This window comes from Mus caroli, unplaced genomic scaffold (genome assembly GCF_978045245.1).
Source record: "Mus caroli unplaced genomic scaffold, Mus_caroli_1 scaffold_20, whole genome shotgun sequence".
NCBI lineage: Eukaryota > Metazoa > Chordata > Mammalia > Rodentia > Muridae > Mus > Mus caroli.
Genome location: NW_028227275.1, coordinates 473,701 through 545,789, shown reverse-complemented (window position 1 = coordinate 545,789; position 72,089 = coordinate 473,701). Strand labels below are relative to the sequence as shown.

The 72,089-nt window shown below is 41.6% G+C and overlaps 2 protein-coding genes and 1 non-coding gene across 3 annotated transcripts; 1 reads left to right on the top strand and 2 right to left on the bottom strand.

Annotated features, from left to right (window-relative positions):
* The first annotated feature begins 31,805 nt into the window (after nt 1-31,805).
* Nucleotides 31,806-36,415, top strand: Nanos1 (nanos C2HC-type zinc finger 1). The gene has a single exon (XM_021152541.2). The coding sequence runs from the start codon at nt 32,088-32,090 to the stop codon at nt 32,895-32,897; it is 810 nt and encodes a 269-aa protein (XP_021008200.1). The 5' UTR covers nt 31,806-32,087; the 3' UTR covers nt 32,898-36,415.
* A 513-nt stretch (nt 36,416-36,928) lies between these two features.
* Eif3a (eukaryotic translation initiation factor 3 subunit A) lies at nt 36,929-66,067 on the bottom strand. Its single transcript, XM_085834087.1, has 22 exons — nt 65,868-66,067; nt 58,053-58,243; nt 57,776-57,912; nt 57,242-57,405; nt 55,243-55,446; nt 53,788-53,992; nt 52,372-52,543; nt 51,475-51,579; nt 51,023-51,121; nt 49,597-49,713; nt 49,205-49,390; nt 48,391-48,738; nt 47,811-47,915; nt 47,357-47,470; nt 46,724-46,846; nt 45,603-45,756; nt 44,444-44,628; nt 43,296-43,384; nt 42,015-42,706; nt 39,899-40,100; nt 38,896-39,095; nt 36,929-38,117 (listed from the first exon to the last, which is right to left on the bottom strand). Exons 1-22 carry the CDS (start codon nt 65,914-65,916, stop codon nt 37,894-37,896), a joined length of 4,065 nt encoding a protein of 1,354 aa, XP_085690213.1. The 5' UTR covers nt 65,917-66,067; the 3' UTR covers nt 36,929-37,893.
* Nucleotides 50,026-50,157, bottom strand: LOC115030052 (small nucleolar RNA SNORA19). Its single transcript, XR_003835643.1, has one exon. It is a non-coding gene; the product is annotated as a small nucleolar RNA SNORA19 (small nucleolar RNA).
* Nucleotides 66,068-72,089: the final 6,022 nt, after the last annotated feature.

Below are 72,089 nucleotides of genomic sequence, written 5' to 3'. Positions count from 1 at the left end.
CCAGTTCACAGCATCTCCCAAGAGACATTGTGCAGGAAAAAAGGTATATCCAATATTCCCTGTATGGGCCCAAGATCCTAAGCTTGAGTGGGAGGAATGAGCTCTGTGCCTTTTGCTCTACCACCAGCTTCTTTTTCCACTTTTACTGCTTTCCTCAATGTCCTTAAGGGTCTAAGATGTTTCTTAAAACTAATCCATAACCCAACATCTCAGACAGGGTGTCATGTACAATCATACATGTTGCATACTGTATAACTTTGATAGAGTGGGGACATCACACATAAGTTGTATATTATGTTCAAACTGAACTGAGGCCTAGTCCAGGTTCCTCGGGAGCCAATATCCCATGACCTTGCTTAGGGCTCCTTCAGATGGCCATGACCATCTTGGGCAGACTCTACCCCAGATCCTGGGTGCCTACTGTTGATGTCAGGTTGGTGGGAACCCCACCACTATGCTTGAAGATGCCCATCAATGAGTTCCACCTTCCCTCTGCAGGGCCATTATTCACATAGAACTCAATATTGGAACTTTTGCACTGAGTAAACCCAGCCCCATTCAAAAGAGGAAATTTTTAGAGCTTGGCATTCCTGGAAGCTAGTGAAATTCTAACACTGTACCAAAACCATCTCTTCTTTTCTCCTATTAATTTATTTAGTTACTTTACATCCCAATCACAGCCCCCTTCCCAGTCCCTCCCATTACCACCTCTCCTTCTCTTCAGAAAAGAAGAGCCCCACCTTGGGTACCACCCTGCCCTGGGACATCAAGTCACAGCATGATTGAGCGCATCCTTTCCCACTGAGGCCCAACCAGGCAGCCCAGCTAGGGGAAGGGGACCCAATGGCATTCAACAGAGTCAGAAACAGTCCCTGCTCCAATTCTTAGGGAACTCACATGAAAACTAAGCTGAACATCTGCCACAAATGTGTAAAGGGCCTAGGTCCAGCCCCTGCATGCTCTTTGGTTGGTGGTTCAGTCTCTATGAACCCACATGGGCCCAGGTTAGTTCACTATGTAGGTCTTCTTATGGTGTCCCTGACCTTTTCCAGCTCACTAAATCCTGTTTCCACTCTTCCACAAGACTCCCCAAGCTCCGCCTGATGTTTGGCTATGGTTCTCTGCATCTTTTTCCATCCGCTGCTGGATGAAGACTCTCAGAAGACAGTTATGCTAGGCTCCTGTCTGCAAGCACAACAGAGTATCATTAATAGTATCAGGGGTTGGCTCTCTCACGTATGATGGGTATCAAGTTGGGCCAATCCTTGTTTGGCCTTTCAGTCCCTACTCTATCTTTATCCCTGTACATCTTGTAGGTAGAACAAATTATGGGTCGAAGGTTTGTTTTGTGGGTAGGTTGATGTTCCCATCTTCTAATGTTGGATCTCCCAACCATTAATTATTCAGAATTGCTGAGCCATCAAGAAGTTTTTAGCCATGTGGCTCATTAACAAGATGAAGGAATGAATCTTCTCACTCAGGAATTAAAAAGCCCAGCCAGCACTGAGTAACAGAACTGCCTGCTAGTCAGTAGATCAAGAATGTCTGACTATCATTAATGAAGGATTACCTATGTGTTAGGAACCTTTAGAAATTCTTTGCACACATGGCCTCCCTTAAACCTCACAACATTCTGAAGTTTGGCAGTGTTACTGAACCCAATTTAAGGATAAGAAAATAGGGTCAAAAGGAGGAAGAAGGGGAGGAGATAGAGAAAAGAAGGGAGGAAAGAAAAAGAGGAATAAACTAGGGAGAAAGGGGAAAGAAGGCAGAGAGAGGATGATGGATGGTGGAAGAAGAGAGAAAGGAAAAAGAAGGGAAGAGAAAAAGAGTGAGGGAGAGCAGAAAAAAAAGTGTTCATCATAATGGCTGAGATTACAGGGCTAGGGAGCCAGGTTTGTCTGGACCCCTTTTGTGCTCCCAACACAGGTGTGCCTTTGTTCCTCAGAGGCTCCCCCATGCTACATGAGCATTTGCCAGGAGCCAGGAACAGTATTGACAGCCTATCAGAGTCTGTCCCCTAAATGCAGAGTTGGAGCCAGTCACAGACATTGGACTTGTACAGGACTCAGGGTTCAGAGGGAGGATGCAGCAAAGTGTGTGGTAGAAAGTTCTTCCATCTTGGCTTTGGGTAAGTTTCTCCCAGGAACTGCTAGGATGAAGGAATGTCTGCTGTTCTGGGTAAGAGTGGGGAGGACTGGCTCCAAGACATTGAAAAGGAACCCAATCCATGTTCAAAGTAGAGTACTGACTGGAAAATTCCATTCACATAAAATTCTAGAAAATGCAAGCATAATTATTGTATGCCCATAGTTGTCTAGGGTGAGAGAACAGTGAGGGCACATGGAAATGTTAGGACTTTAGGGTAGTCAGTTTATTATCTTGGTAAGGTCATGATGGCACAGGCACCAGCATATGTCAGAAACCATCAAATAGCATACTTCACATGCAGCTTTCCTACGAAGCTCTTGTGGTGGGTAATCTGGTCAGCTTGACAGGACCTAGAATCACCGTGGAAATAAACCTCTGGCCATGTATGTGAGGGAGTTTTTAGAGTAGCTTCATTGAGATGTGAAGACCCACCATTAATGTGGGTAGTGTTCCATGGAACTGAATAAAAAGAAAGCAGGCAGCCACCAGCATCCATCTCCCTCTGCTAGCCACCAGTATCCATCTCCCTCTGCTAGCTACCAGCACCCATCTCCCTCTGCTTCCTAGTATAGATACATGTGACCAGCTGCCTCATACTCCTGCTACTATGCCATTACCACCACAATGGGTAGTACTGTACTCAAACTGTACGTAAAAGTAAACTCTCTTAAGCTGCTTTTGTTGTGTATTTTATTACAGCACAAGAAAAGTGACTAATAAAGCTTTCATACTCCAGAAAGCTTTTAAAACTCAGTATGACAAAGTCTGGTGTAGTAGAATCCACAGAGGGGATGTGTGAGAAAACTGGAGGTACAGGAAGCCAAGGCTGGCACTACAGACCCTGGCACCTGTCCTCTGGCTTATGGCTAGAATCTGTTCCTAGAAATTCTGAAGTACCACAAGCTGAATGACGTCAGCAATAGAAATATATCCTCTCCCTTCATCAGGCAGAAATTCCCAGCCAAGGTGTCAGTGAGCTAGCTTCCTTCTGAGACTGTGAGAACCTACTGTAGACCTCATTTCGGGCTGCTGGTAGGTGCAGGCAATCTGTGTGGTTCTTTTTTTTTTTTTTTTTTTTTTTATTTATTTATTATATGTAAGTACACTGTAGCTATCTTCGGACACTCCAGAAGAGGGCACCAGATCTCGTTGCGGATGGTTGTGAGCCACCATGTGGTTGCTGGGATTTGAACTCTGGACCTTCGGAAGAGCAGTCGGGTGCTCTTACCCACTGAGCCATCTCACCAGCCCCCATCTGTGTGGTTCTTATCCTGTGGTATTGAGAAGCAACGCTCAATTTCTGCCTGTGTCTTCTCAATCCAGGATGGCCTCATCTCAACTGCTTCTACAATGACCCAATCGCCAGATAAAGTTACATTGAGGTGTGAGCACTGAGGTCTGAACCTCAGAATGTGATGTTCCTCAAGATGAGCAACACAATTCAACCTTTAGGGTTTGGATCTTGACTATTCCTCCAAAGTTCACATGTTGAAGGCTTGGTCTCAAGCTGATGGCACTGCTGTGTGGCAACGGAACCTTTTAGAAGTGGCCACAAAAATGACTACAGAACAGATTCTGCCCTGGAGCATCCAGAAGGAGCCTGCCCTGCTCAGACTTTGGCCTTAGCTCAGGAAGAACTATCTCAGACTCCTACCATATGGAACTGATAAATTATACTTTTGAGTTATACATAAGAGAACAAGGTGATCAAAGGTTAGGTACATACTTTGTTTCTCAGAGGGTGTGGGTTAAGATAGGATCTCAGGACATTGGACAAATATGAGGCTTCCTGACAGATGTGCTGGACTCACTCATTAGTAACTCCAGGTTCCTCCAACATGCTAACTTCCTCGAGAGACCATGATGCATAGAACACAGAGTTCTTCAAAAAGAACTTGGGGGCCGGAGCAAGTGGGGTCCAGAGCAAGTGGGGCCAGAGTGAGCAGAGATCCTAAGTTCAGTTCCCAGCAACCACATGATGGCTCACAACCATCTGTACAGCTACAGTGTAACTCACATACATTAGAGAAAGAAAGAAAGAAAGAAAGAAAGAAAGAAAGAAAGAAAGAAAGAAAAGGAGGAGGAGGAAGAGGAAGAAGAAGAAGAAGAAGAAGAGAAGAAGAAGGAGAAGAAGAAGAAGAAGAAGAAGAAGAAGAAGAAGAAGAAGAAGAAGAAGAAGAAGAAGAAGAAGAAGAAGAAGAAGAAGAAGAAGAAGAAGAAGAACTTGGTAATGATGCATGCCTTGAATCCCAGAACTCAGGAGGCAGAGGCAATGGATCTCTGAGTTCAAGGCCAATCTGGTCTACAGAGCAAGTTCCAGGATAGCCTGGGCTACACAGAGAAACACTGATTCAAAACAAGAGACGGAGAGGAGGAAAAGGAGGAAGAGCAGGAGAAGGAGGAGGAGGAGGAGGAGGAGGAGGAGGAGGAGGAACCTGGAAGCCTCTGGGCCCAGAGCTATGGTTGTAGGTCTAGCACTGGAACACACACTAGGGATTCCAGATTGGCTATGATGCTGTACTGTCAGAGTCAGCAGGCACCTCACTCCATGGCTGACTTCTGGTAATGCTAATGAAAACCTGAAGATAAAAGACTTTTCTAGGGTTCCAGGAAGCCAGAGGCTGGAGCCAGGATGGGAGCCAAGTGTCCAGGTACCCAGATCAGAAACTAGGGGCCAGGCTGGCAAACACTATAGACACTGAAGGTGGTCTTGGCTTTGCAGTTTCAAGCTTCTCTATCACTGAGAAAATACCAGGCAGAAGTGACTGAAGGGAAGAGATGTGTGTCTTGACTCATGTTCAAGGACCATTATGGCAGAGAAAGCAGGGTATCTGGAGTGATTCCATCCATGGTGGCAGAAGCCTATGGGTATGGGACAGCTTCTTGCTTCACAGTGAATCAGGAAGCAGAGAGAACTAGAATACTCAAGGCTTGCCCCAAGGGGACAAAGTCTACTATCTATGCCCCTTATTCCAAAGGTTCTACTACATCTCAGAAGAGTGCTTCCAAATGGGAGCCAAGTAATCAAACACATGAACCTCACAGAAATATTTCTCATTTAGCCAATGATCTCATATAACAGACCACAAAGGAACTGTCCCATCATGCACTCAGACTTTGTAGAGGCCTAGCTCAAAGATTCAATACTACTGGCACCAAACTACTGGACAGTTTGCCCCAAGAAAATTAACCTGGCCCCCAACAGTGAAGCAATGGCTAAAACTGCCAACTGAGCTCTCCCTTTGTTCCCAGGATAGACTTGAGAAGCTCATCCTACACAAGGATTTCTTCTCACCCTCCAGGCAGAAGGGAATACCAGGCCCAAATTGGGTCCTAGCTACCCAGCTAATTTTTTTTCTTTTTTGCATAAACAGAGCCCACAGAACAAGGGCTCTATGCTACAAATAATGGGGGGGAAAGGTAGTTTCACACAGAGTCTAAGACTCGGATTCCTGCTTAGAAGCTCTTTCAGGTCTCAAAAAGCTCGCCTTTCCAAATGGATCCATCAGTAGAATTAATTCTTCCTCTTTAGTAGATTGATATGACTTCATGCCCTGTGTTCAGTTGGAAAAAACACAAAGACAATCAACACAATGAATCAGCTGTTGGCCTCTACATTATTCAATGTGAGTTTACCAAGATGTTAAAGGACTTTTTTTTTTTTTTTTTTTTGGCTTTTCGAGACAGGGTTTCTCTGTGTAGTCGTGGCTGTCCTGGAACTCACTCTGTAGCCCAGGCTGGCCTCGAACTCAGAAATCCGCCTGCCTCTGCCTCCCGAGTGCTGGGATTAAAGGCGTGGGCCACCACGCCTGGCGTTAAAGGACTTTTAAATGCAGCCTCATTTCTAGCACCAGGGAGACCAAAGTGTAACAGGAATAAATCCAGGAGAATTAGTCCAGTCACTCTTTCATGCAAAGACCCTGGAGCACACAAAGCATTACTTAAGAAGGCTTCTGTTTCCTTCCTTCTAAACACCAAGGATGTTTTCCTCACTTTAAAGGCCCTAGGATTGTGCACCAAGAAATGTCATGTTTATATCCAACCAAAATCAAATGCCCCCATCTAGGTACTCCAGAAAAACAGTCTATAAAACATATTCCAACAGCGATTGTGACTAGACACTCACACAGCAACAAGTGTGTATTATATCCCCAAGCTTACCACTTAGCAGTATCTATGAAACTGTCACACTTCTGAGCTGAATGAAAACAAAGATAGTTTCTTTACAAGTTTGTTCTAGGTTGGGGGTATAGCTCAGTTGTTAGAGTGCTTGTCTAGAATTCATAGCTGTTTCCAGAACGCTCCCTGGAGAGGCATTTACAAACATCTATCTCCTTCTTATATGAGGGTTCAAAACCAAAGGATGATTTCACCAAAGCCCAACTCAGAGAATCAGAGTGGGTATGAGCTTGCTTACAAAATATAAGTGAAGGTTGCTTACAGAAGTATGAAAGATGGAGAATTAGAAGCTCAGGGAATCCTTAGCTATATAGTGAGTCTGAGATCAGTCTGGGCTACCTGCCTCAAAACAAAGCAGTTTGTCCCATGAGCATTCAAATGAAACTCTCTTCTCTTACCAGCCTACTTAAGTGGAATACTCCAAAAGGCTGCTTTGTTCATTGGAAAATCTGTGCCTCCTGAAGATAAATTACACCTGAGAACATGACTTTGAATTTGCTTATGAGCCTGTCTCTAAGTTTAAAGTAACCCATCACATGTCCACACAACGTGATAAAATAAGCTTTTCCTAAAACAATCATTAGAATACCCCTACCCCCAGAATCCTTTCTACTAAAACCATTATTTAAAAGTTTGGATGTGGTTTGAATTTGAAATGCCCCCTGGTGTTATGTGTTGAAGCCTGGGTAGACGGCATGACATTAGGAAGTTCTAGAAGCTTTAAGAGGTAGAACCTGGCTGGAAGAAATTGTTCATTGGGAGAAAATCCTTGGGGACTATCCTTGGCTAGTAGTTCTCTGGATCTCTGATTCTTGTCTACCTATCATCTTGCTCCCCTACCTATGATGATGATATAATACCCAAGTACATCAGGCTGAATGTGAGCCAAAACGAACCTTTCCTCCTTCAAGTTACTTTTGTTATTATTTTGTCACCACTACAAGGAAAATAACTAATACTCTGTGTGTACGTGTGTGTGTGTGTGTGTGTGTGTGTGTGTGTGTGTGCATGTACATGTGAGCACACATGTAGGTGAATGTATGTGTATTGTGCGTGTGCACGTGCATTATAAACTGAATCAAGGGCTTCATATGTGCTGAGCATGTTTTCTTAATACTGAGCTATAGCCTCAGGCCCACAATGGAATAAACATACCAGAACAAAAAGAAGGAGAAACAGCTGGAGCATTTTGAAAGCTGGCATGACAAGAACTCCTGGAAAGAAACTGTGTCTGCAGAGACTGATTGGCTAGTTAGAACTACAGAACTGTGGAGAGATTGGAACGTTGTAGGTACATTAGCTAATTACCTTACTTTGGGCTAATTCTAGCCCTCCAGAACAGCCACAGCCATTCCTTGTCCATCTCTGTATAAGAACTAACACCATGTGACTAATTAAAAAAAAAACTGTTGGAATATTGTCACTTAGCAGCTCATTAGCTTGCACCAACCATTAGCTAAAAATGTCCTCAGACAGCATCTTGGGCCTACAAAAAATGTCTCCCCATCTCACTATAACCACCAGTCAACGTACCCACCAATGTTCTTAAATCCTCCTCGATTCATGGCTTTCTTTGTTCTGCAACACTACACAATTTCATGAATCTGCTCCCATGTTGAGACATGGAATTTGGGGTAACCTAATTCTGTGTGTCTCAGGCCAAGGTCACTCAAACTGGCTCCAGAATAAACTACCTCTTATTTTCTTTAAGATGAGAGCTATGGATTTTACGTGGATAGTAGTGACTAATGAACCAAGGGGACTAAGGGAGGAAGCTGAGACCCAGCCATATTCACACCCAGGAATTCCTGAAGATGGAAGGGTCATCACACCAGAGTTTCATGATGGAGGAAAGAAAATGGAGCTAAACACAGAGGAGCTGCTACAAATCCACATAGAAGCACACAAAACCGAGTTACCCCTTATGCCTTTCAGTCGGCCAGGCACCGTTCCTCAAGAGAAACTCAAGCAGCCAGACTTTGCAAAGGGGCATGCCGATGACCTATGAGTAGAAAGGAATTGTATGGGAGGCAGGAAACTCATTAGATGAGGAATTGGCCAGACCTAAGTGCTGCCTCCCCAGCCCTGCTGCCACCAGGAAAAGCTCCAGGTCACTCTACTGTGTAGCAAAAGTTGGAAAACCTTGCTTTTGGGTGAAACCTATGATTGACAGTCCCACTTTAGCTCATGCCTCCCAACTAGCCTTTTAGGAGAGAAATCAAATAAGAATGGACAGGGCAAGAGTGTCAGATACCTAAGACACACTTTGAACATGGAAGACAGACCAAAACAATTAATATAAAGGAATGAAAAGTAGAAGAGGGAGAGAAATCTTTGGGTTAGAGTAAACATTATGAATTTCTCACTGTGAGCCAGCAGAGTGATCACTGCAAGGCTCCTTGAAGCAGGAGGTGAGGGAGCGCCCAAGAAACAGCATCCTCATTGATGCTACAGATTTTTGCACCATAACTCCAGCTGCAAAACTAAGCCACGGGCTAGTGTCCTTTCCCTCCTCTCTTCCTCTTCTATCTCTTGACATCGCTGCATTTCTCCCTCCACTTCATCTCTTCCTGACTTTTCCCTGGCTTTGCCCTCAAGCATTACCTGTCCTGCTGGACCAAAAGTGGCAACATCTCTAATTCCTAGGATTCCAGGGAAGGGGCCCATACCATTTAGAGAGATAGAACCCTAAATCTTGCAAGTCTGGCCTGGGTTCACACATCCCCTTCTGAACAACCATGCAATGACTTCCATTAGCATGAAAAAAGGCTCCCACATTCACTTTCCTCTGCAATAATGAAATTCTCAGTCTGTATCTGCAGCCTAGCACCCCTAGCACCTGAGGGTAACTCTGGCTGATCCATCTTCTTTCTCATCTTCCTCCTTCAGGGTTTCTTGGCTGTCAGCTCCTTTATGGGTACCCACCCTCTCCAGTACTTCCATTTCAGATGAATCCATCATGGAAGTCTTCTTTGTCCTCTCCTCCACTGGATATTTAGACACGGTCTTGTATCCTTCAGGTTGGCCTCAAACTTATTATGAAATGGAAAATTACCTTGACTATCTTCTTTGTCCTAGGATTACAGACATGTGCCACTAGACCCTGTTTATGTGATGCTGGGGATGGAACCCAGGGTCTCAGACATTTTATCAACTAAGCTACATCCTCAGGCCCTCAACATCTATCTTTAAACAATATTTTCCCCCTTTCTAAACATAAAACCTGAGAAGCAAAACAAATGTTTCCAGGAAGCGAGGCGGAAGTATATCTTTTTGACCTTGAGTTAAGCAAAGATTTCATGTTGGAGACACTGAAGAGCAGGGAGACTTTGTACTTTCGTCCTTTTCAGCTTGGAACAGCATTTAGAAAAAAGGCTCCCAAGCCAGAGAAAGGAGAGTCCCAGACCTTGTCAATACCACCGGAGGCCGAAGATCTGAGTGATGAACACCAGGGGGCACCCTTCAGTCAGTTAGCCCCAGCCTGCAGCACCATCTACCCTGCAGCAGCATCTTCTGACAGCAGGGCCAAAATACCTGGAAAGGCTAGCAAAGATTTGGAAAGGTCAAAGGCACTGCACTGTCTGTCTGGTTGTCCTGGTATTCACAGGCCTCTGCTAGCACTAGCATCTCCACCTTCCCATAGAGAGGCCCCACCTCTAACTACTGATGATCCAAGTGAGGTACAGGTAATGTGCCTCACTTGAGGCCTCCAAGTCACCCCAGCTCTTGAGCCTACAGTACTGCCCCTTTCAATGAGTACTTCTTTTTAATCTCAGCTCAAATGGCTGCAGGAGCATCAAAGACTGTTCCAAGTGTTAACAACAGTGTGCTCTTCCAGGGAGTAGCAAAGCACAGACTACCACGTGGAACCCTGGCTAACATGGTGTCTGAGTGTGGCGGTGGCAGAAGTGGGATGTAGATGTACAAGTGTAGAAGCTGATATCACTTCCCTATGTTACTTTGAAGGTATGTGGCTCTCTTAGGAACCTCAGAAACTTCATAGCTCCTACTAAAGCAGGGCACACTGTAAGCTTGTGCCATGGTTCCTGTTTGGTTTCTGGAAGGGGAAAGAGGAAACCCCAGGACTTAAAGAGGAAATACAGGCCAAAGAGTAAATCTAGAGGTGTTGTTTTTTTTCCCTGGATACCCAGTGTGGGTTCACCCACTGATGTATCTAGATGATTCAGAGTTCTTATGTCTTATTAGAAATGAGGGCTTTTCTCAGAATCTAAGTCTTGGCAAAGAACAAGCTAAACACAGGATGGTGATTCTGCTGTTCCTGCCCCCAAGAGTTTCTAAACCAGGATTGTAAGCTGTCATGGGAATGGCTACCTAGCCCAAGAATATGCCTGCAGAACTTCAGGCCCTGAATTCCATGACTGGGAACATCTGCAAAGGACATAAGCCCTGATCCAGCCAGCATTATCACAAAGCAGCCAAACTCTGGAGCATTTCCTTGCTCTGAGCTCCAGTTATGCCCCAGCTAAGAAGGGAATAGTGAGCTAGTGATACTGCTCAGTAAGAGCATTTGCTCTGCAAGCCTCATGATCTGAACTTGATCCCTGGAACTCACAGTGGGAGGAGATAACCCAATCTTGAAATATCCCCTAAGAAGCTCTCTGATCATTACACCACTGTTGCGTCCCTCTTGACCAGCAAGCAAGACGCAACCACAGGTTCTTCTTAAAGCAGTTTACTCAGGCAGCTACTCTTTACAAAATCCCCTTCCCATTCCCCCCCCCCGCCTCTCTGGGTATATCCACTTTGTTTTTCCCCACTCAAGCCACAACCACGCCCCCACCAATCACCACAGGTCACAGCACCTCACCAGGCATGTTTGCTCAGCCAATCAGGGATTAGGGGCGTGCCATCCACCAAATATGGGCTTGTTTACTACCTGGAATAGACTTGAATCTGTCCGCTGGCCAGGGAGTCCAGAATGGCTCCCCACACACCACACACACATACAATACACACACACACAGTATAGGATTAAATTTTCAAAAGAGAGAGATCAGAGCTGGGGTGATGGTTCATCAATCAAGAGCACTTTCTGTTCTTACAGAAGACCCAAGCTCAGTTCCCAGCACCAGTAAGGAATCTATGAACCATCTGTAACTCTGATCTGATGCCCTCTGCTGGACTGCATGTATGTGGTACACAGACACACATGCATGTGAAAACACCCAAACACATAAAAATGAATAATGTTTTTTAAAGAAGATGGCATTCCAGGTGTGGTGGCATGCCACACCTTCAATTCCAGCATTTGGGAGGCAGATATCTCTGAGTTCAAGGCCAGCCTGGTCTATGCTGAGAGTTCCAAGACAGCCAGGACTACAGAGAGAAATCCTACCTAAAAAAAAAAAAAAAAAAGGATAGTAATACAAATTATTCATGAGTCAAATAGGACAATGCTAAGAAGTTGGGTTAGGTTTATGGCAATAACAGAGCTGTTGCTCAGAATGTGTGAGCCACAAAGACACATGCTGCACTCACTGTTCACAATAACTAGGAAATGGAAGCAGCCAACTGTCTATCAACAGAGGAATTGATCATGAAAAATGTGGTACATGTACACAATGGAGAATTGGCAGCAAAGAAGGAAATCATGACATTTGGAGGAAAATAGATGAAACTGTTTGATTTCTGCTACAAGCAGCCTTTTCACTGGATGAAAGAAACTTCCTCAAGTGGCAAGTCCCATCCCCAATGCTCCATCAAATACAGTCTAAATTCCACATGGGAGTGCCCCAGCTGACTTAGCTGACATCTTCTGAGAGATCTTAATCTGCCTGGTCATGGCTCACACAAGTATCTCCCTCCTCAGACCCTCAAATCATCAGAGCTAATCTTTACTAGGCTAGGGTTCTTCACTCTTACTGATAATGACATGTGAATCCAGACTAAGAGGGGTGGGGAACAATATAATGTTCTATTCAGAGTTCAGCAGTCCACATTCCCTTATCTCTGCATGTTGACCACTTGTGCTCTGAGTTAATCACCTTCTACTATAGAAAGAAGCCACTCTGAAGAAGGTTGAGATGTTCTGATCTGACTGCTGAGGGAGCTGTGTGGACCAGGAAGTGTAGCGCTGTCTCTAATATATTTTTATCATATTCACCCCCCTACCTCCCTCTCTTATCAAGATAGAATTTTATGAAAGGGAAGGACAGAGTTGGAAAGGAGCAGAGCTTTCTTGTGTGAATCAGGAAGGCTGATATAAATTAAATGGAGAATATGATAACTTTAGGGTGTTAAATGTAACTCCCACAGTAAACACAAGGATCCTGGAATATACCTAAAGGGGATGAGACAGGAACTCAGACATTTTATTACCAAAAGAATCAAGTAAATACAATTACAATAAAATAGGAAATCATGAACAACAACAACAACAATAACAAAAATCAAGAGGCATACAGAAAATGAATGGCAAATTACATACATTTAAAAAAAAAAAAAGTCCCTAGGTGGCTTTAAAACATTGCTTCATTTTAAAAATTATTTTTATTTTTTTTAAATGGGCTTACAAAGCAACAGGTTTCCTTATTACATTTAAAAATACTTTTCACAGTTAATTCTCTCCTCTACTTCTTCCCCTAATTTCCATGCCACACATTTTCTTCTGTGCACTCTTTTGCCTCCAGTTTCTTCACTTTGATAGCAGACATGCCCTCATTGTCTTCTCTGTTCCTTCCCTTAAAGCCTCTTTGTTTCATCTCTCACTAGCCCCTTCTCAGTTCTGTGATCTTAGCCACATTTACTCCTTCCTAGATAGTCATATTTAACAAGTAGAAACTAGGATCCCACATATGAAAGAGAACATTCAGGTTTTTTTTTTCCAGTTCCAGCCATTTGCCTGCACATTTCATGAATTCACTTTTCTTTACTGCTAAATAAAGTTCCATGTGTATATGTATATTTTCACTATCCATTAATCTCTTGATGGACATATACACTGATTCCATTTACTACTTATTGTGGGGGGCGGGGGGAAGCAGCCATAAACATGGTGTGCAAGTGTCTCTAGGAGAATACACTGTCCTGTGGGTATAGGGTTCCTCTTCCCCTATACCCTCACCAATGTTTATGTTCATCTGTTTTCCTGATGTTTGACATTCTGAGATGAAATCTCAAAGTCGTTTTAATCTGCATGACTCTGATGGTCAGGTCATGCTTTTGTTGCCATTGGGATCTCTTTAAGAACTGTCTGTTTTGTGCATTGGTCCACTTCTTGGTCGGGGTGTTTGCTTTGTTTGTCTGTTTTGCTGTTTCATTTTTGCCATTCCCAATACATTCTAGATAGTAACTTCTTGTCTAAAGTACACCTGACAAAGATTTTTCTCCCTTCCTGGAACCTGACTGTTCATTCTTTTGACAGTTTTATTTGATATGAAGCTTTTTCATTTCATGTAATCCTATTTGCCAGTTCTTGAAGCTGTTTCTTGTGCTGTTAGGGCTCTATTTAGAAGTTTCTTGTCTATACCTACGTCCTAAAGTATTTACCCTGTGTTTTACTTTAACAGCTTTAGTATTTCCTACTTTTTATGTTAAGCTGTTTCATCGGTTTGAATTGATTTTTATGTGGAATGAGAGATGGGGACCTAACTTTATTCTTCTGCTGAGATATATTCAGTTTTTCCAGCATCATTTACTTAAAATGTCCTTTTTCCAGTGCATAATTTTTACATTTGTTAAAATTCAACTATTCATACCTATGTAGGGTTATCTCTGGGTTCTGGGTCTTCTATAATACTCTATTGGTCTGCATGTCTTGACCAAGCCAATTCAGTCAACAAGGTCTCATGGGATAGAGTGAGGATTGAAAAGAAAAAGACAATTAGACAACATTATAACATGACCTCAGCCAGTTCTGAAGCTGAAGCAGGTTTATTTCTCTCTGTCTGCCTTTATATCATTCTAAGTATATACAAAGAATATGGTCAGTTCTAAGGCATAAACAGAGTACTTAAGGAACAAACAAAGCATAAACAAAGGTCCCATGATGACTGTATTCAAGGTTCTGACAAGACCCATCAAGATACAAAGAACACAATCCTCAGTTGTATTCATCTTGAGCCTACCTCCTAGTCCTAGCTCAATGTCAAATTCCTGCCTGAGCTTGCTTCTGTGTCTTAGCCCAATGGCATACTCTTGCCAAATGTCTAGAATCAGCCCCAAGAGCTCTCCACAAGGTCTGCTTTTGTGCCAATAAGGTAGTATCTTTGTCATGATAGCCTTGAGGTATAGTTTGAAGTTGGATAATTTAATGCCTCTGTGATGTGAGTTTTGTTGTTGTTAGACTTGCTTTGGCTATTCATGGTCTTTTGTATCTTCACAAAAATTTTATGATTGTTTTCTCTATCTAGTTCTGTGAGAAATGTCATTGCAATTTTGATGGAAATTTCATTAAGTGTGTAGATTGCTTTTGGTTGTATAGCATCTTTACAATATTAATTCTCAAGGCCTAACAAATATACATTCCACTCAGCAAGAACAAACACTCATGTTCTTCTCAAGTGTGCTTGGGGTATTTGCCAGGATAAAACATATTAGGGTACAAATTAAATTTCAATAGAATTTTTAAAAAAATATATAGCTATTGTAAAACAGTGATATTTAAATTAATAATACAAATAAAGTAAGAAATTCTCCCTATTTGTAGAAATTAAACAACTTTTTTTTTTTAATCCTGAGGATAGACCTAGGCCCTCAAGAATACCAGACAAAAACTTGGAGAAAAAAATGGAGAAAAAATGGGGGCTGGAGAGATGGCTCAGCAGTTAAGAGCACTGACTGCTCTTCCAGAAGTCCTGAGTTCAATTCCCAGCAACCACATGGTGACTCACAACCATCTGTAATGGGATCCAATGCCCTCTTCTGGTGTGTCTGAGGACAGCTACAGTGTACTTATCACATATATAAAATAAATAAATAAAATCTTTTTTTAAAAAATGGAGAAAAATAAAGAGGAAATAAAGAGGGAGGGAGAGAGAGAGAGAGATCTAACCAATGACCTAACTTCATAAACTCAAGGAATAGAAAGGAAGAGCAAACCTAATACTAGCAGAAGGAAAAAAATAATGATTAAGGCAAAGAAAAATAGGTCAGAAATTTTTTAAATAGGAAAAAAATCAATGAAAATAAAGGTCATTCTTTGAAAAGATCAATAAAATTGATAAGCTTAAAGTAGGCAGGCCACAAAAAAAATGGAGGAAAGGGCATCTTTTAAGAAGAGAAAAGCCTCTTGATGGAGGTCTTATCCGTGATTTCATGGATGGAACAAAAGCACATGAAACAACAAACTGGAAAACTGACTTTTGTGAAAATTAAAAATGTCTGTGCATGGGCTTATGCAAAGGCTCAGTGAGTAAAAACATTTGCTGCACAAGCATAAGGACCTGAGTTCAGATCCCCTGAACCCAGGTAAAACAACTAGTCATAGTTACACACACCTGTAACCCTAGCACAGAGGCTGGGTGAAAACAGAGAGATAGGATGATGACTAGGCTTGCTGGTTAGCTGAGCTTGCTGGCCAACAAGACTGGAAAAACAGCAAGCTCCAGGTTCAGTAAGAGACCCTGTCTTGGGGATAGGTGAGGAGCTAGAGGGAAAGAAATGGGGGGTGAAATCAAACATATTACACACATGCATGAAATTATCAAACAATCCTAAGGAAAATAAATAAAGGCCCTGAGTGAAGGGAATAATATAGAGTGATAGAGGAAGATACCAATATCCTCCTTTAGCCTCCACATGGGTACATCCTGTGGGTACATACCCATGCACACACATGCACACACACGCACACACAATGTCTGTGCATCAAGGACGCTATCAACAGAGCAAAAAGTCAACATATGTGATGGAGAAAAAATATTTGCCAGCCATATATCTGATAACAGAGCTTTATACAGATTGTCCAGGAAATCCATAAATTCAACAAAACCTTGGTTTAAAATGAACAAAGGACTTGGATAGGCATTTCTTCCACAAAGACTAAACAAGCTTCCATAGTGGCCCATGTCCACATCAGCCACCGGGGTCACCTGCTAGAGGATTGTTAGTATATACACAATGAGGGGGAGGACTCTGGGATGTTTACCTGTAACCCCAACACTTCACTGCATGACATTTTTGCCTTTTGCTATTCTTCTTTGTACCCTTTCACTATAATAAATCTCAGCCATGAATGTGACTCTATGTTGAGTCCTCTGAGTCTGTATAGTAAATTATCAAATCTGAAACACTATTTGACAACCAACGCACCCACTCCACCACACATATCAAACAGCCCCCTCCACACTCCTCTAATTCTAAGAATGTTCTTCTCACAATATGGACCCAGAGCTTTATCCCTGTGCCAATTCCAGGTTACAACCAAAGGAACCTCCTGGAAAGCTTTCTAAGCATTCAGGCTCTCTCTAGGCTCACCCACACTTTGGATTTAGTGAGGCAGGGGCCAGACCAGGTTATAAAATTGTTAATTAATGCCTTTGAGGGCTTTGGTGCTTAGTCAGGCTTGAGGGCATCAAGCCAAAACAAGACTTCTCACATCTAGAATCTGGACTGCTGCAGATTGACACCAGTTTCAACAATGACTTGAAGACCTCTTGGGCATTCCTTCTCCTCAGGACTCTGTGTCCTTCCACCACCAATGAAAGGACATGGTCCACATTCAATGTTCTTATTGTTCTCATAGATATGGGTGAAATGACTCAGGGGTTAAGAGCACTGGCTGCTTTTCCAGAGGTCCTGAGTTGAATTACCAGCAACCACATGGAAGCTTACAACCATCTATAAGGAGATCTGTTGCCCTCTTCTGGCATGTGGGTATACATGCAGCAGAGCACTCATTAAATAAATTTTTAAGTTGTTAAAAAGAATCTGATGCCAAATGGATGAACCTGGAGGGCATCATCTTGAGTGAAGTAACACAATCACAAAAGAACTCACACAATATGTATTCACTGATAAGTGGATATTAGCCCAAAACTTAGGATACCCAAGATATAAGATACAATTTGCTAAACGCATGAAACTCAAGAAGAATGAAGATCAAAGTGTGGACACTGTGCACCTTCTTAGAATTGGGAACAAAACACCCAGGGAAGGAGTTACAGAGACAAAGTTCGTAGCTGTGATGAAAGGATGGACCATTTAGAGACTGCCGTATCCAGGGATCCATCCCACAATCAGCTTCTAAACGCTGACACCATTGCATACACTAGCAAGATTTTGCTGAAAGGACCCAAATATAGCTGTCTCTTGTGAGACGATGCCGGGGCCTAGCAAACACAGGAGTGGATGTTCACAGTCAGCTATTGGATGTATCACAGGGCTCCCAATGGAGAAGCTAGAGAAAGTACCCAAGGAGCTAAAGGGATCTGCAACCCTATTGTTGGAACAACATGATGTACTAACCAGAACCCCGGAGCTCTTGTCTCTAGCTGCATATGTATCGAAAGATGACCTAGTCGGCCATCAATGGAAAGAGAGGCCCATTGGACTTGCAAACTTTATATGCCCCAATATAGGGGAATGCCAGGGCCAAAAGAATGGGAATGGGTGGGTAGGGAAGTGGGGGGCGCTATGGGGGACTTTTGGGATAGCATTGGAAATGTAATTGAGGAAAATATGTAATAAAAATATTAAAAATTAAAAAAAAAGAATCTGATGAAAGCAATGCATACTCTGCCTAGAGAAAACACACATGCACAGTTTTGCCTACAACCTAGGTGCCTTCTCTATCCCCACATGCAGAGCCTGTGTTTGATTCAGCAATAAGGTCCTCCAACTCTCACACTGTACAACTCTATCAACAGCCCAATGGGCCATGAGATGAACTCTGCCACTTCAAATCCTCCACCTCATGAGTCTTGTTGTTTGCACCAGTCTCTTAATATCTGTAAAATTAAAAACACCAAGACTAATTTTCTCTCTGCAGCACTACAGACAGAGATAGAGGATTGCATCAAGTACAGTTATTAAATTTCCATATTTAGATATGCAAAACTAGGCTCTTCTCCGGTCCTTGGAATTCATTCAGTTCCCAATAATTAGATCAGCAGATGTGGCCATAATTCTCCACATTTCACTCAGGTGGGCTTGAGGCTAGGTGAGGTCCTGGGTAAGTGGAGGCTAAGACCCTGATGGTTTGTTGGGTGGAGTTTAAGGCCCTCTTTCAGGTGCTGTCCTAAATCATCCACAGGTGTAGGCCACCCACAAATGCATGCAAAAAGGTATCAGACTAGATGAGATGTTACATCCCCTATGATGCTCTTCCTGGCATCCAAGGCACACTGAACTCTTTGATCTCCAACAGCATTGATCATCTGGCTATTACAATGGTTTTGGGTGGAATATTTGTCTGCCAAGATCCAAATCATATGCCCATCCTCATTAGATTCCCAATAACCACACAGTGAAGGGGAGATCAGCATCAGTTGCTGCCTGCTCTTCTCTAATATCCCAGCCCCTCTCATTTCCAGAAGCTATGGCCAACTCTGGTCAATTGGTATTCCAGTCCTCAGCCTCATCAGAATGGCTGATGGCTGGAACTTAAGCCAGTCCTGGGATTACTTTTGCTGAGGCTGTCAGAAAAGAGGAATTTCTTTCCCACAGGGGTAATGAAGCTGATTGGTGGGCATCTGGAAGTTCAGGTGACTGTCACTGATGAGGGGAGGGATGGAGCATGAGCCCAGAGGAAGGTCAACTTAAGGGACAGCAAAGCTGAGAGATGGAGAGAGGCAAGGTCCTAATGGTCTTGGAGTCTCTGGAATCACCCATGCCTGCAGCCAGTGCCACACATTCTGGTTTCATCAATCAATTTCTTTGTAGCCTCAAGTGGCTTTCTGTCATCTAGCCATGAGTCCTGGATAAGCCTCCCAGATTCCCTCAGATTTATTCTTCCTTGCCATAATGAATACACTTTGGGCATGAGGACAGAGGCTGCTTTGCTTGGGGTTATAAAGCAGCTTCAGAAGGGGATGAAACTTAGGTTACTGGACTTTTCTCCCCTGCCTGGAATTCAGCGCTAGAACAGACTCAAACCACTAGAGAATGAGATGCTCACTCAGCAACGACCCCCAATGGCAGGATCTGGGCCACAGAGGCACAAAGGGAGCCCTTCCAAAACAGTCAATGCATAGACCGCTTCAACTCAAAGGGAGCTTTCTATCCTGAATGATATTCAGAGTCAATGGGGAAACTAAAGGGAAAGCTAAAGGTAAGCAGCTCGAGGTGTCATCTCCACCTTGTCCATTCTCTCTACCCTATGGCTGCTGCTGTTGGAATCAGCCTCAAGTTGTAATACTCAATTTAAGTGCCTCTGAGTGGGTTACCATAGTCCATGCTCACAGTGCACCTGATACCCTAGGATCCTCACCCCAGCCTGGAAGGGGTGATTTACCTCAGGAATGGCAGGGCTACTATTGCTGTGATGAAACACCATGGCCAAAAGCAACTTGGAAAGGAAACAGTTTATTTGGCTTACACTCCCACATCCATAGTCCACCACTGAAGGAAGGCAGGACAGAAACTCAAACAGAGTGAGAGAACCTAGAGACAGGAGCTGATGCAGAGGCTATGGAGGGGTCCTGCTTACTGGCAGCTTGCTACCATGGCTTGCTTATCCTACTCTCTTATAGAACTTGGGACTACCAGTCCAGAGGTGGAACCACCCACAATGGTCTGGGCCCTCCCCACATTGATAATTAAATTAAGAAAATGCTCTATAGCCCAATATTATGAAGGCACTTCCTTAAGTGGGGTTTACTCCCCTGAGATGACACTAGCCTGTGTAAAGTTGAGGTAAAATTAGCCATCACAGTAGCCATAATTGTGGGATCTAGGACCCGTGTTTAGGGTGCTGAATGTTGTTGAGTGACCTTGGGAACAATCTCCTTCAGTTTGGAGCTAAATTTTCACAAAATATTAGTTTGTAATTTTACTGTACTGATGCTTATAAATCTATCTAGTCTGTACATGTCAGTTCTTTATTACTAAATACGTATAGTAGCTACTTTTGTGTTGCTGTGACCAAACTATTTGATATAATCAATTTAAGACAGGAAAGACTTATTAGGACTCACCATTTCCACTCATCACAATGGAGATAACACGATGAAGCAGCTCACTCCACAGCAGCAGGACCATGTGGCTGAGGCCCCTCAAAGTATGGTGGACCAGGAAACAGACAACAACAAGAACCAGATCTGGACCATAATTTCCAAAGGCTCAGCCCCACTGATCTACTTCCACCAGCCGAGCTTTGCTTTGTCACAGCCCTAAGAATAGTCACCATCTGGGGACAACACATTCAAAATACGAGCCTACAGAAGATGTTTACTGGCTTGCTACATCCAAACTGTGGCATTGGGCTAGTAAGTGATCCATTTTTATAAATAATCATGTACAGTCGAAAAATATTCAGTTAGCAGCACTTGGGAAAGCAGGCCCTGCACCTCTCCTGGGCAGCACAGTAGTCGAAGGGACATGGGTGAACCAGCCCTAAAGACGAGAGTGAGAGAGAACTAGCCCCACCACTCATGAGGTAGCATGGGTGTGGGGGTGATGACCACCACCTGCAGCAGTTGGGAGAGCTGGTCCTGGGGTCATGAGAGTAGATGATTTGGCCCTGTCCCTTACTAGATACAACACTCGAGCAGAGTGAGCCAGCCTCAAAGATGTGAGAGCCAGAAAGCTGACCCAGCCCCTCATAGGCATTTGGGAGAATGAGGTCTGTACCTTGACTGGGAAGCACAATAAAGCTGAATCTGGAAATGTGGGTGCAGGTGAGCTGGCCCTGAGGGTGTGAGACCAGGAGAACTGACTCTGCTTCCTTCCTACTGGTGACAGCATTGGGTGGCCTATCCAGAGCAGTGCTGGAGAGGGGTTGACCAGCTTTGCTCTGAGGTGGCCCACCCCAAAATGTATATTATCTGCTTGGTATGTAAAAGCCAGTCCTGCTATTACAAAGTTGCAGGATCTCCAAGGGACGGGGCAATAACAGGATAACAGGGAGGAGTCCAGATGAAGATCCAATATTGATGGTGTCAAAAGCCAGAGATCTCGAACCAGACAGTGGCTCATTACAGTGAACATTTGCAAGTGAGAATGTATGGACATAGGGATATACTGTGGGAGACACTGTGACATACTACAGATTCCATAATGAGATGTTTTCTATGCTTTTTGTTGGTGTGTGTGTGTGTGTGTGTGTGTGTGTGTGTGTGTGTTTTATTTTGGGAGGGGGATTGCCAGAGTGAGAGGCAGATGTGAGGGGACAGGGAGAAGAGTGGGACTGGGTGCAGAATGTGAAGCTCACAAGAAATCAATAAAAAGCTTTCAAAAATGCAGTTCAATGACAAGTGGCATAGGGCTTCTCCATATAACCACTTAATTGAGCTTTTACCCTCCAAGCAATCTTGCTGGCCCTCTTTTCTGTATATTTTATAAAAAGCTTTATATCCTTGATGTCTTGGAGCAAATGTTTGTTTGGTTTTTTTCTACGAATTCCAAGCCAGCCTGCTCTACATTGTGAGATGCTGTCTTAAATAAATAGATAAAATACTTACCCTTGTGGTACTTGGATCTCTTGGATCTCATGGGTCACCACTGGGGAAGGAATGGCACAAGATGGGCAGAATCAGAAGAAAAATAATAATGTCATCTGTATTTTTAATTTTTTAATAACATGAAGGGAACCTAGTATTTGAATAGTTTAAAGAGGGTTTTTTTTTTTTTTGGTTTTTTTTTTTTTTTTTTTTTTTTAGAGTTTTCATTAAAAAGTAGCTTTGGGGTTGGTGAGATGATTCAACAATTAAGAGCACATATGCACATATTGTTCTAACAAAGGACCCAACTCTGGTTCTCAGTTCCCACACCAGGTGGTTTACAACTCAGATCCGGTTCCTGTGTATCGGATGGTTCTGGTCTCCATGGGCATCTTCATACATATGAGCATGCAAACACACTTAAAAACAAATCTTTAAAAAGGAAAAACAGTATCTTTGCCTTTGAGGTATTGACTCTCCTACCAAACCATTTTTTGTTGTTGTTGTTTTCAATAGTTTTAAATACTATGTGCTAAGAGCTAGAAGGAGCTTGAATGTGTACAGAAATGATAGATGCTTGGGAGAATGGGCAGGTTTTATATACCCCTAATTTATATACTGTGTACATATGACAAAAGCTTATACCCCCATAAACATGCATGACCTTTATGTTTTATGTATCAATACAAAAAGACCAAATTTAATTATTTTTAAGATTTATTTATTTATTATATATAAGTACACTGTAGCTGTTTTCAGAAACACCAGAAGAGGAGACATCCAATCTTATTACAGATGGTTGTAAGCCACCGTGTGGTTGCTGGGATTTGAACACAGGACCTTGGAAGCTCAGGGACAATCACTGGTAATATGTTAGGACTGTACCTGTGATGACTGAATAAAAATGTTCCCTCTAGGCTCATAGGGAGTGGCACTATTCCCTTGTTGTGGCCTTGTTGGAGGAAGTGTGTCACTGTATGCTTTGAAGTTTCAGATACCCAAGCCAGGTCATGTGTCTGTCTGTCTGTCTGTCTGTCTGTCTGTCTGTCTCTCTCTCTCTCTCTCTCTCCTTGATGCCTGCCAATCCAAACGTAGAATTCTCAGCTACCTTTCCAGCATCATGTCTGCCTGCATGCCACCACGCTTCCCACCATGGCAATAATGGACTAAACCTCTGAACTATACACTAGCCCCAATTAAATGCTTACCTTAATAAGAGTTGCTATGGTCATGGTGTCTCTTCACAGCAATAAAACTCTAACTAAGACACCCAGGGGTTCGGTTTTGTTTTTATTGTGGTGTGTGTGTGTGTGTGTGTGTGTGTGTGTGCTTTAATGTGGGTTCTGAGGATGAAACCCAGGTCCTTGTATTCTCAAGGCAAACACTCTACTGTTCTACTGACTGAATTATTTCTTCAAACCACCCCTTTATTCTTCTCTAGAGTTATACCATATGTGTTTGTCATCCTTTTTTAAAAATTTATTTATTTTATTTATATGAGTACACCGTAGCTGTCTTCAGACACACCAGAAGAATGCATCGGGTCCCATTACAGATGGTTGTGAGCCACCATGTGGTTGCTGGAATTGAACTCAGGACCTCTGAAAGAGTAGTTAGCACTCTTGACCACTGAGACATATCTCCAGGCAGTGTTTGTCATCCTTAAGTAATACTTTGTTTTGTTTTTTAGTGTTAAAAGGAAATTTTTCCCTGGGCATGATGGCACATGTCCTTAATCCCAGTACTTGGGAGACAGAGACAAGCATATTCCTGTGAGTTCAAGGCTAGCCTGGTATACATAGTGAGTTCCAGGCCCACTAAGGCTACATAGTAAGACCCTATCAAAATAAAAGAAAAGGAAATAAAAAAGGAGAGGGGAGAGGAGGGGAGGGGAGGGGAGGGGAGGGGAGGGGAGGGGAGGGGAGGGGAGGGGAGGGGAGGGGAGGGGAGGGGAGGGGAGGGGAGGGGAGGGGAGGGGAGGGGAGGGGAGGGGAGGGGAGGAGAGGAGAGGAGAGAAAAGAGAGAGAAAGGGAGGCAGGAAGGGAAATTTTCTTAGACCAACTATATTGAATAGTTTGTGTTTAAGCAAAATCAAAAGTGATTCTGAGGCTATCAACCAACATTAGACAACTCTTAGAAAAGAATAGAACGGAGACGTAGAAAACAAATTGGCTATGACCTCCTCAATCAGTATGTCAGTTTGTTACAGATTAACTAGTTGTTTACAACTTAGTTAATTGGTTACTAGAGCTCCTGCAATCACCCAAAACTCTATTACTATCATTAAACTTCTTTATTGGTTTGGTATGCTGAGTCCAAAGCAAATATCAGGGCATATTGAAGGCCATTTACAAAATATCTTGGCAAAAGAAATGGCATACAGTTTACTCTTTTCCAATTGTATTTCTGTCACTCACCTTATGTTCCTGGTGCCACGTTTTCTCATGTTGCTATAATTGACTCATTAATACTGCTCAACAGAATCCACAGAATAAACATATCAGCTTTTTAAAAAAGATTTATTTATTATTATAAATAAGTACACCAGAAGAGGGCATCAGATCTCATTACAGGAGGTTGTGAGCCACCATGTGGTTGCTGGGATTTGAACTCAGGACCTTCCGAAGGTCCAGGTCTTACCTGCTGGGCCATCTCACCAGCCCAACATATCAGCTTTTATCCATTCTACTGCTTATGAACTTTTGAGCTATTTACTGTTTGGGGCGATTAAAAACAATGCTGCTGCCGGGTGTGGTGGCACACACCTTTAATCCCAGCACTTGGGAGGCAGAGGCAGGTGGATTTCTGAGTTCTAGGCCAGCCTGGTCTACAAAGTGAGTTCCAGGACAGCCAGGGCTACACAGAGAAACCCTGTCTCGAAAAAACCAAAACCAAAAACAAAAACAAAAAAAACAAAAAACAAACAAAAAAACAACAACAAAAAACAATGCTGCTGTGAACAGTTGTAACAATTTTATTGGGGTGTGATGTATCTCACCATAAAATTTACCCATCACAAAGAGATTATTAACTCATATGGTTGTGCAAACCTCACCACCATAAGTTTAGTAACACTTCCATCATGACCAGAAGGTCTTTCATGCCTGTTTGCAGCCAATACCACCTGCTATAGACCACCACTGATCTGCTCTCTGGCACAGTCTTTTCTAGAAATTTCATATAAGTAAGTTGCAGACAACAGCAGTCTATTGCTTCTGACTCCTTTCTCGGTGCATAATGTTTTGAGGTTCATCCGCCTTACTCCATGTTTGATCATTTTCAGTGCTGAAGACTGTTCCACTCGGTGCCTTTGCTTATTATTACCCAGTAACTAAAACCTTGGTTGAATTTCAGGTTCTGGATGAGAGATGCTCTGAGAATATTTGCATGCAAGGCTTTGTGGAGAGCTGTACTTTCATTTCTCCAGTATAATTAGTGGGTCACAGAGTAATTTTATGTTTGATTTTTTTTCTTAATTTGAAACACACTGTTCCCAGACTGGCCTCAAATTTGTAATTGTTCTGACTCAGCCTCCCCAGTGAAAGCAGATGTGTACCATCAGGTCTGGCTATATGTTTGACTTTTTTCTCATTTTTTTTTTGAAGTGCTGGAGATGGAACCCAGAACCTTGCCTATGCTCATAAAGTGCCCTACCACTGAACTATACCCACATCCCGTGTTTTAACTTTTTTTAAAAAAACTATGTACCTGGCAGACAGTTCTTCAGATACTAACCCTGCACAGTGTTCATACCAAAGTGAACAAAATAAACTTGTTTTCCAAGGTGACTGGGCCATTTAGCATTCACCACTTCTGTCAGAGCAGGACTGAAGATGAGTGAGAAGAAGAAGATGGTCCCTTAGGGGGTGCATGAGTAGAGTGCTAAGGCCAGATGTAGGGAATTCTAAACAAATCACCCACAGTTCATCCACAGCTAGCAATGGTCAGAGATCTGAGGGTTTAGAGAAACCCCACTACCATCCAGCTGTAAGACGCTGCACATGTTTTCAGCCTACCTACCTGAACCCCTCATTCACTTCTGTGAAGCATGTATAGCAGCAGGTAGGTCTAAAGAACAAGAGAAATCAAAGTACCTGGGCTCATGGGCTGAATTGCCAGGTGCCGTGGTGTTGAAATCAGTACCCTCAGCTGGGAGACTGTACCCAAGGCAAGAGAGAAGAGATGCCCTGACTTGAGTCTCCTGATTCCCTTTCCAGTCCTCGTCCACATATACAGAATTGTGATACAGTACAAGGAAAGGTGACCCACTCTTGATTCCAGCACTTAGGTGGTGGAGGCAGGGGGATCCTGAATTAGAGACCAGCCTGGGCTACATACACATTAAGTCCCAGGACAACCTGAGTTGCATAGTTAGACCTTAGCTCAAACAGGGAAAGAGGAAGGAGGTAGGGGAAAAGGTAAAAATAACCTGACACGGGTATCACCTCTGCCTGGCCAGAACAATGCAAAGCTTTTTGACAAGTGACAAATACATTTTCAAAGTTCCAAAAGAGAAATAAAGCCAGTTGCAAGTAAGAGGACCTGACTCCAAGTGCCCTAATCACAAAGACACTTATGTGTCTTGTAACAAGTCGCCAACAAAAATGTCAACACAGCTTCTTAAAAATAAGCATTACCCATAACCCACCACTGTACCAGCTTATCATGAAGCCTTGTTACCTCAGGTCTACTCCAGCTCCATTACCTGAGCCGAGGAAGGGGCCTCTGAGTTGTTTAGCTTTTTATTATACGAACTTTTTTTTTTTTTTTGAGAATTTCATATGTGAATGCTGTTTCATCATTTCCTTTCTTCTTTTCCTTCCTCCAATTTCTGTGTTCTTCCACTACTAATCCATCCTTCCTTCCTTTACTTCTCCTCCTCCTCTTCTTCTTCCTCCTCTTCCTTCTTCTTTAGATAGGGTCTCATTATGTATATCAGGCTGGCCTCAAACTCACAGAGATCCACCTGTCTCTGCCTCCAAAGTGCTAGGATCAAAGGCATGTGCCACCCTCCCAGCTTATTCATTAGTTATTATTGTTACATATATCCATATAAATTTATAAACATAACCTGCAGACTCTTTTTAGTGTTGCTCCTATGTGTGTTAGAGCTGAGACCTAGGATTAGATACCCTATTGGGCTCATGCCTGTAGAAAACTTCCTCTCTCAACAACCATTAATTACCTGTAGTTCTTCATCTAGGGCTGGAACCTTGTGAAATTTTCCCCGTTCGTACAGGCATGTTGTCATTTTTCAGGTCTTATTTAGGCAGCCATACTATTGAGATTTCATGAATGCAACTTCCTGTCATATACAGAAGGAGAAAACTCCTAACAGATACCTACTTACATCTCAAGTTCAAGGAGGACTGGATCACTAGCCTTCTCCCCTCTCAGTGGGAACTATAAACTGAGCTGTCTGCTTGCCTTAAACCTATCACAAGTTACAAGGTGAAGGTGGAACATAGATCTAGCAAAGCAAGGCAGGGTGTCTGCCATTTTCCCCGAGGAGCTCCTTCAAGGTTCACAGGAAGGGATTGGGGCCCAGAAACCTTAGGTCTCTCATCCAAAGCTACAGGTCTCTTCAAAGTCCCCACCAGGGACCAGTAAAGCCACTTCACCCAGGAATGTCTCCACTATATCCAGCTCTAAGATTCCACAGAGTCACAGAGGGCAAGGCCCAAAACTTGGCCAGTTATGGCATGGACAAGGTCAAGGCCCTTCAGATTCCTCCAGTGCCTCTGACTTGGGCCTACCTACTAAGCCTACAGCAGGGAAGTGGATAGGAAAAACCCCTTTGAGGCCTCAAAGTCTAGCAGAAAGGCTAGTGAGAATGCACTGCCCAACAAACAGTATCTCTAACTTCTTAAAGCCTGGACAAACTGCCCCATCACCCAGGAAGATATCTGTTATCTGCTCTGCCCCAGAGAGAGCCGGAGAATTCATGGTCAGGCTGAGGCCTTTGTTCAGAGACAAAAAGTAAATGTTAATTTAGCCCAGATGTGGAGCAGTCACCCACTCTGGGATTTTCAAAGTCACTAACGGCAAAATCTCCCTTTGTATAGAAGCCATGTGTGCACCTAAGGACATTTAAAAGGCATTTGTGGGGCCGGGCATAATGGCACACGCCTTTAATCCCAGCACTTGGGAGGCAGAGGCAGGCGAATTTCTGAGTTCGAGACCAGCCTGGTCTACAGAGTGGGTTCCAGGACAGCCAGGGCTACACAGGGTTTTGTCTCGACAAAACAAACAAACAACCCCCCCCCAAAAAAAGGCCTTTGTGAGGCTTGATAGATGCCCCAGAGTAGGGAAATCGAGGGTGGGGAGGTGGGAGTGGGTGGGTGGGTGGGTGGAGGAACACTCTCATAGAAGCAGGATATTTCCCAGAAGGGGGGCGGGAAAGGGGATTTGAAATGTAAATAAAAGAAAATATCCAAGAAAAAAAGAAAAAAAAGGTAGGTAGGTAGGTAGGTAGGTAGATAGATAGATAAAAGGCCTTCATGATCTTTTTCTTTCTGGGCCAAACGCCTATGTAACACTTGAGAATGAGTAAGGGTGGCAGTGGGAAGCAGTTGTGTCCCAGGATACTCACACTCCTACATCCACCCAGGACCTCTCTGTACCATCACCCATGCCCTGAGGCTGTAGGAACTAGACAAGGCATTTGATCTTACTCACATAAACATTTTAGACTTGGGCTGTCAAGATGCTCGGCAAAGAAAAGCACTTTCCATGCAAGCCTCACACAGTCTAAGATTAATCCTTGGAACCCACTCAAAGGTAGATGATGCTAGTCCTGAAAATTGTCCTCCGACCTCCACACTTGTGCTGCAATGCCTCTCTCTCTGTGTCTCTCTGTCTCTCTCTCTCACACACGGGGGGGGGGGGAGCACACAAAAACACAATAATAGGGTTTTTTTAAGCTTTATTCTCACTCAACCCAGGGACTAAGAAGCATATGGAGAAGCACAAAAGTCCTGTTTCTTGCTTCCTCCAGCCTGTCTTAGAGGAAGCAGACATAGTAACCAGAAGGTTTAAACTTTGCTTGTTGAAGTTTTTCTCAGAATAGAACTCTCCTTCAGAGCTTGAAAACTTTGCATTCACTGAAGGTATGCAGGCTGCATAGACAGATGTACAGAGTGGAATTTTCCATTTATAGAATAATAATCTTCATATCACTCTGGGGGCCACCATGCTTGTGGTAAGAACTCAAGTTCAGTGTCAGCAAAACTGCCAGGCAGTTCTGTGGGAGACTTGTTTATTTTTGGTGCCGGTGGCGGGGTGGTGGGGGTGGGCATAAAGGGTGATTTTGAACTTGAGTTCAACACAAACTTTAAAAAAGGAACTACACTGCCAAGTGCAGAGTATCCCTGCCTGGCTTCGGGTCTCTACCGAACAGTGGAAACTAGGACATGAGAAAGAACATGAAATGCATCTTCAAGCCCTAACTTGACAGTTGATCAGAAGAGAAGCCCCTTTCTGGCTTCAAGTTCTGTCCCTGTCACCAGTGGGCTCTGTACAGCTCCCTGCAGGCAGGCAGCTCATGTAGAATCTCTTGTGCAATGTATGGAAGCATCATTGTCAGTTTAAAAAAGCCTATGGCCAATCAGCTGAGTCAGGAAGTAGGAGATTGGGGGAGGGGGAAGGAGGGAGAGAGAGAGAGGGAGAGAGAGAGGGAGAGAGAGGGGGAGAGGGAGAAAAGAGAAGAGAAGAGAAGAGAAGAGAAGAGAAGAGAAGAGAAGAGAAGAGAAGAGAAGAGAAGAGAAGAGTTGAGTTCTGGGAAAGAGTTAGGCACGGGAGATTTGCCTCAAACTTGGAGGAGACAGATGCATGAAACTGAGAAATAAGCAGCCATGTGACATTCACAGAATAAAATAAATGAGGAGATCCGCCCCAGAACACTGAAGGAGACAGTTGCATGAGACTGAGGAGTTAGACTACAATGAACAGGTTATGAGCTAGTCGAGAAACAAGTCAAAGTTATTGGTGTAGGTATTTACTCTTATATAAGAAGTCACATTATATTTCAGGGAACAAAGAGGCTGGGTAGAAAAATCACAAGGCTACAGGCTCAAGCAAAGCCACACCATTCCAACTTACTTCTTTCCAGCTACCCACCGATGTAAATACAAACTTAGCCTAAAAAAACCTTCTGTGCTGTGGTGTTCGGAGTGGTCACCTGCTCTGAGTCCTGATTCTAACTGTGACATAGTCACTGTTTGACCTTCAAGAACTCCATCTCTTCTTGTGGGGGGAGGGGTGTCCTCATTTTCTTCACCTGTAAAGACTAAATTAGATGATCCCAAAGATTCCTCTTACAAGTGATCTGTTTCACCCGCACACTCATTCTAACCCTAACCCAAACCAGAACCAAGTTCTGAGCATCCTTTGTATAGCCCAACAGACACACTGTGGCATTGGTTTGCCTTACTGGTCTTCATTGGACTTTGCTGGCGGATGCCGGTCTTCACTGACTACGCTCTGGCATTGGCGTGATTTCTTTGCTGATCTTCACTTTTCGTGACTTCATAGAGAGTAACTTGCAAAAAGAAAAAGAAAAAAAAAACCTCATATTTTGGCGGCTTCCCGCCACTTCCATGGACGACCCATGCCCATTGTTGGAGCCTCACGTTTTCTTCTGGATTGATCTGCAGCTACTGATTCATATTTGGTGACACTATTGAACTGGACTGCTGATATCCTGACAACAAAGGTCGGAATAACTACTTCTAAACAGGTCCATGACCCCCTTGTCCTATTAACCGTTCTTCCTCCCCTACCTTTGGTAGGCTATAAGGTAACCTGATGTGTTGAAGAACTTAAAGTAGGTTTGTAAAAAAAAAAAAAAAAAAAACCTAAGCCAAAACATGTGAATGTGACCTACCACCCAAAGAAAACTCACAGCATCAGAGGTCTTACCACCTTGCTTCCATTGACACTGTACGGTACAGAGTGGGAAAGCTAGATCAGCCCTCTCCCCTGCAGAGCATTTTCTGACCCTCACCCTAGGTCACATTCCAGAAGAGTCCTCGGTGCCTTTTCCTAGTTTCAAAGTTGCTTCTTTTCCAGGGAAGAGCAAGACTACCTCTTTCCCTCCTAGTAAGTCCTTTATTTTCCAGGGTTTTACCAAAAAGAGAAAATGTTATCTGTTTCAAAGCATTGAATATGCTGTTTTTCAAGTTCCACAGACCCTAGATTTCCATATAAGCACCCTGAAGAGGAGCTTCACACAAACTGGTCCGTAGTAAGAATTTCTAGACCAGTTGTAGCCTCCACCTGAGTAAGTGAACAGCCTATGGCCCCAATTTCTGAACACCTGTTGGACCTGTTGTGATCCTCCACTACTCGCTACCATATAAACATAAATCGTGAGCTTCCTCCCTGAGCCTCAAAGTTTATGGGAGGACTTCACCCTGTGGAAAGTGCTCCAGAGCGCTGTGCCAACTGAAGTCACTGGGTCTTTAGCTGGGCTCTGATGGGAGCTAGCGCTTAGCCTTGCCTCCCCCAGCTTTTCTTGCTGATGATGATAAAAAGGAAAGTGGTAGCTTCAAACCATAAACCCGGTCCAGCCAAACCTGCAAGTGGATGCAAGTGCATCCGTTGCTTCATTGCGATCTGTGCCATTGGCATCCTCAATACCCCGCAGTGAAAAAAACAAAAACAAAAACCCAAGCTGGGTAACCGGTTGAGGTCTCCACGCTCGTGCAAAAGCAAGCCCCAGCCACCGCCTCATCCAGTCGCTTTCTGCACAGCCATTCCCTCCCAGCAAGCGCCGCCCGCCCCTTCCCCGGTAGCCACCAATCAGCGTCCCGACCGGCGCCCGCGGAGTCAGGTCCGCAGCCATTGAGCGCCAGGGCCCGAGGCGGCGCCTCACCCGCCCCCTCGCAGGATGCCAGGCGCCCCGCAGCTGGTGAGGTGGGCGCAGCGCACGGGGCGCAGGAAGCGCGCGGGGCTGGAGAAGAGCGCGCGCCCGCCTCCGCTCCGCCTCCGTCCGGGGGCGCGGGCGCAGTGGCCCGGGCGGAGGATCGCAGGGGGCAGGGCCGAGACAGCGAGGAGGGGCACAGGAGAAAGCGGGAGCGATAAAAGGAAGCAAGACTGCCCTACCCCACGGCAGGCCGGCGGGCAAGCTCCTGCGTCCCTTCCGTCTGGCCCTTGCCGGCGGCGGCGGCGGGGAGGCGCGCGGCCCGCTGCCGGCCCATGGAGGCTTTCCCTTGGGCGCCACGCTCGCCCCGCCGCGCCCGCGCCCCCGCGCCTATGGCGCTCGTGCCCAGCGCCCGCTACGTGAGCGCCTCGGGCCCGGTGCACCCGCAGCCCTTCAGCTCCTGGAACGACTACCTGGGGCTTGCCACGCTCATCACCAGGGCTAGCGACCGCCGCTCCCCGCATGAGGGGCCCGGGCCCACGGCGGCGGGGCCCACGCTGGGGCCGCCCGAGGACGATGAAGACGATGACGGCGAAGAGCCGGAGGCCGGGGGCCGCTACCTGGGCGGTGCGTTGGAACTGCGCGCACTAGAGCTGTGTGCCGGCCCCGCTGAGGCCGGGTTGCTGGAGGAGCGCTTCGCTGAGCTGAACCCGTTTGCAGGGCGCGCCGCCGCGGTGCTGCTGGGCTGCGCACCCACCGCCTCCGCCACCGCCACCGCCGCCGCCGCATCCACGGCCGAAGTGACGCCGCGCGAAGAGCCAAGCCCTGCGTGGGCTGCCGAGCCTCGTCTGCACGCGGCTTCCGGGGCGACTGCCGCGCGTCTGCTGAAACCAGAGCTTCAGGTGTGTGTGTTCTGCCGGAACAACAAGGAGGCGGTGGCGCTCTACACCACACACATCCTCAAGGGCCCGGACGGCCGGGTGCTGTGCCCGGTCTTGCGCCGCTACACGTGCCCCCTGTGCGGCGCCAGCGGCGACAACGCACATACCATCAAGTATTGCCCGCTCTCCAAAGTGCCACCGCCCACCGTCCGCCCGCCGCCGCGCAGCAACAGGGACAGCCTGCCTAGCAAGAAGCTGCGCTAGGAGCGGGCTGCATCAAGCTGTGTACACCTGAAACCTGCGCTCCTCTCCCTTGCCTCAACTTGGGAAGTCGTCTTGATTTTACCGAAGCCGCAGGAGCGCAGCACTTTCTTGTGGAGTGGTCGGTCTCTGACGTTGAAATCTTGAATTTTGTCCCTAGTTTCTAAAACGCATCCAGAACGGTGAGGGCTGAGCGGGTATACCACCGGTTGAATTGCGGTGAATGAGGCGCTGTTTACTGTATACGTCGGCCTAGTTTAGGTGCGCAACCGTATGAAATTGTCTCTGATCTTGGATGTTTCGTTTTATGAATGGAGGCACTTTATAACGTTTAAAGTATTTTTAATAGCCTCTGAACTGAGTGTAAAACTAACAATTGTATGGAATGTCGGCAAAATGACTATTTTATTGTTTGATGCAATTAATTTATTTTAGTTTGTCATTCTAATTGCAGGTAAAGCAACTTAGTGCACTTCCCAGTATTGAGAGGGTGTTCCTCCTCGTGGCTTGTTTCTGTCCTAGATGGGAGGCTTAAAGGCACAATCTGTAGCAGGTAGAATACAGTTCCTTATCCTTTTATGCATCAGATATTCTGAATTAGCAAGTAGTCCTTCCAATCCTTAAAATTAACTGTGCCAAGGCTTAATCATATCGTGTACATATTTGGAAACGGTGCTGTTTGAGACGTGTATTTATACAGTGACAGTATTATGACTCCATTAATCTCCCCAGTAACTCCTGCTTAGCATTTTCTCTATGCACCACCCCGATGGTCCAATTCTTTGTGTCTGATGCTAAGAGACATTTCCTCCTCAGAAAGGAGGAACCTATTTAGAGCAGTGTTAACCCACCTTGATTGCTCAAGTTCAGGGTTCCTAAATAGAAAATGGGGGACTATAATGCAATAACTCGAGTTCCAAAAGGTTCTACTCTGGGCTGTTTGCCTTTCAATTTACAGAGGGTGTGCCAGAATAAACACCACTTCAAGTCTGCCTCATAAACTCCCTCTTGGTGGTTCCACTATTACTGAGACCCCTGTCTCCAGAACCCCAAAAGATCTTCATGCAAAAGTTCCTCTTTCCAGTACTCCTGTAAATCTATCATAGTGAGTGCTGGAATATGGCACAAAACTACCTACCATCTAGACAGAAGAGGCAAAGGTAAAGGTGGATTAAGTTAAATTCAGCCGTGCATCAACACCACCATCTGCTAATACCAGCCAAGAGATTAAGTATATAAAGTTTGCAATAGTCAGATTTAGCTAGGAATACTGGGAGTTAGGCTAGACTGCCTTTCGTATTAAGTAGCAACTTTACAGCAAACTTACTTTCTGTATAAAAAGAGGCGGTGTGAAAACACTGACAGCTGTTAGCCCTATTGGTAAAAGGGAGGACTTCTTCACAAGGAAGAAAACTATCCCTGTTAGTTATAGCCCCACCACATTCACTGGGCTTAGTCCTGAATGTATTAAAACGTTCCTTGTTATTTTGCTAGAAAATATACTACTTGTTTTGAGGTGAAGTTTTTCAAGTCAACATAAATTTGCATCCTCTAGCTGATCTGCCTTTTCAAAAAGGTATTCTCAATGTCAAAAGCAAGATCAAGTCAGATTGCTGTAATCCCATCAGATATTTCCCAAGGCACGTATGTATGGTTGCCAGTATTTAAGCACATGAGCTGAACCATAACCACATATACCTAATGCCAACTTTTAATTTTCGGCATCTTACCAGAACTAAAGGCTGCTGAAACTTGGCATTCTCGTTCCATGGTATTGAGAGGGTTCTGGAAAATATCAAACTAGGTAGCTGTTATAATACAGGGAGCTGTCAGAAAAGCGCTTCTAAACACAAGGACCCAAGTTCTATCCCCAGCATCTACATAAGGGAATAGTGGTATGCCTATAACCCCAGTGCTCATGAGGCAGAGACCAGCCTTACTATGTGGATGAGCTCCAGGCCTGAGTGAAAAACATGATCTCATAAGCTAGATGGTTGTCTTTAGTTGGACCTCCACATTCATCTGCAGATTTGGGGTAATTTAAGCCAAAGGTAGCTGTGGTTGCATCACTGGGGACACTAGCAAGGCAGTCTAGCTCCAGGTATGGAAAAATCCAGATTCAAAAGAAACATCTTGTTTGAAGAAAAGGAGAATATGATTGAGTAGGGCAACCCTTGACCTCTGACCTCCATGTACTTGCACAGTAGTGTCCACACAAAATTGTATCCCACATGGTGTTCTCCAACCCATGCCAAGTCTGTTTCCCAGCTAACAGATACTGAAAGTGTACAGCCAAAAAAAAGGAAAAAATACTTGTTTTTCCAGTGTTCTAGAGAAAATAAACTTAGCCCTAAAAATAGCCAATCCTTTAATCCTGACACTCAGGAGGCAGAGGAAGGCTAAGCAATCCTTGGAATGCAATGTTATAAAGGTTTTGCAAAAATGTTTACAGTAGACATCCAAGTTTAGGGCCATGGGTATAGCTCAATGATAGAGCACTTGCCTAGAATGCACAAAACCCTAGGATGCCATTAAAGGGACAAAAATGAAACTTAAAACCCAAAGTTTCATATAACACTTTGATAAAGTTGGCTTCTGCCTAAGAATGCACTGTGCATCTGGCTAGACCACAAAAAGGCACAGCATTGTAACAGCTTCACCATGGGCAGAAAGGCACAGGTTGTGCTGTGCTTAGCCTGCATTTGTCTATCCAAACTTGTTAGTTTTATCAGCTTTTTACTTTTTTGTACTTTATTTTTCCTATAAAGTCCTTTTCAGAAGTTAAATGGCTTTGATTATAACTTTTGTTAGATATATTAAACCAAAACCATGTATTTCAAAACTATCAGAAATGTGTTTTATTTCAGGCTAATTTTGTTGTCTTGAGTTTGCTGAAAAACATTCCCTCTAATGTCTCATAGTTCTATTATAAATTTAACTTTGACAAAGTGTCTTTGGGGAAAAAAAAAGTTTCACCAGCCAAAACTGACCTGGAAAATTCTGGAATTACAAGCCATGTAGCATTGGTGGCTCTTGACTAATATCCCATACATATGTTTGATCCCCCTAATGTAGTTAGCTCTTCTAAGGATTCTCTCCACCTTCAAGCATAGCTATAAGCATTAAGGCTCCATTTGCTTACAGCCCCAGAAGCCACGGGGCTCACCTGGCACATCCCGAAGATTAATCAGCTTTCCTTTAACCTCTTTAATGCTGGTGAGGTCACAGTAGAAGGAGAACTGTGATGGTAGGAACCCATGAGCTAGACCACAAAGCATCAGATACTTCTGCTCCCACCCTGTTCTCTAGGTTCTCTCCCACAACAGAAAGCAGAAACTATCTGGAAACCCCAACTGAGCTGCACGGCTACGTCTGCAGGAAAACCTGCTCCCCTCCCTACCCTGTACATTCATCTAAATGTAGCTGATCATAAGAATCACTTGCTGGGGATTATCTATGGCATCACATTAGCATCAGGCTCACTAGTAAAAACATACATAGGCAAGTTACTGCCCCAAATAAAGCCAGTGGTCTTTAAAACAAAAAACCAACAACAAAACACGTAAGTAGTCTATAAGTAAGTACTTTTACTTGTTTTGACTGAGTAAGCCCTCTAGCCACAAGAAACTTCCATAGTTGAAATTTCAGTCCTCAGTAACAAAGGAAAAAAATCATTCTCTCTTCTGGGCTGACAGTTTTAACAATGTAGTATTTTAAACCACTACTTAGTAAAATTTATAGGCTTACACAGACTGTAAGTTTGTGGCAAAAATCCTCTACAACTATGTTATTGGATTTTTTCCTAATTCCTGATGAAACCCAAAGTGGTACCTCATGCACACCACCTCAGAGAATGACTCAAGGTAATGTTTCCATGAACAAGGGCACTTCACAAACTTGCTAGCTGCTACTATTTGCTTTTTGTGTAAAGTTATTCTTTTGATACTAACAATGACATATTTTAAGAGCAGTGATAAAAATTCACAGAAACTTAATATATGGAATATAGCACCATTGACAAATCAACACTAACACCAATTATGTAAGTATTTTATTTATCACCAAAGAAAAAAACACAGCAGCAAATTCCGTGTTGGCTTCAATAAGACCAAATGGTTATTACTCTTTTTTTAACACAGCTACTACACTCCAAAATTGAAGTCAACACAGTCATCACTACAAATTACTTGTTGAAATAATCTATCCTGAAAAAAGAAAATTAGGAAAAAGAATTTAAACAATTCCTCCAAACCACACATTTATAAATATTGTCATATTTAAAATGCTTGAAAGGCATGAATTAGTGGAAAAGCAGTTTTGGCAACAGAAAAAAGAAACCCACAACAGTTTACCAAATGCTCTAGGAACCCAATGCTGTACTGTTCTGGATCTGCACTTGAGCAGCATCGTCATGATGATGACTAAAAAATGCTTTATACTCACCTCTCAAGTAAAGTCTACAGAAAACCCCATTACAACCAGTGTTTGTAATGTCTACTACACTGATCATAAGCTATAAACTGCCTAAATGTAGTTAATAGTAAATACCTAAGAAGGTATGTCCCCATTTCTACTGATGGAAAAGCTGTCAGATCAGTTGGCTTAAAGGGTTTTCAAATGTTTCAAGAGAACCTTACCTTATTCCAAATTAATATCTGATACTTCAAAATCAAAACAAAACAAAAAGATCAATTGTATACCAAGATAAGGTGTTTACACCTGAAGGGTTCACATTTTTATTTTTTAGTTTTTTTTTTAACAAATGATTGATGAAATAATGCAACACCTTAAGTTCCAGAAAATGGCATGGTTTTCCAACCTCCTGTGAATACAGTGCATGATCATCTATTATATATGATTAATACAAGTTCATGCTTTTTGTGTTATGGTGAGACAACATTAAAGAATTCAATTTAGACTGGTTGAAGCACAAGTATAATAATCCTTGAATGTGATCAAACCTATGTAAGCCACAAGTTTGACTCCATCATCTTGGGACTTAACGTCGTACTGTGGTCCATCCATCTTCATCAGTTTCATTCTTAGTACGACGAAGGGACTCCCTATCTTTCTCCGCTCTCCAGGATGCTTTCTCTTTCTCACCTTCTCGTTCTCTCTCTCTTTCTCGATCTCTTGAAAGAGCTGGGGGAGGAACACGACGAGGTGGATCCCTCTCTTCAGTCCGGTCATCTTTCCTGTCATCAGTGCGTCTCCAAGAGCTTGCTAGAAAAGTTTAAACATCTTTAAGTGTAGGCTTGTACTATTTTTATTGGTTTAAAATAAACAGACGTCTGCCTGAAACTACTTGGAAAACCCAACAATGCAGAATCACAGTAAAAGCCCCCACATTTTAATTATTGTGTCATTTCTGACCAAAATCTTTAAACTATGAACTTGCAGACATAACTGAAAACTGGAAATATTCTAATGGTCATAAACCTGAGAGTATAACAAAAATCAGAATATGTTAAGTCAAAGAATTTTTCACTCTTGAATTTTATCAAATGAGTTATAAAAACGTGAGATTTTAGTTTATTAGTTTTAATACTCTTCTGATTCTGCTGAGCAAACTGTTAAAAGGCATGTGAGGAAAGTAAGCACAATGGACATTTTAATGTCACTAGAAGTACTTATGGATATGAATTTGTAGAGGTCACTTTCAGGGAGTGAATTCTTTTGTTACCATGTTGTTAGGAGAGAGAAAACACAAAGTCCCTCCTCACTGAGCCAATCGCCAGCCCTAACATCTCCAGGTTTAAATTCTTGTGTTCATCTATGAGGACCTTACATAGTTAATGCTGTCTCCATTTTCATTAATATCAATTTCTGCTGCCTATCATTTAGTGTATTGCTACACTCACCTTGAGAAGAGCTTACGTCACAACCTGACAAGTACACTAAATTTACTCCTATCAGGGTTCATACTAATTTAAAAGAATTAAAAAGCCCCCATCATGCCATAAGCAGTTTTCCAATATTCTAACAGCCAAAATATCTCTACCTTCTTCTCGCTCTGATCTGAGGGGAGGTCCTCTCCGATCTCTATCATCTCTTAAATCCCTTCTGTCTCTCAGGTCTCTCAGATCTCGACGATCATCTCTATCCCGTCGACGGTCTTCCCTGTCCCTATCATCACGGCGACTTGAATCTCTCCAGCTTGAAGATTCTTCTGCTGGTCCTCTTCTCCAGCCACCTTCATCCCTGTGGCCATTTAAAGTGACAAGCTCAGTTCTTTACAGAATATATGGATAATTATAAGCAACACACCATCTGGGTGGTGTTAGTGCACATCCTTAATCCCAGAACTTGGGAGGTAGAGGCAGGCAGATTTCTGAGTTCTAGGCTAGGCTGGTCTACAGATGTGTTCCAGAATAGATAGGGCTACATAAAGAAGCCCTGTCTCAACCGCCCCCCCCAAAGCAACACATTAAATCCAGTTTATTAGTCTAACCTTATCAGAGTTTTAACTAACATCTGAATCTCGTATCTGAGAAAGCAAACAGACCTCACTGTAGTTATTTACCTAAAGATACTACACAACCCATATTCCAAGGGTCACAAAAAAGTTGCTGGCTGCCATTTTCTACTAGATTTGCTAGTGGCAAAGCCATTAAAACAGAGGGAACAAGCCAGGACTTTTACCACTAATAAAAACTGAGTGTGAATTTCAGGTCAACCTGAGTGAGCTACAACACAGAAAGATGCCACCTTCTCAAAAACAAACAAAAAAGGATTAAGACCAACTAAGCTGATCCATTGCTCTAAGTAGGAGTGGTAGACATCTGGAGTGGTTGGTTCCTTTATCAGTTATGTAACCTGCAAACAGCCAACAGGTTAAACATCCATATTCTCATTTTCTAGATGGGGCGAGGGGAGTGTTACTCACACTTTACGTGCACTCTAAGTGGTAAATTAAACTGAAGCATTATTTCTCAAAAGTGATTTGGAATGCACAGCAGAGTTTAAAAGAAACAAACCTGTTACCACAGTAGGTCATTACTAACCTGGGTCTTCTGAAACGATCCTCCCGGTCTCCATCTCTCTCTCTGTCCCTATCTCGTTCAAGGTCCTTGTCATTCTCCTCTCGATCTTGATTATCTCTGTCCTTCTCTTTGTCTCTATCCCATTCACGTTCTTCTGATGGTCTTGATTCTCGAGGTGGACCCCAACTCTCTTCTCTAGCCTTTTCTTTCTCTCTCCATCCACCTAGTTTATAAAAAGAAGCAATTTTATTTTTAACAAATTAACAACTATAGATTTATGTGGTGCTGGGGATTTAACTTGTTTAATCCTTAAGTCAATTACCACTGCCAGATTCTTGATTTCCTTTTTTTAAAGACAGGATTTCTTATTATTCCTTTATTTAGCAATTTATTTATTTATTTATTTATCATTATGGATGTTTGTGAGCCACCATGTGGTTGCTGGGACTCGAACTCACGACCTCCGGATGAGCAGTCAGTGCTCTTAACCTCTGAGGCATCTGACCAGCCCCACCTCCATTTTTAAAAGATTTATTTATTATATGTAAGTACACTGTTGCTGTTTTCAGACACATCAGAAGAGGGTGTCAGATTTCATTAGAGATGGCTGTGAGCCACCATGTGGTTACTGGGATTTGAACTCAGGACCTCTGGAAGAGCAGTCAGTGCTCTTAACCGCTGAGCCATTTCTCCAACCGGGACAGGGTTTCTCTATGTAGGCCTGGCTGTCCTGGGACTAGGCTAGCCTTCAAGTGTGTGAGATCAAAGGTGTGTGCCATTATGCACAGCCTACATTCAAAATATTTATAATCACATAATTAAAACTTGTGGCAATTTCACAATCACGAAGTTCAGGGGGGAAAAGTTGTCTCCTGACACAGATAATGCCAGCTCAGGTTGGTAGCACTGTGCCTCCCAGGATCAGCCCTTTTACAATAAACAAACAAACAAACAAACAAACAAACAAATAAATAAATATCCTTTTTAACGGTCTACTTATTTAGTACTGTGATTTTTTTTCCTGGTTACTTCACTGTCCAAATGACCCTCAAGCATAGGTTAAAGTACAATCTCCAATTTTAAAGGCAAAAGGGTACTAGACAAGGGTTCAGAACTGCTGACCATATATTGATGATAAATCAAGTACTGTTTCCACTAAAGTGGTTTAAACAGAAACACATCAAGAGACAAATTATATATTGATGGGTGGCAGACTATGAAGACACCTAACCTTGTATTTTCCCTAGGATTCCTCAGTACTTGGCAACTTCCTATAGGACACAACTAAAGTTAACTGAGAATCTATCAGACTGTCATTTTACAAAAGGCATGGAAGCCACTAGTCCTAAGGTCACATAGCTGACAGTGAAATATGACCAAAGCAAGAAAAGACAAAAAGGTCTGTCACAGATATCACAACTAGTAAAAGCAAAAAGGTGGTAATTACAAGAAAGTTTTATTCTGGGTACTACAAAAAGAACTGTCAGTAGGGGAAAATGGCAAAAACCAGTTAGTAGGGCAAGGCTCAAAGGAACAGAAGTAGGTAGATTTAAGGATCATCAAAAGGCAGATGAGGGCTGGAGAATGGCTCAGTAGTTGACAGCATATATTGTTCTTGTACCATGTCAGATATCTCATAACTAACTGCCTTCATTCCATTCCCAGGAAATTTGATGCTCTAGCCTCCAAGGACATCTGCATTCACATGTGCATACCCATATATAGGTGTGCATTCACATGTAATTTAAAAATAATGAATCTTTTAAAAAGGAGCTGAGATAAATGGCAAACTTAACACAAAGGCTAAAACAGAAAGCAGAGAACTCCTAATTTACACATTTAAGACAGTAGTTCATAAGAGCAGGTGTGTATTTGGAAGAGTGTCAGTGAGCACTCCCAGAAGAACAAAAATGAGCTCCTAAGTATGACCCCATGGACAGACAGTTGTGTGGACATTTAAAAAGAGTAATTTTTATGTAAAAGCCACTGCATGGGCATAAGGAAAAAGACCTATCTCTTATCTATCTAAAAAGAATATAGTACAACTATCATTTAGCCCAATAATTTCATTTTTTACATGTAAACAAATCTATCAAACATGTCACAAAACATCTTAATTTTAAAACTAGAATCTTACCTGGCTTGACAAATGGTCTCCAAGGACCAGGTCTTGCATCATCACCCCGTCTAGGAATCCTATCATCATCCATATTTCTCCAAGGCCCTCGGTCATCATCTGCACCTCTCCTGGAAATCCTATCTTCAGCAGCATTCCTCCAAGGTCCTCGGTCATCATCCATCCCTCGCCTGGGACCCCTATCATCATCCATGCCTCTCCTGGGACCCCTGTCATCATCAGCATTCCGCCAGGATGACCGTTCATCATCAGCACCTCCTCGTCTTGGCCCCCGGTCATCATCCATCCCACGTCTAGGTCCTCTTTCCTCATCTGCTGTACGCCAGCTTCCTCTCTCATCATCCAGTCCCCGTCTGGGTGGTCTGTCATCATCTAGTCCCCGTCTGGGTGGTCTGTCGTCATCTGTGTGACGCCAGCTTCCCCTGTCATCATCACCAATTCGCCTGGGAGGCCTGTCATCATCTGCATTACGCCAGGAAGGACGGTCATCATCTGTTCCTCTACGAGAAAATCTATCTTCATCGGGACCACGTCTAGGCCCTCGGTCATCATCCAGGCCACGCCTGGGGATGCGATCATCATCCGGTCTAAGAGAAGACTCTCTCTCTTCATCGTCCCCCCCCAAGCGCCTCAGCCGATCCTCATCTCTCCTGTGAGGCCTCTCATCATCCCGAGTTTCTCGTCTCCACTCCCTAAGGAGAAACAAGAAACAGCTTTAAAAACAAAATTTTCAAAAAGAATATGGACCCTTGATTTCACTATTTCTTACAAATCACCAAGTCTAAATTCATTAACTCTGGTCCTTTAAAAATGTTTCTAAATAAAAACTATGCAAAATTCAGTATCTTTAATCAACATAGACTAACAATCAGATAATAGTCTCGAAAAAATTACCTATATATTTTACAATGAGCTTCCTCTAAACTTTAATTTCTGCATAATTTTAAAGCCACTGTTCCCGTCTATCACTAGCAGTTACCATAAAAAATAGTCAAGAACTGAGCAAGTAGCTTAGTAGTAGAGTGCTTGCTATGCTGTTATCAACCTTGAGTTCTATACTCATTACTACAAAGATTAAACAAGCATGTAAATCCAATCCTTGGGAGGTAGAGACAAGATCAAAGTCATCCTAAAGCTACAAAAACCCTCGACACTGGCTCAAATAACAGATGCATACAATTCTTACAGAAACCTCATCACCTTTTTTTCTACACATCTGATTTGATTTTAAATCCCAGACACTAGGATCTAAGACAAAGAGCACTGATCCCACAGTCTTACTTTTCTGGTGGGCCTCTTCTCCACTCAGAGTCAGCTTCTGGTCCTTTCCTCCAGGTGCCTTCTGAATCTCTATCTCCCCACCGAGAGTCCTGCGGACAAAGCAAAAAGGCACATAGTTTATAATTACAACTACTGGAGTTACTACCAGTCAAGCACTTCATTATTTAATTAAACAAACCTCAAGATCCTAAAATAAGACTCTTGGTCAAAATGAGGCACTGCAGCTGTAACTTCATTGCTTGAAGACAGACAACAGGATCAGGAGCTTAAAGCTAACCTTGGCTGTGTGAGATCTCATACTCCCACAGAAATAAAAACCTAGGGACTGGAAAGAGTTAAGTGTATGTACTGCTCTTCTGGAGGATAACAGTTCAGTTCCCAGCACCAACATAAGATGCTCACAACTATCTGTAAACTCCTGCCCCAGTGAATCCAGTACTCAGCACTCCCCCATGTGCATAACTAAAAATAATCTACAGAAATATTATTTTCTGGGAAAAAAAAAAAATCAATAAACAAGCACTTTTGTTTAAAGAGCAAAGCAATAACTCTGAGCTGCTGAAGCACAAGCTGACAGCTAAAACTGGTGAAAAGGGCTCATTTTGTTTGCTTTTCTCTAGGAAATGAGTACAGCCCAAATGAAGCAGAGACAGAAGAGCAGATTTAAGGGACACACATGTTACCATTATGAAAACTGTAGCAGACAGATCTGAAGTATAGAAAGAGATTATGACTGGGGAAACAGTTTAGGAATCAAAAATGACACATGGGCTAATTTAAACTGAATTATGGGCAACAAAACAATTAGAAGAATTCAAGAGATGAGAGAAACAAGTCATTTTTGCATACAAGTAATATCAAGAAGTCCAATTATATCGTTGTACTATACATTTTGAATGAAGTTGGAATGTACCCAATTATCTCTCCCAATTGATGGAGACACTGAATACAAACAGATCTTGGTATCAGTAGTAGTCAGAGAAATCAGGCCACGATAGTACAAGAAAATTCACTGGTATATTTACGTGCAATTAAATAAATGCACAAGGTCTGGGAAGACAGCTCAGTAATAGGGGATTTGCCAGATAAAGTCTAGATTCACACTCCAGCAACAAAGAAAAAACAAAGAGAATAACGTCTATACTCACCTTCCTAGAAAGTGGATCATCACCAAGTCTCCTTTCTTCCTCTCTGCGCCTTTCCCTTTCTTCAATTTCCAGCTCTCTTTGCCGCTTTTTCCTTTCTACTTCTTCTAGTTTCTTGACTCGCTCCTGATACTCTCTAAGTTCTTCCTCCCGTTTTGCTCTCTCAGCACGCTCTCTTTCTTCTCGCTCTATGAAAATTTGTCAGGTTACTCAAATGTGCTTCCCACCCATACTCCTACCATCAGGGTTGCTCTTCTAGTATAAAGCAGAGATGCACTCGTTTTAGAAGGTGATAATAACATGACCAGCAATGTGACCAGCATTTACACATAATCTATGTATTTAATCCTCAGAACCTATATAAAAATGAAAAAAACACCTGATTCTTCAAAGTTAGCCTCTTCTACACATCATACATTCCCAATAATTTAGAAAAACTTAAATTTAAAGTAGATGGGAACCAACAAATAGTGATTAAGATTCAAAAAAACAAACAAGAGCCCCCCGTGCCCTTAAGAAAAAAAAACCCACAAGTAGTCCACCATGATTAGGATGGCCCTACACACTAATCATGCTTTTGTTCAGTCACACAAATCTAGGCAAAATTGGGAGGGAAGAGTATCAACCTAGGAACTATCTCTATCAGACTGGCCTATGGGCATGTCTTGACTGATGATTGCTGTGGGCAAAACCATCCTTGGGCAGGTGTGCCTAGGCTGTGTAAGAAAGGTAGCTGAGCAAGTCAGAGGGACTTATCAAGGAAGCAGCTTTCTTCTGTGGTCTTTGTTTCAGTACCTTGAGCCCCCTGGCAGAAACTCTGGCTTCCCTCAATGATGGACCATGATATGGAATCCAAATAAACCTTCTCTTTATCCCCCAAAGTGCTTTTGGTCAGTGTTTTATTGCAGCAACAGAAACCACACTAGAACTTCAACCGAATATATGGAGTTCCAGGTATAGAACCACCTATGTAATTATCATTAATGGCACAGGATACTAAACCACCAACAGGGAAAGTATAAAAGTATGTAGCTATAGACTGATATAGGAAGCAGCACCAACATATTCAAAGCACTGCGTTATCTGATCCCTTGGTTTTCTAAATAAGATTGTGAAACGTGGCACCCACACACCTATGCAGTTTAACGGTTACTATGGTTACCTTTGAGCATCTGCTCCTCTGCCCTCCTCTGCTCTTCTTCTTCCTTTTCTCTGTAATAAGTTATTTTGCGTTCTTCTTTCCGCTGCCTTTTCCGATCTTCTAGGCGACTATGCCTTTCTTCTGCTAAGCGCTCTTCAAACTGTTTCAGTTTTTCCTGCAAATTCAACAGTTACCCCACAGGCCATTTTTTTAATGATAAACATGAATAACAGTTTTACACTTGGAAGTTCAGACAATCTGAAAACCATAGAAAGTGGCCACCAAATAAATCCAAAAGCAGAATCTCTTAATGGGTTAAGAAATATTGTGTCATATTTGTTAAATTTTGAATTATTAGTATTATCTACACACTGGACTAGTATCACTGAGAGCTGAGTGCTTGCCTGGCACATCTGAGGTGGGTAGTTTCAACTCCCAGTTTCACCCCCTACCTCAAAAGTCACATTTTACTTATAATAAAGAAACTGACTCAGAGCTTTTAACAACAAACTATCTTTGATATAGCTCATTTCTTTTTTAGAACTCACTACATAGACCAGGCTGACCCACAACTCAGATCTGCCTGCCTATGACTCCCAAGTGCTATTATTAAGATAATGTACCTAGATGCCTGGCCGTGATCTAATTCACTTCTGAATCAAATAGTAAAAATAAAACTTAGGAAAAGGGCTGGAGAGATTGCTCAGCAGTTAAGAGCATTGACTGCTCTTCTGAAGGTCCTGAATACAAATCCCAGCAACCACATGGTGGCTCACAACCATCTGTAATGAGCTCTAACGACCTCTTCTGGTGTGTCTGAAGACAGTTACAATGCACTTACATATAATAATAAATCTTTAAAAAAGAAAAAAAAGAATCTAGAGGTAGCTATCTGGTAGGCCTGAAATTCCATCCTGCAACTGCCCCAAAAATCCCACACTTCAAAAAGATCAAAAGAATCAACTTTCATCTTTGAAACGCTTGAAAAGATTAAAATATCTCCCAACTCATCTATACAAATACTGAGTAATTACCTGTTAATTACCTGTGTTAAGGGAAAATCCTCAAAAGAAAACTCAAAGTTCAAAATTAAACTTTTCCCTAAACAAAACAAACAAAAAAAGACCCCATAGTGAGCTTACCTCATAGACAGACTGCCGGGCAGCTTTGAGCCGCATCACAAATAGATCTCTGTCTTCCAACATTCGTGACATCCTATTCTTATGCTCCAGAGCTTTTTCTCGTTCTAGCTGCATTGTAGTGATCTGAAAGTACACAACACTAGGTAATCTCCAAAGCATCACCCCAGGAAGATGCTCACGTTCCTTACACTGAGAAGCTTCCCCTTCCCCTGTATTTTGCAGTGAAAACAGAACATCCCAACAGATCCCTAATGGAAGTCCTATAAAAGCCTCCATACTGTCCCAAGTATTTTCTATTTCTGCTTAAATACGTATGCCTAAGGAGAATTATCACAAAATCCTAACTTATGCTTTAAAAAACAGTAAGAATTAACAACATAATCCTGTAAGTCTCCAGATGGTAGACCCTGAGACTTCAGATGCCCAGGGCCCCACAAATATGACCTCTCTCTCATTTGTGTGCACATAAGGCTGTAATTAATAGTTTCTTATTAAACCTTTACTTTGAACCTTTCTTTTTCCAGTAAACAGTCGTTAAAGCATTACATCTAGCAAAAGAATTTAAAAACTTTTTCTGGCTGACTTATAACTTAGCTTATGGTCTATGACACCACAATGAAATGAAAAGCTTACTCTTTCTTCTTCTTGCTGTTCCCACAGGTCCATGTCTTTAACCCTTTGTTCCTCATAAGCACTCTTTATTAAAGGAATTTCTTCCAAACGCTTAGCTCTCTCAAAATAGTCAATCTGAATGGGATGGAAACAAATGCAGTGTTACAAAATAACCCCCTTTTTTGTTTTGTTTTGTTTTTTGACACAGGACTATATACTGTCTGCCCTGGAACTTCCTCTAAAGACCAAAATGAACTCAAACTCAGAGATCAACCGGCCACTGATTCCCAAGTGGAGGATTAAAGGAATGCACAAACACCACCTGGCCAAAATAGATTCTTTTTAAGTTATATGAAAAGATTAGCAATGCCACTAGGCAGGAGGATCAAGAATTCAAGGGCAATCTCAGCTGCATAGCAGTTTAAGGGCAGTTTGGAGACCTTGTTTAAAATCCATCAATCTACCCTCTCATTACCTTCTTTTCTTGATTCTTCAGGCGTTCCTGAAGTTCCTTCTTTTCTTTCTCCAGTTGTTCAACCTGTTTGGCCATAATAAAATCTGGATCCAGTTCTTCAAGGTCCTGATGGCAACACAAAGGCAGAATTGTACTTACTTATTTGTGTCAGAGCTTCTCTCTACAGAGCCCTGGCTATCCCAAATCCACTATGTAGAGCAAGCTGGCCTTGAACTCAGAAATTCACCTGCCTCTGCCTCCCTGAGTGCTAGGATTAAAGATGTGTGCCACAATTCCTGGCTCTAAATACTTTTTAGAAGATCTGAAGATTTAAATACTTTTAGAAGATTTTAATTATGGGGAAGAGTGTATGTGCACTTGAGTACAGATGCCTGAATGTCAGAAACTAAACTTGGTTGGCTCTTCTAGAAAAAGCAGTACATGTTCTTACCCATTAAGCCATCTTCTCCAAGTCACAAATTAAATACAAATATAATTAATAATCAGCTGCTTTCTAGAATTTTCTACTTAAATGGGTACTCAGTCAGGAAAAATGCCAAAATTAACCAAATGGGAGCTCAAGAGTAAAGAAACTACATACTTCAATGTCAATATCTTTAAATGCTTTGGCGCCCAGCTCTGTCTTCTTGATCTGCTCTAACCGCTCCCGAACAGTTTTCTTCTTGATTTGCTCGTGTTCTTGAAGGATTCGTTCCTTCTCTCGCTCCTTTGCCTCTTGGCGCAGCCTTTCTTCTTCAGCCTTCCGTACTTTCTGGAGTTCAGCTTCTCTCTGCTCGAGTTCTTCCTTCTCACGTTGAATATTCAGACTCTCAAGACGCTCTTTTCTTTCCTCAATTGTCTGTCTCCGAGCCAGGATCCTCTGGTGCTCTTTTCTTGAATTTTTAAGATATGCATTAACTGCCAACTGATGCTGTTCTTCTTTCTCTTGCTTCAAAAAAAAAATGCATTTACAATGATCATAACTATATCCTGGTATTGGATAGCAATAGTAAAAATAATTGTGAAACACTGGCTTTCAATGAATTATGTATTTAGATAATGTTCTAGTACAAACTACTGTGTTACTTTCCAGTCTCTAACAATGACACAACCTAAGACACCATTTATTGTTCTTGGCACCAAATGTATTCTGTCAAATCAAAAAAATATAAACAGAGCTCATCAATAATAACTAAGCAAGAACCCAATCACCTCAACAACTGGGCCACAGCCGATTATTACTATAGAACCATGAGACATATTTAAAGGCAGTTCCATGGCTTGTTTGACAAAAGCATCTCAACACCAGTGAACAGGAAATCATAAAATCCCTTCTGCAGATTTCATCTCTAACCATATTGTGAAATGTAAGTCCTTCAAAACTTTTATAGCTCATATCTCCTCAAGATACATACCAGAATGTGAGCAGGTTTGATGACTTCAAGTGCTTTTGCAAGCACTGAGGACATGGCTGTGAGCTGATTTCTTATTTGTTCTGAAGGCATGCTCTGCAGATGAGGACCAATTGGGGCATCTTCTCGAGTTGCATAATTCAAATCTGATCCAAAACTCAGAGTCCGGGAAGTATGATCAATACGTACCTTTAAAAATTAAATTATAAATAACCAAGCATATATTACAACTGAATGAGAAAATTATCAAGCCAAAGTTAATAGAAAAGTAATGAAAGTCTGCTCAATGGAGTTTTTAAAAGGTACCATTATACCAAAAACAGAGAAACGAAAGATTTGTGTCTTTCTAGTTCTCAAAGACCTACCAACCTGCCAATGCTCCTTATAACACATACCTGCAGGTCACAGTGCCTGGCTGCATCTACTATGGCCCGTTCCAGTTGGAAAGCATCAACAAAAGGAACCAGAGAAGTCAAACGAGAAAACTCAATGCTCTGATAAATCTGTGCCACCTGCACAAAAAAACACAGGGTTAATAACAACAGCTACTACTTAATCACATGTTTTCTGTAAAATTTCATGATAGCTACAGGAAGCAGAAATTATGCACATTGTTCAAAAAGGGAAAAACTAAAGTTCATACAATTCAGCCCAGCAATAGACTACTGGAACTTGGGTTTCAAGCCCAGGTTCCAAATCATATGCTATGACCACATTATACATATCTATGTTCTGAATTCCCAATTTCATAAATGAAAAAACCTAATGGTCACATTCATAGATAAAGTCCTGCTACTTACCCCAATACAAATATTTCTAATTCTTTTTGTCTGAAGGAGACTGGCAGAATTACTATATTCAGTTACTCTGCTAATTAACCTTCAACTATTTGTATAGCACATAAGAAATAACACTGCTCACATTTTCAAAAGAAAGCAGGTCAATGAAATGTGCAAACATATCCTAATAACTCCTCACGAAATAAAGTACAAAGCACTTATTTCACTAATAAACCGCATCACTTAACCACAGTCATGACACTGGCCTAAAATGATGAAAACACTAATAGCTAGTGTGAGCAAACTGTAAGATGCTCTTGTAATATACTGCTAAAGTCTATTATATAAACTATGTCACTAATTCCACATATTTATTACAGAAGTCTCACTCAATATGCAAAGGCATGAGCCTGTTATATATTTGATGCTGTAACAATTTCTAATGAGAAACCCCGAAAAGGAGCTCCAGTGGCACTGGAAAGAGGTGTTTTCATTACTATTATCTGAGCAAGTACACTATGGATCTTTCAGACTATAAAAAAATCCTGTAGGTCACCCTATATTAACAAAGAAAACTCAGATCTAGGCATAATGATGCACACCTTTAATCTCAGGACTCAGGGGAGCAGTAACCCATTTCTAATAAAACTCAAAGTATCTGGCAAGGGAAGAAAATTAGGAGGGAAGAAGTGGTTAAGTCATTGACTCTGCTTTAAAATTACAAAGAATTGGGCAGGAGTGGAACTTGGGGTAGCTTTCACTTGTTAAATCTAAATTTTTTTCAGTCATGTCATCAAAATAGTCATGTGGCTATGGATGACAGAGGATTCCCAGAGCCAACCAGTTTAGCTAATTTGTGAGCAGCAGATTCAGTGACAGAGACCTCAAGATAGAAAATAGCAAAGACAGCCAATATCCACATCTAGTCTCCATATACTTGTGTGCACATATACAAAACGAGTATGTATATATAATACATGATATATACAAAGTCAAGGGCACAAATCTCAGTTTCTCCATAAATCATTTGCTTTTATTTTACCTGTTGCAGAAGGCGGAGTATGGTATTGTTCTGGAGTTGTGGTACATATTGTTGCAATTCTGGTTCCTTTTCAGGTTGTTCCCTAACCCAATTTAATACCTATAAAATCAATTAAGTTGGACAAAAAAAGTTCATATGCAGCAGACACAAGGACAGTTCACATTCTTTTAACTTCTTTATACAAAACAGCATATATAAACATAAAATTCATCCAACAACACTATCAATTCTTGTCTGAAAGTAACTGACAGAAGTGGCTAAAGTAGTCATGCTAATTTACCTCCCCAACTGTTTAGCATCAGAAATATCTTTTCTCTTGATATGAAGAAAATAAAATATGCCATCCTCAACACATAGGGGAACAATGACAATGTTCTTTACACAAGTACAATGCTCAACTGCAATTATGACAGCCATATAGTAAAGAGCAAAATGCCTATCCCAAAGCCTACCTTTGTAACTCTTTCACAGAGTTTTAGTGGGTTGAATTCCACCTCCAACCAGTTGTAAAGGTCTTTCACTTCAGGGACAACATACTGTAGCACACTGAACCTGACCTGTAGTAAGAAAGCAAAAAGTTTAACTGCTAAAGGAAATTTCCCAACTGGGAATCTGAACTGACTATAAATTAAAACTAGATTATCTAGTAATTCCCTGGAAAACTCAACAAATACCCAAATACAATACCCATATTGTTTCTATTTATAATTAACAGTGCCCCCCCCCCAAAAAAAACACCAAAAAACTTGAAAATAGAATAAACCAAAAAGTAAAATGCTATACAAGTATCACAAAATCACCAGGACAGCACTATTCTTTTTAGAGAAAAGTTTAAAAAGCTCAATGTCAATTAACAGGACAGGAACATGTTCATCTAACAGCTCTGGTCTCATCATCAGGCTCTACATACATTCAGTCAATCAATCATATTTAAATAATATTCAAGAAAATAACTGCAGCTGTCTTAAATGCCTTTTTCTTATCACTGTCACCTAATCATGGCAAATGATTTATATGAGTATTCTAAGTGATCTGGAGATAATTTCAATTTTATATGATTTTATGTAGATCACATGCAAATACAACCACTACCCTATTCCAGACTACTAGCACATTGATGTTCACTGGGATCTGAATCAGTAATCAGTAAGTACTTGATTCACCATATACCCAATGAACCACTGCTTTAACCAATTGTCTCAAATGAGCAATGTACCCATTTCATCAGTGGTTTCCTGTTCACACAGCAGAAGCCTGACAATGAATCTGAATTCCCAATACTTAATCATGAATTAAAACTTTCCACAAAAAGTTTACTCTACAAAGAGATACTTAGAACTTATACTAACCATATCATTAATTAGGCCGATTCGTGTGGGTGGGGCTTGAAGACCTAGCAATGTGGCAAGGCGTCGCTGCTTCTCAACTATAATACCATCCATATCCAAAAGTCGTGCAATATCAGTTCGCTCAGGAGTAATAGGAATGGAAAGAGTCGCCAAAAGGACTCTAGTAGACATTCTGTGGTGAACAAAATTTTGTTTGTTGAGACCATAAATGTGCTTCTCTTTAATTACTTATGTATACCAGATTATATATAGCATATCATGAAAACTGAACTTGGAGGAAATGAAGCCTTACAGACTCAATCTCATCAACACTGAATGTGGCCCAACAGCAGTAAAGAAACACTTCCTTACCAAAATAACTAACTAAAGGTATCTTTAGAAACTAAGAAAATAGACTTTAAGTAAACACAATTATGACAGAGAATAGAAAGGGAGAGAAAAAGCTAAATTTTCATTTCCCTGAAACACAAAAAGTCAGTACTATAGAATGCTAAGCAGCACAAGTTTCAGTGCCCAGGAGTAAATGTCTCAACAGTATTAAAGCATTTGTGGAAAGTTGTTTCATGCCTAGCTCCCAAATAGTCCCCATTTTATGATTCATATTATAAAAAAAATTGGGGGATGGGAGGGCAGGTAGTGGTGGTGCACACCTTTCGTCCCAGCACTCAGGAGGCAGAGGCAGGCAGATCTCTGTGAGTTTTAAGACCAACCTCCTGATCTATAGATCAGGTTCTAGGATAGCCAAGGCTACAGAGAACCATCTCAAAAAGCAAAAACCAAAATAAAACAAATAAAAACACAAAATATGAACTATTTTACCAAGGTACCAAAAAATTTATTTTTACCGTTTCCCAGGCTAGTGATATAAATTGTAGTTTTCTTTAAAAAATTATGCACCATCATCAATGAATGAATGAGCCACAGTTCTTAGCCATGTAATATTGAGTAAACAGAACCTCTCCCACCCACCCAGTATACTACACTGTTAATAGAAGCTAAGTGTAACACATTACATAACATTTTTTCAACTAACAGTGGGTTTACCAGGATATAACCCTACCACATTAATGTTTTATAACTAGGAAGGAAAAAAACTTAATGGAACTAATTACCCAAATATCCAACTTTCTCTAAGAATAGAATCCCATGTTAAGCTACCTCTATGAGTACATAATCTTCTCATTTGGGTTTCTGGTAGCATTTTTTCAGGGGGCAGGAAGGATAGAAGATGGCCCAATTCTCCAATGGAGACACTTGGTAGAGACAACTAGAGTCTTCCTGGCCCCTAAAGAGTAGAGTCTAGGAATAGTGATAAACATCCTACTAAGCCATAGCAGGATTTGGTCAATTTAAAATGTCTTAGACCATACTACCATTTAGTTTAACCTCACTACCATCCAACTGTAACATTCTTACCTTTGCATCTCTTCTTGTGTAAGATTCTTCCTCATTTCTCTAGACAGATGATAAAGACGATGAAGTGTAGATGCATGGAACAAAGCATTTCCAGATTTCCAAAACACTGTTGAAACTTTGTTATAATAATTTGCCATCAACTGAGGCTTAGGTGGTTTTTTAGACAAGGAAAATAGTCCATGAATATCTTCCACAGCTTTGAAGGCTTCCTAAAATTTTAGAAATTAAACAAATCACTTTATTTAAAAACCAAATGCAAATCTCTTTCGAAACGTAAAGATTATAAATAATAACACAAATCAAAAATGCCCAACATGGCTTTTATTTCTAAAATGTCGGATGAGAGATCGTAATAATTATAAAAATGCTATATTGAAATATTTATAAACAATTTAGATAATAGTGTAACTATAGCACAGTAAGAAACTATTTGCTTATTAGCATACTACTTGGGACAATTAGACACAATAGAATACAGGTGATATAAAGGAGTAAGGGGAAATTGTGGTCATGAAATAAATGAAAGAATAAATAATAAAAAAAAAGAATCCAGATCTGTGAGTGATGGCCCAATGGATGAACATTTCTTTAAGCTTATCCATTTTTCCTAATAATGTTTGCTTGTCCTCTACAAGTAATTTAAGATGGGTGTCCCTATAAAAAAGAAAAACAAGACTATGGATAAGAACAGAAAAATTAAACCAATTTTCACTTGGCCCATTAATTGACTTTATATTAAATATAAAAGCCTTTAAGTTATAAAACAACAAAATGTTGAGGGACTATCCTAAGGAGGAAGGAGCTTTTCAGTATCACTGCTATCTCTAAAATGCAGCTTACATGATGTATGTACGATGCTCAAGCAGCACTTCTCCAGACACAGAAAAGGACATGTGTGGTTTAAACACAGAGAAAAGGACGTGTGTGGTTTAAACATAGAAAAGGACATGTGTGCGGTTTAAATTTTTGATCACCAACAAATGTTTCATCAGATTAAACACAAAACTGTAAGGAAACTGCTAGTTGTCTTTAGATGTAATCAGCGGCGTTGCACATGCCCTGGGTTTGGTACCCAGCACAGAAAGGCATGCATACGCACAAACCAAACCTCCCATACCAAAACCAAACAAAATGGGGTGGGAGGGCAAAAGCACCTCCGTCTTTGCAATGTTCCCCCATATGTCTATCATCAAACTCACCAGCAGTACATAGAAAGGTACTAGTCATAGAACATTGTATCAGTCATAATGGAGGTTTTTTTTTTTCATAAGATCATTACATGATTTGGTCCCCATCTTGCAAGCAATTAAGAACTGAAATATGAACTTCCTGTTTAGAGATCTTCTTGCTCTATCAAACAATCTTAAATTCTCAGGTTACTTCCTGAAATTAACCAGTAATACTAGTACTTAAGAGGAGAAAAGCAGTGATGTGATACTAAGCTAATAGTTAAACTTGCCTGCCATAATTCCATGCTGATAGCACTGTCCAACTGAACAAGTCTGGTTTCCAAATGCATGGACTGGCTCTCTGGATTATTAAGATTAATTGCTGTGCTTTGGTTATGGTGGCGCTGAATCTGGGATAAGTGCATTCGCAAGTTGTCACATAGCTTGCGGAACTCAGCCTTCCGAGTATACTGGAGGCAGAATTTGAAAGCTGTAAGCATAATTGTCAAACAAGAATTAGATATTTTTTTGTCAACTTAAATATCTGAGTAAGTTTTATCTGTCACATATTAAGATAAACTTTAACAAAATTAACTAAACTCACCATTAACTCCCTCCATGTACTACCTATGACACAACTCTGAATACAAAGCAAACCAAGACATGGTCATCAGTTCTAGCCCAAAATAAATTCTAGTAATTTACAAATAGGAGATGAATGGAATCTAAATGTAGAAAAGACTGGAGAGATCTGCCTACTCCAGAGGACCCAGGTTAGATTCTCAGCACCCACTGTAATTCTAGTTCCAGGCTCCCCAGTGTCATCTCTGGCCTCTGCAGGCACCAGGCATGCACATGGTACACAGACATACTCACAGTCAAAACACCCTCACACAAAAAATTAAATTAATTCAAAACAAACTTAGAACTCACCTTTAAAGACCTAAAGAACAAAAACTTGTAGGCTGGAATACAAAGAACCTACATAATGTACAAATAGTATTTCTAACTCAAAAAATCTAAAACAAGCAATTTGATTTAACCTCAACTCAGTATTTTTATCAACTCAGAAAAGGCCCAAGTTTGCTTGAGGACATGAATATTCACATATGGCATACACATAGAGGTTCCAATATTCCTACTAAAACAGTCTTAGTTGAAAGTACCAACACATAAAGAAATTATGAGCCAGGTGTGATGTGTGCCTGTAATCCTCAGTACCCGAGAGACAGGGTTAAAGATTAAGACCAACCAAGCCTAAACTACACAGGAAAACAAGACAGAAAGACAAAAGAAATAAATTAAGAGAGTAATCATCTCTTAAGACTGGCAATGCAAGCTGTAAGTATAAAAAACAGGGAGGAAAAAAAAGTCAAGTCACTCAGTTACAAATCTATTTTCACTGGAGCAAAGAATGCTATCAGGAATACTAACTATTCTTACAGGGTCCTGAATTCAATTCCCAGCAACCACATGGGGGCTCACAACCATCTGAAAATGAGACCTGATGCCCTCTTCTGGTGTGTCGGAGGACAGCTACAATGTAGTCATATACCTCAAATAAGTAAATCTTTAAAAAAAAAAAAAAATGCTGTCAATCTAGTCCTTTAGAGATAAGTGTATGCTGAGAGGCAACAGAGTAGGAAGTGATAGAAGTACTACTATGTAAGAACAAAAAGGAAAAAAACAAATACAGTGGGCATATTGGTGCTTGCCTTTAATCCCAACACCCAAAAAGCAGAAAGAGACAGATTTTTGAGATCAAGGCCACCCTGGTCTAAAGTGAATGCCAGGATAGCGAGGACTTACAGAGAAGCATGTCTTCCCCTAAAATAAATCCAAGTATGTAAGGCTATCCAAAAAATGGAGAGGTAAGAGATTGGGGATGAGGGGAGCATGCAATACATGTGACATGGAACCAAGAAGAAGGAATATCTGGTATTTTGGTGGGGAGACAGGGCCAACATAGAGAAAGCAAGGAGTTGACAATAAAGGGTGGGGGGTGATGATCAGGAATGAATTAAATATCATAATGGACCCTACTACTCTGTGCTAACTTTAAAAGCAGAAAAGGGTTTCAAAAGTCAGAAGAATTTCATATGGAAAATATTAACTGTAAAGACAAATATCTTCTTCAGCTACTTATCTAATAAATGTCAATCTCATTTTACTAAGGATAAAACTAGTTCTATTTTTAAATAGTATAGAGAACTGAAAGTTACTCTACAAAATTCTAAAGTCAACTTTTCAAATCAGTTTATTTATATTTTACACTGTCATTTTACCTTGTTGGGCGATATCATGGTAAAGGCGCTCTACTCTAGAATTGTTTCGAAGAAGGTCCAAACACTGCCTGTATGATTCCCACAGGAACTTGACCCAGGGAGTCAGTAGCAATCTGTCAGTACGATCCTGAGTATCTTCCCCACTTACTGCACTTAAGAGAACACTACAAAGAAAAATGCATTGAAAACTATTTTAGATCATTTCCTACTTTGCTGTGATCAGAAATTCCAAACCAACAATGACCACATACAGAATCTCATATACACTATCAAGCTGTCCCTTATCATCTGTACCAAAATTCTTAATCTACATAATAATTGTCTAAATTTTAATGCATGTTCCACCCCAAGGAATAAATTTTAAATATTGCTTACATGGTTCCTGAAGTACATAAACTTTAGATAGACTTTAAAGATAAGCAGTTTTTCCCCCCAGAATCATCTACCTTCAAAGGGGGCAAGGGACAAGTGCACTATGAACAGAAACATTGTGCTAACTATAAAAGTATTTACTAAGGGTTTAAACTCACATACCTCTCAGGAGTCTGAATATTATCCAGATCTTCTATATCTAACACCATTTGTTGGGACTCTTCTTTAGCAGCTTCTGTTTTTTCCTCTGCTAATTTCAAATATGCCCTAACAACATCTTCTAAAGATTTAATGTTTACCTACAAGAAGGATAATGAATTTATTTTTCTCCAATAAACAAAAAAAGAAAAGAAAAAGGTAAGAAGCAAATCTTGATACATAATTTAAAAGGTAAATTCCTCTGAAAGTACTAAAAGCACTTGAAAAACAAACTCTGTACCTGCTGGCATATGTTCTTATATTGATATAACCCTTCCTTAGCCAAGTGGCTCTTACGAAGATCCACACACAGTTCCAAGTATTTCAGCATAATTGGCTCGTGTATCTTCTGCCATGTTCTGTGCTTCTTACTTTTCATTACATCATAAAGAACATCCAGGGCAGGCTGCTTTTTGCCAACCTCGAGAAATTCTGGGGAAAAAAAGAAAAACGAATTAAAATCAGCTGTACAGTCTATATAAAAATCTAAATGACCGACCAAGGAAAATGGCTCAATCAATAGGTAAAGGTCCTTGCTGCCACGCCTGATCCTGAGTTTTATCTCTGAAACCCACATTAGCAGGAGAACCCACTCTTAAAAATTGTCCCCTGGCTTCCATATGCACACAGAAGATTGTGCACGCCCCGTCACTTCCACAAATAAGTTAATGTAAAAGAACTTTTAAAAATCTCTGCGTCTTTACTGTTGGCTTTAATTTTCTGACTAGTTCCTAACTTTTTTCAATGTATAATGATGACCTGAAAATATTGTGTTTATGTAGAGGGACTCAGTGATTTTAAAATTCCAGAAACTGAAATCATGGATGGGAGAATCTCCCATAGTAAATAAAAGTTGAAGTATGACTGCAGCACTCTGTAGCTGATTAAAATTTCTGATATATTATTTTATGATAAAAGTAGATTGTCTTCACTATCTACTTTAAGACTAGTTGACTACATTTAAATGTATTTATTTCAGAAACTTGCATTTCATCCATTTTCAAGGAATTTAGTGAAGTGTTACAAGTGTTACAACTGTATAGTAAGTGCTCCAACTTTGTCAGTTGGTATGTCTAACATAGGTATTTTCTTACCTATGTTTCCATAAAAAATTTACAACCATCTACAAAATAGCTTGCTAAGATTTTGTTTGAATATAGCTGTGAGTTTGAAGCTGTGAGAGTCCATCCACCCCTAGCATGTAAATAGTCACATATAGACATACCAAAAAAAAGACAAACTAAAAAAAAGGCGGGGGGTGTTCCTGAGGCTTGAGAAGATGGCTCAATTATCCAAGTCCTTTGCGCCCACAATCAAGCAGCTTAACTGCCTGCTAACTTTCGGCTCCAGGGGGATACAATGCCTTTTCCTGGTCTCTTTCAACATTTCACACAGCATGCATGCATGCATGCACACCCCTTTTCTTTTGAGTGGAGGGGTCAAACCAGGGTCTCTTCATGTAGCACAACACAAAAATAAACTTTTAAAAGGGAGCTTCTGAACTTAGCATCACATACACCTTTAATCCTAGCACTCCAGAAGCAGAAGCAGGTATATCTCTAAGTTTGGAACCAACCCCATCTACAGAGACTTGGGAGAACTAGAGCAACACATAAAGAAAGGAAAAAGTTCATGGTGAAGTATGGTAAAAAGTTTTTTTAAAACCTGTCTTTTTAAAGACTTACTAATTTTATCTTATGTGCATGTATTTTGTGCTCCATGAGTGTTGGACCCTTGGAACTAAGAGTTACAGAACTATAGTCCTAAAGAGTAGCAAGTATTTTTAACTACTGAACCATGTACCTAGCCCCAGAAATATATTTTTTAAATTAACTTTGCTGGTTGGTGAGTGGCACATGCCTTCAGTCCTAGCACTTGGGAGGCATAGGCAAATGTATCTCTTAGTTCAAAACCAGCCTGGTCTAAAAAATGACTTTCACTCATTCATGAAGGTGGGTGGAAGCTGTCTCACCCCTCTTTCTAGGATGCACTCTATATGTGACTGTGACTTTCAAGGGTTTGCCATTTGCTGATTTGGGGAAGGGGATAATTTCTAACCTCTTTCATTGATAAATGAAAAATACTGTATCTTTGAAATACGCCAAATGGATTGAGTTCCTAATTAAAAAAAGTTTTTTTGCCTGTCAGTCATTTTCTTATATGCTTAGCACAGATTCACAACTCACTGTGTAGTGTTCCTAGATTCAGCTGAAGACCTGGTACATACGGTTCCTTATGGGATGGTGTTAGGAAACATCATTACGGATGATTGCAATCTCCTTTCAGGTGATGAGGTCACAGGCCTGCTTTATTAAGAAGCTATGAGCGTGTGGTGGGGAGCACACTTTTAAGCAACATGGGGACCAGTCAGGGCTGTCCCCTTTCTTCTTCCACACCTATGAGGAACCTTTGAACAACTGGCTGAAGCTCTCTCAAGAAAAATATCAAGAGCCTCATGATTCTTTCTAAGTGTTAATAGAGACTTTATCAGATTATTTTGTTTGTAGGTTCCAGTTTTTAAAAATGTTTAGGTAATCTGCTTCCCCAGTCCTGATCTTGTGAATTTGTTAGTGCTGAAACGATGCTTTCTTGTGTCTCAACTCTTTGTGTATGAATTCTTTTCAGATGTATTAAACAAACAAAACCCTTCAAAAAAAAGTTTCAGAATAACCAGGGCTACACAAACAGTGACTTGATGGAAAAAGAAAGCTAGTACTTTTCAAACAATTATCAAGAGAAATACTGATTAAGATTCAGTGGTCTAGAGCCAGGCGTGGTGGCGCACGCCTTTAGTCCCAGCACTCGGGAGGCAGAGGTAGGTGGATTTCTGAGTTGAGGCCAGCCTGGTCTACAAAGTGAGTGCCAGGACAGCCAGGGCTACACAGAGAAACCCTGTCTCAAAAAACCAAAAGATTCAGTGGTCTAAATGTTTTAAGTGTCCTCCAAAACTGTGGATTGACACATACTTCCTAACTAAATACCACTAGGAGTTGGCCTTTAAAAAGGTGACTGGATCAAAGGGTTCTACCTCTAAATACAACAAGTAGCTTCTGTACTAGATATCTGATAGCTTCCTGTTTGTTCTCTCTTATCAGGCAAGGGAACATTATTAATCTCCTCCGGACGAGACAGTAACAAACCAGCCAGCTCTCACTAGATACTGAACCTGCTACCTTATCATGGATTTTTTTGAAGCCATCAGAAATAAGAGAAATATATTCTTGGTTTTGGTAAAGTACTCAGGATGTGATATCTTGCTACAATAACACAAGTAGATTAAAATAAAGGACTCTACAAAATTGAGAGTACTTCTCAATGAAGACAATGAACTAAAGGTGATGTGGTATATGGATAGGATCCTAAAGCATAACAGGGAAAGCAGGGAAACTGATACACAGTAAATAGGCAAGTCTGTGAGTTGGAGGCTGACCAGATCTACTTAGTGAGTTCCAGAGCTACAAAGTTAAGATCCTACCTCTACAAAAAAATAAAAAATAAATGAATAAATAATTGTTCAGTTGATGACTCCTTACTTGTAAAAGACATAACAGAGTTTATACATTCATTTATAGAAACAACTGGATATGGTGAAAACAGTATATCCTTGAATGATTCTGTGAAACTGAAAATTGTCCTATAAAATATAAATTAAGGTTTTTAAAAAAATAAAAGCCGGGCGTGGTGGCACACGCCTTTAATCCCAGCACTTGGGAGGCAGAGGCAGGCGGATTTCTGAGTTCGAGGCCAGCCTGGTCTACAAAGTGAGTTCCAGGACAGCCAGAGCTATACAGAGAAACCCTGTCTCGAAAAACCAAAAAAAAAAAAAAAATAAAAAATAAAGACTACAGAACAAAGTAACTTTCGACTTTATGAGCTTGAATGAAATCATTGTTGTGTGGGTCGGGGAGATGGCCAGCAGTTAAGAGCACTGACTGCTCTTCCAGAGGTCCTGAGTTCAATTCAATGGTATCTGATGCCCTCTTCTGGTGTGTCTGAAGACAGCTACAGTGTACACATACAAATAAAATAAAAATTCTTTTAAAAAAAAAGGGAAAAAAAGAAAACATTGTGTGTAATAACCAGATTTCCAAATCTAGCTGCCATATGTAGCACCTTTCAAATCAGTCAAAAGAAGAGACTCTAGATTAAAGATGTTTATCTTATATTTTTGTCCTTTTGCCCCTTTGTACAAATAGTAGAAAATATTTAATCTAGTCAACTGGTTAGATTCACTTTTAAATTTAGTAATTAAGTCAAGAGTGGTAGTTTATGCCTGTAATCTTAGCAATTCCCAGCAATGATGTAGTGCTCACAACCACCTCTTCTGTAAGTCTTGAGATAGCTAAAGTGTACTCATATGCATAAAATCAATCTTAAAAAAAAAAAGAATATTGGAGCCAGAGGTAGTGGCCTACCCCTTTAATTCAGCAGGGAGGCTCAGGCAGGCAAACCTAAGTGTGAGGTCAGCCAGCCTGGTCTACACAATAAAACCCTGTCTCCACCATCCCCTTAACAATAATTTTGAACAATTCTCTTTTTTTCCCCCTAGATAAACCTGAATTGAGTGGAGAAGCTCTAGTTTAAAACAAGCATGTTAAAAACGTTGGGTTGAATTCCAGCACCATTTCTTTTTTTTAAATTAACAGAATTGAGGCTGGAGAGGTGGTCCAAGAGCACTTTATTCCTCTTTCAGAGGACCCAAGCTCTGCCTCCAGTACCCACATTGTGGCTCACCACCATCCCAGGACTCTGATACCCTCTCTCTTTCTGATCTCTGTAGACATCAGACATACATGGTGCATAAACACACACACACAAGCAAAACACTCATACACATAAAAGGCCTATAAAAGTTTATTATTTAAAAGCTTACTAGATCTACAGGTTTAATGACTCTGGTTTCAGGAATGGTGCTTCCCAGTTCTTCCAGTGAAACAATATTGCTTCAATTCTCCCATATACTAAGTTTATACCTGAACAAATCACATACCAAACTAACCAAAAACCATAGCGCACCAAACATACCATACTAAACATCTTTACAAAATATCCTAACTCATCATATTTATCAACAATGGTTTGTCCTCCAGTGCTGTAATTTTTAAATGGGCATGAGATTTCTTTATTTTAAAAAAGTACTATTTTTTTTTTTACTTTATGTGTATGAGTTTTTTGCTTACATGTACCACACATGCATGCCTTTGGATGTCAGAAGAGAATGGATCCCCTTTTAACTGGAGTTAAGTTGGTTTTAAGCCACTGTGTGTGCTGGCAATCAAGTTTTTGCCCACAAAGTGTGATTTCTTACTGTCACTTTTAAATTCTTGCTTAGAAGCTTGATGTGGTTGAATGACTGAAGCAGTAAGATCAAATTTGAGAACCTGGGCTACCTAATAAGGCTCTGCCTCAAAAAAAAAAAAAAAAAAGCACAAAAGTAAATAAACCTTTAATGACAGATTTAAGAGTTGTTTTCTTAACAATGGGCCAAAGTCCAAGCCCAAAAATCTAGCTTTGAAAGTTTCCAATAAGCTAAAAGAAGCTCACTTGAATATCAAACATTTGCTTGGTGTGATGGAGCGTGCCTTTAACTTCAGCATTTGGAAGGCACACAGATCACTGTGAGTTTAGGGCACAGCTGGGGCAGGGACAACACACACCTTAACCCCACCCCACCCCACCCCCCGAAGAAAAATATGAGGGAAAATATAGACAATAGACTGAAATTGGAACAAACTCTTCATGACTGTGAGTCCTTACTCTTAACTTACAACTGAGACTTGAAATTACCTAATTAATTGTGTGAGAAGGCTTCTGCAGCTAGAAAGAATTATTTCAACCCTTAGATGATTTCGAGATTAAGATCTATAAACTGAAATCCAGAATTATATGTATTATTAGAAAAACAGCACTCTGTGTTTCTCCTGAGTATATGACTGAAACCATGTATCTACCAATAAAGGTTTATATCAATCCTTCAGTTTTCACTAATTCCTTCAACAGATTAAGTATCTAAGCTATATTGTTACTACTCAGTTGTGGGGTTTCATAACATTTTTCCTTTTAAGGCAGGAGTTGTAGAGTGTGAGTTTAAAAGGCTTTGACACTTTTCCATCCCCAAATTACCAATTAGAATGGCTTGAAGGTCTATTTTATTTATTAAGATAATGCAATAGATTAGCTCTAAATATCCCTGGGGCTACAAAATGCTACAGATAAAACATTTAGGTAAACCTTTCTTAAAAGTGAAAACCCATTTTATCATCTACTTGTTCTACAAACAGTGCCGCACGTGTGAGATAGACAATCTGCTCCTGTCAAGTCCCTCGGAAGCTAAGGCATCTCTACTTGCTACTTGGGAAATGGGGCTGCAGCAAGAAGTCAATACGGCCTTAGGGAAAAAGCACCAACAAGACCCAAGTTAGCCAGCCACACAGTACCACAAAGTCCTAGCCTACTTTGCTGATACTCTCCCCAGCTTACTCATCATTAATCAAGTCAACTTAGAAACTGTGAAAAGAAATTTAGAACACATTATGTAACCTTTCTACTTTAAAACGTTATTGGGATATTAACCAAGTTCACATGAAGATTCCAAACAGGAGAAAGATAAGGTCAGCATGTTACTATGTATGTATGTAGGCCAAAGACTTGTTGTGCTTTAGCTAGACTACTGTGGGGAAAAGTAACTGCTAAATGTTACAACTTAAACATATATTAATAGCTATACCTAGTAAGTCTATCCAATTCCATTTTCTACAGCACAATGTAATTCTAAGTTTCAAAACATCAAAAGTCCTAAATTAGCTACAGTTTTATTTTGTATAATAGATTAGTACTAGAGGTATTGGGTGACCCACAGTGCATTATTATTCTATTCCAGACTGCTTCCTAACCACAAAAAATATTAAAGTATGTAACCAACACATCGTCATTCCTGAAAATTATCAGCAGTATTCTTTTATAAGTTTTGAGTCAAATGGCCTTTTCACAAAATCAAACTTCCACTTCTAACAAGCTTGCCAAACAAAAACCTGCAACATACATGGTTTATCTGTTTGGACTGGAAGGGTTGAAAAGGGCACAGATACTGAATTATCAAGTTTTATTTTAAAAAATAAAAAGCAATTTTTAAAGGTCATATCAGATATGTGCACACGAGTTTTCCACGACACAATGTCAGGGATCGGGGCAAGTCTTTCCTGCAAGCACCAGGCTTAATTAAGCACACGTATGGAAATAGAAATAGCACTCAGTGGCTCTGCGGTGGAGGAAAAACAAAAAAAAACAAAAAGCTGATCTGGATATCAAGAGGCCTTGGTCTTAAGTTTTCTGACACTCCCAAGTGACCTTGGGGAAATCACTCTTTCTAGGGCTTGTCTGGGGAGATGATTTTTAAATCCCTAAAGAATACTAACTTTACTGGATTCAAAATACTTTCGAAATGACCCTCATCATTTCGGGGGGGGGGGGGGGGGGAACACCACAGGAAACAAGTTAATGGAGCAGAAGCCTGAAGTGCAAACTAGTAGTGAGGGAAGTAGACCCTGACCCTGAAGGCCTCCGCGTGGGATCAGGAACCAGACGTGCCCGAGAGGTGGAGTGAAGGTAGACTAGCCGGCTCCCGACCCCGGCGGGAGGTGGAGCCGAGGTTCTCGCGTGCATTGTCCCCGGGAGGGAGCCATGTTTCCTCCTCCCGGCACTCCCAGATGGCGGCAGGGAGCGCCGGGCTTCCCAAGCAGCCTGCGGGTTTGAAAAGCCAGCAGGAGGCGATCGTAGCGAAGGATCGCAAGACCCGAGAGTCCTGACCCGCTGGGCCGTGGCCCTGCGACGCAAGCCTCGGGCGGCAGCCACTCAACACACACCGGAGCGACGGTTCCTGATCCGCGCCTTCCGCCGCGGCCCGCTTGAGTAGGGAGGCCGTGCGCAGACGCGGCCCGGTGGCGGCGGCCGTGACCACTGGCCTCCACAGCCCGGGCTGCGGGACAGCAGGCGGTGGCCCTCGAAACTCCCAGGCCTCGGGCCGGCCCTGCGCGGCGCGACCCGCTGCCTTACTCACCGTTGGCGCGCTTGAGGGCATTTTCCGGCCTCTGGAAATAGGCCGGCATCTTGGCGGTACGCTCAGTTCACCCGGCGTCAGCGAACTCCCTAGTGGCCTGGACCGGGAGAGAAGGCGGAGGGGAACTAGCGCGAGCTTCCACGCGCCTCGCCAGCAGTCGCCCGCGCCCAGCCGGCCAGAGACGGAAAGGAAGGAGCCACGTGATTCCCTCGCGGCGGCAGCGCCGCCGCCCGAGCCCCGGATGTAGGAGGCGGGCCTTTGCGCATGTTCCGCCTTTCTCCGCGCGCAGGCGCGCTGGCGGCTCGAGCGCGGGCTGACGTGGCGCTGGGTGCCGACCAGCGCAAGTTGTGGTGTTCTTTGGTTGCGGGAGGGAACCTTCGGGACCGTTTTCTCCGACCACCTCTGCCCCCCGCGGACACAGAGTGGGAAAGGGAAATTTGCGGTCTGATATGCGACGAGAAAAGGCAGTGTCTACACAGTCATAGCCAAAATGACGTGCGCGGAAGCAGGCCGCGTTAAGGTCGCCTCTGCCGGGACCTCTCCGGGAAAGGTTGAAAATACTGAACGGAAGTGCTGACCCCGAATCGCTGGCCAGTGGTGCTCATCGCTAAGAAATAGGTCACCAGTCACTTGATTGACAAGGAAGGGGAGGAAACAAACGAATAATAAACAGAGTTATTTGGTATCCTAGTAGGGTTAGTGTCCCAAGGATTCCCCCAAGAAGGGGAGTAGAAGCAGAGCCACCTCCTATGAGTAGAAGACCCAGGAACCTGGCTTGTTTGTTTGAAAATACGCGAGTGTCATCGATTTTTACATACAGCTCACGTCACAAACAAATATAAGAAATGTATGTTGGTGAAGAAATGGCTTATTGCAAGCCATGTCTTTTATTGCTACCTAACAAATGTAGTGTTCACAGATTAATTACTATGCTTAAAGCTTGAAAGCCATTTAAACCGCGTCGAATTCTTAGACTCTTGGTAGGAAATTAACTTGAGTTCAGGGCTGTGGCTGTACAGTGGCTGAGCGCTCCTCTAGTACACACAGGGGCCTCCATAATCCCTGGCACCACACAAAGGTTCAGAGAAAATTCAGAAAGAAAAGAATAAATAATTGCAAGTTTATTACATATTTTACAATAGTATGGGATATGTGAATTAATGGGATATTGTGTCAATGAATGAGGAAACCTTAAAAAAATAAAACCTGAGCGTGGTGAGAATCTACGCCTTTGGCCTTTGATCCCAACACTCAGGAGGCAGAGTCAGGCAGATCCCTGTTAGTTCCAGGCCAGCCTGGTCTATACAGGGAGTTCTATAGACCAAAGCTACACAGAGGAAAACCTTTCTCGAAAAACAAATTAATTAGAAATATTTTAAAGCTATTTAAAGGTCTCAAGAGATACTAATCTTGCAGAGCACTTTAGTTCAGCCACATCAGGCTGCTCATAACCACCTATAACTCTAGTTTTGGAGTATCTATCATCTCTGGCTTACCCAACACTTGCATTCACATGAACATACCCACTCAAAGACACAGGGCACACTAAAAACAATAAAAAATAAATGTTAAAGTTGATTTCAAGAGTTCTTCCTCCAGAATGCTTAGACCATGCTAAATGCATGAACTTTCACCTTCCAAAACAAGTACGGGACAGGATTGATGTAAAAGAGCATCCAGTATTTACAAGCTTTACCAACTGTTTTATGGGCATGATCAAAGGGTTTCTTTGTGTATATTATAGTTAAGTCAAATTTTAAAAGCCAAACATAAAGAGCAAATAGTTCTTTCATGCAGTTTTTAATTACATAAAAATTACTTCATAGGCTAAAGAAAGATTCAAGCAGTAAAATAAAAAGAAACTTGGCCTAAATATCAGAAAAGGCTTTCTCACATTCTCGACTCCATTATCATAACAAAGAATAGTAAAATAGGAGCTGAAGAAATGGCTTAGCAGTTAAGAACACTTTTTGCTCCTGAATCCAGGTTTGATTCTAAGCATCCATAAGATGGTTTATAACCATCCATCCATAACTCTAGTTCTAGGATATCTTACACCTTTGACCTCTACAAGCACCAGGCACACACATTGTGCATAAACATTCATAAAGGCAAAATAGTCATGAAGGTAAAATGGGTTTAGCATCACCTATTTGGTAGGCCCACAGTCAGTTGACCACCAGAAAATTAAAAAGTGAAATGAAATATCCCTCATATTGATGATTTCCCCTTCGTGTTATTTAAAGCATACTAATCATCGGTGACATAATAGACAATGATCACGTGTGCATTAAAAAAATGAGTCAAATTAGTTATATACAGTGGCTGGTATCTAATCCAAACCACTCAAAGCCTAAGACAAAAAGATTGCTTGAACCTCAGAGTTCAAGAACAGCTGAGCAGCAAATAAGACACTACCTCCAACAATTTACTTAGAGTCTGGTAATCTTTGTTAATGAAAATAATAATGCTGATTATCCGGGGGTAAATACATTCCTCCAACAGGCTTTTGGTACCAGCTAGCAGCCATAATGTTGAGTGTTAGAGATATTAAAAGTTTCAATGCTTCATTTCAAAGAATTCATGAGTCCCTGGTAAAAATAGATGCTTATACAATGAAAATTGAAATAGAATCTAATTGGACCAAGAGGAAAGCATAATTGCCAGTTGATTAATGCTCACTTTGCAGAAAACAACCATTCAGGCATGTCAAAAGTTGATAAATATTTTTTCCTTGTCAAGTTACTTTTGTACTTCCTGAGATAATTTCTCTAATACAATATAGGGAGTGTTTTTGAGAGGGGTTCGGTTTTTCTCTTTTGTTTTGCTTTTGAGATAAGATCTCACTGTGCAATGAAAATATTACAAGTGGCCTAGAATTTTCAGTTCCCCCTTAGTCTGAAGTGTGCTCAAGCTACAGGCATGCACCAACATTTATCATTTTATTTTCAAAAATATGGGAATATACATATAAACTATGATTCATAGTAATGCGCTCATTCAGAAAATCTTTATCAAGTGTGTACCATGTGCCAAGCATAACAAATATACATTTCTGATAGGTGTAAGGGTTACAACAGTAAATAAAATAGTCTAACTTCCCACTTTAGTAGAATCCTAGGAAGAAGCCCATAATCTCCATGAAAACAGACACCACTGCAGTACAGATTCTTCTATTGCTCCAGACCCACATACTGTGTCTTTCTGTACCTAAAAGGCCCTGCCCATCTCCTGCCATCATTTCATTAGGAACCAGTCATTCCATTTTATTTTATTTTATTTTATTTTATTTTATTTTATTTTATTTTTGAAACAGTCTCACTACGTAGTCTGGCTGGCCAGAAGCAAGAGATCCACCTGCCCTTGCCTCCTAAATTCTGAGATTAATGACCCCTACCCACCTAACCCTACCCTTGCTTTTAAAACCAACCTTCTCATTCAGGTTTTGCCTAAGTATTACTTCCTCCAGAAATCTTCCTTGGCACCAAATAAGGCTAGATGCCAAAAATTTAAACATTAGCTGGGTGTGGTGGCATATGCCTTTAGACCCAGCACTCAGGAGGCAGACTTAGGCATCTGTGAGTTTCAGGATAGCCAAGAGTACAAAGAGAGACCATGTCTCAATATATATGTTGAACATTAATAACATCATGCCTTATCCTTTATTATAGGTAAGAATGGATAAGGATAAAAATTTGTAGTGTTCACAAGTGTATCTGAATGCTTGGCAGAGCAACAGTCAGATAGGCTGCTTAAAAACTAATCATGGAAGATTAACAAATGAAAATCCACAACAATATTTAAATAAGACTTTCCAGTTCTATCTGTAGGGAAGAACAAGGTTAGAAGCCCAATGTGTTTCATCTTTAGTTCTTAGCACATCTGCCCTTCTACTTCCAGTTTCCCATATGTTTAAACACAAGAACACAAATATAAATGAAAATACACTGTTCTCTACACAAAGCTCCTGAGTACACTGTTTTTAAGCCTGTCACTACACTGAAGTTCAATTGTGATTTTTCTGAGTGTCCACACATAGTGTGCTTTTCTATACTAGATCACCAACCCTTCAACACAATACTTCAGGCTCCAACTCAAAGCCTTCCACTATCCATTCTTGACCATAAGGCATCTTACCTGCCCCACTCCCTGTGCTCTTGGCCCATAGTAATATTAAATTCCATCAAAGAGCCGGGCTTGGTGGCACAAGCCTTTAATCCCAGCACTCGGGAGGCAGAGGCAGGCAGATTTCTGAGTTGGAGGCCAGCCTGGTCTACAAAGTGAGTTCCAGGACAGCCAGGGCTATACAGAGAAACCCTGACTCGAAAAACCAAAAATATAAAATAAAATAAAATAAAATAAAATAAAATAAAATAAAATAAATAATTAAAAAAAATTCCATCAAAGTACCCATCTCTCTGGTCACCCTGCCCATCCTGCAGCCCTGGGAAAGGGCTGGCTGAGCTCCTCCTTCAGTCTACTGGCCCCCAGAACGGAGATCAGACTCCAGCCACTGCTTCTCCGTAATTACTCTCAGAGCATTCTATTTCCCTCCTCCCTGAACTCTGAACTTTGAAGCTCACTACTGGCAGTTTAGACCAAAGCTTCTTATAGGGATTATGTAACTGAATGTGGTAGTTGCAGAATGTTAGGCAACAGTGAAAGGTTCCTGAACACACAGCCAAAAATTAATTCAAAATCCAGTGAATAGTAAACCTGGGGTTACTGGCACAGCCAGCCCATGTTGCATCATGCAGCCTTGGTTCTGAACATGTGCACTTTGCACATGCTTTTATATCCAACCAAGCAGAAAGCCTGATAAAAGCTAAAATTAGCTAGAATTAGGGCAGAGAGTGGGCTTATCAGTTAAAAGCACTGGCTGCTTTTCCATCAGATCTCAGTTTGACCCCCGGCACCCACATGGAAGTTCACAACCATCTATACCTCAGGTACCAGGGAATCTGACACTAGCTTTGGCCTCTTGATAGTGCCAGCCACATGAGTGGTATAAAACAGACATTCAGGTAAAACATTCAAACACATGAAATTTTTAAATGAAAAAAAATAATTTTTAAGAAAACTGAAATTAGTATTTATATAGGAATTTCTATTTATTTATATAGGAAGCTTTCTGCTCTTAAAATGTGGTGCACGCCTTTAATTCCAGCACTCAGGAGGCAGAGGCAGGTGGATTTCTGAGTTCGAGGCCAGCCTGGTCTACAAAGTGAGTTCCAGGACAACCAGAGCTATACAGAAAAACCCAGTCTCGAAAAACCAAAAACAAAAAAACAAACAAACAAACAAAAAACTAATAGTTTGGACTGGAGAGGTGGCTCAGCTGTTAAGAGCATCGACTGCTCTTCCGAAGGTCCTAAATATAAATCCCAGCAACCACATGGTGGCTCAACCATCCGTAACAAGATCTGACAGTTTCTTCTGGGGTGTCTAAAGACAGCTACAGTGTACTTACATGTAATAAATAAATAAATCTTAAAAAACAAAACAAAACAAAAAAACTTTCAGGCATGGTTGCACATGCCTTTAATCCCAGCACTTGGGAGGCAGAGGCAGGTGGATTTCTGAGTTCAAGGCCAGCATGGTCTACAAAGTGAGTTCCAGGACAGCCAGGGCTATACAGAGAAACCCTGTCTCAAAAAAAACAAAAACAAAAACTAATAGTATAATTACAAAACATGAAGGCTTGCTGGGCAGTGGTGGCACATGCCTTTAATCCCAGCACTTAGGAGGCAGAGGCAGGCAGATTTCTGAGTTTGAGGCCAGCCTGGTCTACAGAGTGAGTTCCAGTACAGCCAGGGCTACACAGAGAAACCCTGTCTCAAAAAAACAAAAACAAAAACAAAAGTAGAAGAAGTTTAAGAAACCCCTTACTAGGTCACCTACTAATTCTCCAAGTTACAACCCAAAATATATATAATCCCAGACCATGCCTTTCATCCCCAGTATGGGGACATGTGAAGTCATTTACTAGAGTTTGAACCTAATCTTATTTATTTATTTATTTATTTACTTTTGGTTTTTCAAACTCACAGAGATCCACCTGCCTCTGCTTCCAGAGTGCTGGGATTAAAGGTGTGCACCACTATGGCCAGTATTCCAACCCTTCTTTTTACCTTTTGTTTTGTAAGGTCTTCCTAAATTGCTTAAGTGGAGCCTTGAACTTGTAATCTTCTTGCATCAGCTTCCTAGGTAGCTAGGGTTAAA

Coding starts and splice junctions, on each gene's coding strand:
- Nanos1 (XM_021152541.2), top strand. CDS start 32,088: ATGGAGGCTTTCCCTTGGGCGCCACGCTCGCCCCGCCGCGCCCGCGCC.
- Eif3a (XM_085834087.1), bottom strand. CDS start 65,916: ATGCCGGCCTATTTCCAGAGGCCGGAAAATGCCCTCAAGCGCGCCAAC. Junction 46,847..47,356: donor AACAGCAAGAAGAAGAAAGA/GTAAGCTTTTCA, acceptor GTGTACTTTCAG/ATCACTACAATGCAGCTAGA. Junction 42,707..43,295: donor AGAAGAGGCCCACCAGAAAA/GTAAGACTGTGG, acceptor GTTTCTCCTTAG/GGAGTGGAGACGAGAAACTC.